This window comes from Ascaphus truei (assembly GCF_040206685.1).
Source record: "Ascaphus truei isolate aAscTru1 chromosome 8 unlocalized genomic scaffold, aAscTru1.hap1 SUPER_8_unloc_2, whole genome shotgun sequence".
In the NCBI taxonomy this organism is placed as follows: domain Eukaryota; kingdom Metazoa; phylum Chordata; class Amphibia; order Anura; family Ascaphidae; genus Ascaphus; species Ascaphus truei.
The window spans coordinates 73,970-146,058 of NW_027453836.1; the positions used below are offsets into that span (position 1 = coordinate 73,970).

General features: G+C 53.3%; 1 protein-coding gene across 2 annotated transcripts; it reads right to left on the minus strand.

Moving 5' to 3' along the window:
• Window positions 1–2,998: 2,998 nt before the first annotated feature.
• On the minus strand, window positions 2,999–37,705 carry LOC142473396 (neuropeptide Y receptor type 4-2-like). Of its 2 annotated transcripts, XM_075580644.1 has the most exons (3): window positions 37,109–37,705; window positions 35,545–35,682; window positions 2,999–5,089 (listed from the first exon to the last, which is right to left on the minus strand). In XM_075580644.1, exon 3 carries the CDS (start codon window positions 5,028–5,030, stop codon window positions 3,891–3,893), a length of 1,140 nt encoding a protein of 379 aa, XP_075436759.1. In that variant the 5' UTR covers window positions 5,031–5,089; window positions 35,545–35,682; window positions 37,109–37,705; the 3' UTR covers window positions 2,999–3,890. The 2 variants fall into 2 exon arrangements, with proteins under 2 accessions (XP_075436759.1, XP_075436758.1); XM_075580643.1 differs by lacking the exons at window positions 35,545–35,682; window positions 37,109–37,705 and adding an exon at window positions 7,053–7,207.
• Between the last annotated feature and the right edge of the window lie 34,384 nt (window positions 37,706–72,089).

The following is a 72,089-nucleotide window of genomic DNA, read 5'->3' on the forward strand; positions in this document are numbered from 1 at the left end:
AGAGGAGGGGGAGAGAGGAGTAGGGGGGAGGGAGAGGAGTAGGGGGGAGAGAAATGGGGGTGGAGAGAGGAGGGGGAGAGAGGAGGAGGGGGAGGGAGAGGAGTAGAGGGGAGAAAGAGGAGGGAGAGATGAGGGGGGAGAGAGAGATTGGGGTGGAGAGATGAAGGGGGGGAGAGAGAGATGGGGGTGGAGAGAGGAGGGGGAGAGAGGAGGAGGGAGAGGAGTAGGGGGGAGATAGAGGAGGGAGAGATGGAGCTGGAGAGAGGAGGGGGGGAGAGAGAGGAGGGGGGGAGAGAGAGATGGGGTGGAGAGAGGAGGGGGGAGAGAGAGGAGGAGGAGGGGGAGAGAGCTCCTGGTGAGTTGAGCGGTTGCAGATTTTGATGACTTTTAGGAGTTCTTTATAAATATATTTGGTCCAGAACTTCTACAGATCTCACAATGTTGTGTGTTGCAGTGAATGTGTTTGTTGCAGTGTGTTGCAGTGTATGTGTGTGTGTGTGTGTGTTGTAGTGTGTGTTGCAGTGTATGTGTTTGTTGCAGTGTGTTGTAGTGTGTGTGTTGTAGTGTGTGTTGCAGTGTATGTGTTTGTTGCAGTGTGTTGCAGTGTATGTGTGTGTGAGTGTTGCAGTGTGTGTGTTGTAGTGTGTGTTGCAGTGTATGTGTTTGTTGCAGTGTGTGTGTTGTAGTGTGTGTTGCAGTGTATGTGTTTGTTGCAGTGTATGTGTGTGTGTGTGTTGCAGTGTGTGTGTTATAGTGTGTGTTGCAGTGTATGTGTTTGTTGCAGTGTGTTGTAGTGTGTGTGTTGCAGTGTGTGTGTGTGTGTGTGTGTGTGTGTGTTGTAGTGTGTGTGTTGCAGCGTGTGTTGTTGTGTGTGTGTTGCAGTTTGTGTGTTGCAGTGTGTGTGTTGTAGTGTGTTTTCTTGCAGTGTTTATGTGTGTGTGTAGTGTGTGTTTTGCAATGTGTGTGTGTTGTAGTATGTGTGTTGCAGTGTGTGTTTGTGTTGCATAGTGTGTGTGTGTGTGTGTGTGTGTGTGTGTGTGTGTGTGTGTGTGTGTGTGTGTGTGTGTGTGTGTGTGTGTGTGTGTGTGTGTGTTGCACTGTGGATACCCCTGCCTGGAGAGAAATAACAATATGAAATATACCGTGTGTGACTCCCGCCCGCGGAGATATAGAAGAGTAATGACAGTAGCAGAATATCTCCCAGCTGATGAGGGGCCCGGAGCCGAAACGTTGTTTTACCTTCTTCCTAAAATAAATGGAGATTTATTTCTGATGGAAGCAGCTTCTATTCCTGGGAGAGATTGTGCGTGTGTGGTTACTTGTGACTGTTGTGTGTGTTGTCGCCACAAGCCGAGGACGAGGAATACACGACAACTGGGGGAGAACATTAGGATTGACCAGGCCTCTGATCCCATCGCTAGGCCGTTCCCATTGCTAGGCCGTTCCCATCGCTAGGCCGTTCCCATCGTTAGGCCGTTCCCATCGTTAGGCCGTACCCATCGCTAGGCCGTACCCATCGCTAGGCCGTTCCCATCGTTAGGCCGTTCCCATCGTTAGGCCGTTCCCATCGTTAGGCCGTTCCCATCGTTAGGCCGTTCCCATCGCTAGGCCGTACCCATCGCTAGGCCGTACCCATCGCTAGGCCGTTCCCATCGCTAGGCCGTTCCCATCGTTAGGCCGTACCCATCGTTAGGCCGTACCCATCGTTAGGCCGTACCCATCGTTAGGCCGTACCCATCGTTAGGCCGTTCCCATCGTTAGGCTGTACCCATCGCTAGGCCGTACCCATCGCTAGGCCGTACCCATCGTTAGGCCGTTCCATCGTTAGGCCGTTCCATCGTTAGGCCGTTCCATCGCTAGGCCGTTCCCATCGCTAGGCCGTTCCCATCGCTAGGCCGTACCCATCGCTAGGCCGTTCCCATCGCTAAGCCGTTCCCATCGTTAGGCCGTTCCCATCGCTAGGCCGTTCCCATCGCTAGGCCGTTCCCATCGCTAGGCCGTTCCCATCGCTAGGCCGTACCCATCGCTAGGCCGTACCCATCGTTAGGCCGTACCCATCGTTAGGCCGTACCCATCGTTAGGCCGTTCCCATCGCTAGGCCGTTCCCATCGCTAGGCCGTACCCATCGTTAGGCCGTACCCATCGTTAGGTCGTTCCCATCGTTAGGCCGTTCCCATCGCTAGGCCGTACCCATCGCTAGGCCGTACCCATCGTTAGGCCGTACCCATCGTTAGGCCGTACCCATCGTTAGGCCGTACCCATCGTTAGGCCGTACCCATCGTTAGGCCGTTCCCATCGTTAGGCCGTTCCCATCGTTAAGCCGTTCCCATCGTTAGGCCGTTCCCATCGTTAGGCCGTTCCCATCGTTAGGCCGTACCCATCGTTAGGCCGTACCCATCGTTAGGCCGTACCCATCGTTAGGCCTTACCCATCGTTAGGCCGTACCCATCGTTAGGCCGTACCCATCGTTAGGCCGTACCCATCGTTAGGCCGTTCCCATCGTTAGGCCGTTCCCATCGTTAGGTCGTTCCCATCGTTAGGCCGTTCCCATCGCTAGGCCGTACCCATCGCTAGGCCGTACCCATCGTTAGGCCGTACCCATCGTTAGGCCGTACCCATCGTTAGGCCGTACCCATCGTTAGGCCGTACCCATCGTTAGGCCGTTCCCATCGTTAGGCCGTTCCCATCGTTAGGCCGTTCCCATCGTTAGGCCGTTCCCATCGTTAGGCCGTACCCATCGTTAGGCCGTACCCATCGTTAGGCCGTACCCATCGTTAGGCCTTACCCATCGTTAGGCCGTACCCATCGTTAGGCCGTACCCATCGTTAGGCCGTACCCATCGTTAGGCCGTTCCCATCGTTAGGCCGTTCCCATCGTTAGGCCGTTCCCATGGGTTACAAGGCCCGGAAATAAGCAATAACAGATTATATTTAGAAAGTAAAATAAACTATTATGAAATATAAACACTACGATTTATTTTGCTGAAGGAAATCTGCCTTTTATTGAAGAAGAAGAAAAGTTCACATCAACAAACACACAGACGCGGACGCTCCAGCTGCTCACACGCTGCGCTATTTATTCAGGAATTCCCTTTTTTAAGGTTTTCCCAGAATTTTGTACACAGTTTAACCCCTCCACCGTCAGAGGCTAGTAACACTTCTGTATGCAGAAATAGGGGTGGGAGGGGAGGGGGGTTCAATAACTCCTGATGACCCCTTCCATGGGTACCACTACCACGATTTCATGCTTGTAATACAGGGTGTGTGTAATGTGTTTCTGAGCAGTATACACAGTGCTGTACAAAGTAAGGCACACAATATGACACAATATGAACAGCACAGCAATTGCAGAAGATGCTGCTGAGATGTGTGAATCAGAACGGTTTCCCGGGAGCGGACGACACAACTCACGACGACATTTTAGGTTGGAAAAGTTTGATGAAGTTCAACCTTTGCTAATTGTTTGCTCTCTAATTTCCCTTGTTGCCCAAAATACAGTAATCAGTGATGGTAAACAAACTCCTGTAGTGCTTTAGTACCATGGGTAACAGACCCGAGATGTCCAGCTCCAAGGACCCAAACTTATACGATTTTAAGGTTCCAAATAGCATTTTAATGTCATTCTATGACTCAGGCCCGTCCCGAACCCCAGCGGGGGTGGGAGTCACACACACACATCCTGGGCCTCCCGATGAGTGGAGCTCATGTTCTCCTCAACCTCTGGGTTTATAAACCTGTCGCCAGCTCCACAAAAGCACAAGATTAGTGCAGGCCCGATGAACATCGGTCTTTGCAATGGCCCCTCAGCTCTGCACTTCCCTTTTCCTATGCAGGAAAACAAACATCGGGGTGTGTTTAACATTCCCCTTAACCTCTCCCACCCGAGATCCGTCAGAGGCTGGAACACGCCTGTGCTGCTCCTCCATGCTCCTCGGGACCCGTCACAACGCGGGGACCCCGCCAGCTCGCGCTCTGCATGGAGGATAACGGCCGCCTCTCCGGCACGTCCAGCGTCTCCGCCTCGCGCCTCCCCGCACAGCTCCGAAGCAGCGCCTTCACCTCCCGTTTCACGTTGCTGTTAAGGAGACCGTAGATGACTGGGTTGACGCACGTAGAGGTCATGGCGAGCAGGTGGCACAGCGAGAAGATCAGGTTGTGGTAACACACGGAGATCAGCTGGTGGTCCCAGTCCACGATGCTGTTGAAGACATTGAGCGGCAACCAGCATACAGCAAACGCTCCCACCATAGAGGCCAGCATAAGATTTACCCTCTTCATGTGCACATCTTTCCTCCCAAACAGAGCCCCCCTGCGCCGCAGGTGCACGTAGATATGGAGGTAGCAGCCCACGATGAAGCACAGCGGTACGCAGTACTGCAGGAGAAGCAGAGAGATGGTGTACGCGGCTCTCTGCTGTGCAGACGGCCAGGACTCCACACACGCTGACTTGTCCGCGAAGAACCCCAGGACCTTGGAGATGTTCTTGTGCGGAGCATCGGTCAGAACCATGGAGGAGACCAGCGGCAGAGCCAGAAGGGAGGCCAGGCCCCAGGCTAGCAGGACAGCCGCGTAGGCCTGAGGGACGTTGGGTTTCCAGCCGGTGGGGTGCAGGATAAGCTGATGCCTCTCGAAGGCAATAAGGACCAGGACCAAGACGGAGACCGTGACGGAGGCACACTGCACAAAGTTGGTGACCTTGCACAGGCCGAGCCCGAAGACCCAGTAATCCATCACGGTGTAAACCACGGAGAATGGGAGGCAGAACGCGCACACCAGCATGTCGGAGAAGGCCAGGTTGGCGATGAGGACATGGGTAACATTCCCCTTTTCTCGATGCCGGAAGATGACATAGATCAGGGAGAGGTTTCCCAACAAGCCCAGCATGGTTACCAGGCTGTAGGACGTCCCCAGGAAGGGCGTCAAATCGGGGGAGTGCCTGCATTTATTCTGGAAACCCGCTAGAAATGCCAGGCTCGCGTTCTGGAAGAACAGGGGGTCGGGGGGCGTCTCGGAGAGCAGACTCTCATTCATGGTGGCTCCGTAGAAGGGAACAGCTTCTCTGATCGATATCTCTCCACCGGCAGGGATTCCTGTGTACAGAGAAGGACGGTTAGGCACAAACTATAACACCATTAATAAAGGGGATGGAAAATTGGACTTATGAGGAAACAACATGGGGTCATCCCAAGGGCAGTACAGGGGACTCGGGCCATCCCTTAAGGTTGGAGGAAAGGAGATTTCACCAGCAATAAAATAAAGGGATCTTTACAGTAAGGGCAGTTACAGTGTGGGATTCATTACCCATGGAGACTGGGATGGTAGATACAATAGATTTGTTCAAAAAAGGTTGGACATCTTTTTAGAAAGGAAAGGTATACAGGGATATACCAAATAAGTATACATGGGAAGGATGTTGATCCAGGGAGTAATCCGATTGCCATTACTGGAGTCAGGAAGGAATTTATTTTTCTCTTATGAGATATCATTAGATAATGTGTCACTGGGGCTGTGTGTTTGCTTTCTCTGGAACAATACACGGCAAGTACGGATATAGGATAAAGTATCTGTTATCTATATTTAACATAGGTTGAAATCGATGAACATATGTCTTTTCAACCTCATCTACTGTGTAACTATGTAACTATCACGGCCAGATGCATCGCTTGTGTAAAACCGTCACGCGGACACGGAGAACAGACCTGGGATGTTATTCACTAAAGTCTTCTGGCTGCAAGAAAACGGCACCAGATTTATCAAAGCAATAAGATGTTATTCCTCTCCGCGGTTACTTCTCTCGTACCGGGGATTTTTTTGGCACTGGTTCTGACCCAAGTTTTTTTTAGCTCGGAAATTTCAGTAAATTATCCCCCTAAAGTCTGTAAAGTTCATGCACAAGAAACACCTATATGTATACGTTTCTCCATCACAAGAGCGCACGCCTGTCCTGGCACGAACCGGGCACTCGCGCGCCTGCCAGGACGGGCGACGCGGTCCCGCTGCTCTGTCTGCTCTCCCCGAGAAAGCCACATATTATTAGTTCTCACGCGATCCGCCGCTGCGGACGCGCTGATCTGCGCTTGATGCTTTTATCTGCTCCGTGTTTTCTGTGATTTCATTGTTTTGTTCATTCTGAAATATCTAACAGTAAAATACAAGACCCCAGCACAGGGCATAGCGGGGGTCCCCTGATTCTTCATAATCTGTATCACAGCTGCTCCAACAGGCTCCGGAAAAGGCCCAGTGACACGTGAGTGACACGTGAGTGACACGTGAGTGACACTTTGTCACATTCACGTAAATCCCTCCGCATCGCTGATCCGACGTCCTTTCCTCGGGGCACCAAGTGACGCCTTTGTGTCATTATACATACAGCAGGAGCGCCAACGCCAGTCCCCAAGGGCCACCAACAGGTCAGGTGTTAAGGATACCCCTGCTTCAGCACACGTGGCTCAATCAGTGGCTCAGTCTTCGAAAGCACCGTCTGTGCTGAAGCAGGGATATCCTTAAAACCTGACCTGTTGGTGACTTTTGGGGACTGGGGTTGGTCACCCCTTTTATACAGCAATGAGCAGATTGTATCCCCCCAAAGTACAGCCCGTGTGATAACGCCCAGCCCGTCGCGGGCGGGATTGTTCCATTTTCCACGCGAGCCTCAATAAAAACGGCGAATTCTTCCAATTCAGCAAATGTTGCAAACCTTTCTTAGGAGCGTTTAACCCTTTGGATTACAGGAGCCAGCAGCACCATGCAGTGAAGGGGTTAATAGAATAAATTGCCAGTGGTCGGAAAATAAAGCAGTGGTACTCTGTGGGTGAACATAAAAAGCAGTGGTACCGAGTACCCCCCCGGGCGAGGTCTTGTACAAGGCAACGCCAATTGTAACCTGGAGATTCCCAGTCTTTGCAGAATGACATAATACTGCAGAGTACGACCCCGTTAGCTGCCAGTTACCGGCCCCTCCTTAACGCCCCAGGACCGCGCAGCGCTCCGGCACCTGAATGACCCCCCATGTGTGTGCGCGAGTCACATGACAGTATGTCCCAGAGGTTTTACCTTAGAATATGTCGTTCCCTTCGGTCCCGGAGCAGCAGATGCAGGAGACGAGCCCGTGAGAACAACGCCGGCGTTGTGTGTGATTAAACAAGGGGGCGTGGAGACTTCCCCTCTCAGGACCTGTGTCCCGTATTCCCAGCCCCACAGCCCTCTCTGCCGGGAGACGCCGTGTGTGTGTGTGTGTGTGTATATATATATATATATATATGTGTGTGCAATGGCAGGGCAGGCCGGCAGGGGGCGCCCCCCTCCTGTGCTCTGAGTGCGGGCGATGGGCAGCGCGTTAACCCCTCCAGTGCTGGACGAAAAGCATAGCAAAGTGCGCGTGTTATTGTAATGTAAAAAGAGATTAACGGTGGACAAAAACTATCACGCACATTTATATATATATATATTGTATTGTAAGTCTTTATTTATATAGCGCCTTTAATGTACACAGCGCGTCACAGCAGTAATACACGCGGTAATCATATAAATAACAGATAAAGGGGAGAAGTGCTTCAGGCATAGTAACATTTTGGAAAGGGAGTCCCTGCTCCCAAGAGCTTACAATCTAATTGATTACTATATTTATCTATAATTTATCATTATACAGGCATACCCCGCATTAACGTACACAATGGGACCGGAGCATGTATGTAAAGCGAAAATGTACTTAAAGTGAAGCACTACCTTTTCCCACTTATCGATGCATGTACTGTACAGCAATCGTTATATACGTGCAGAACTGGTGTAAATAACGCATGTGTAACAGGCTCTATAGTCTCCCCGCTTGCGCACAGCTTCGGTACAGGTAGGGAGCCGGTATTGCTGTTCAGGACGTGCTGACTGGCGCATGCGCGAGCTGCCGTTTGCCTATTGGGCGATATGGCCTTACTCGCGAGTGTACTTAAAGTGAGTTTACTTAAACCGGGGTATGCCTGTATATAGTGGTGTTTATAGGAGAAAGGGACCCTAATGAAATGAAAATGACTTTATATTTAAAATACAATAAATGTCAGCATCCCGCCTGTTCCTATTTCTTCCAAATTACTTGGCGATTCCCCTCAAAAAAAGATACCAGAAGTAAAAATAAAGGTGTCTTGTTTGAGTGCGTATGTGTACGGTGTGTGTATGTGTACGGTGTGTGTATGTGTACGGTGTGCGTATGTGTACGGTGTGCGTATATGTACGGTGTGCGTATGTGTACGGTGTGCGTATGTGTACGGTGTGCGTGGTGTGTGTATGTGTACGGTGTGCGTATGTGTACGGTGTGCACATGTGTACACTGTGCGCATGTGTGCGTATGTGTACGGTGTGCGTATGTGTACGGTGTGCGTATGTGTACGGTGTGTGTATGTGTACGGTGTGCGTATGTGTACGGTGTGCGTGGTGTGTGTATGTGTGCGGTGTGTGTATGTGTACGGTGTGCGTATGTGTACGGTGTGCGTGGTGTGTGTATGTGTACGGTGTGTGTATGTGTACGGTGTGCGTATGTGTACGGTGTGCGTGGTGTGTGTATGTGTACGGTGTGCGTATGTGTACGGTGTGCGTATGTGTACGGTGTGCGTATGTGTACGGTGTGCGTGGTGTGTGTATGTGTACGGTGTGCGTGGTGTGTGTATGTGTACGGTGTGCGTATGTGTATGGTGTGCGTACGTGTACGGTGTGGGTATGGGTATGTGTACGGTGTGCGCATGTGTAGGGTGTGCGCATGTGTACGGTGTGCGCATGTGTACGGTGTGCGTATGTGTACGGTGTGCGTATGTGTACGGTGTGCGTATGTGTACGGTGTGCGTATGTGTACGGTGTGCGTATGGGCACGGTGTGCGTATGTGTACGGTGTGTGTATGTGTACGGTGTGCGTGGTGTGCGTATGTGTACGGTGTGCATATGTGTACGGTGTGCGTGGTGTGCGTATGTGTACGGTGTGCGCATGTGTACGGTGTGCGTATGTGTGCGGAGTGTGTATGTGTACGGTGTGCGTGGTGTGCGCATGTGTACGGTGTGCGTATGTGTACGGTGTGCGTGGTGTGTGTATGTGTACGGTGTGCGCATGTGTACGGTGTGCGTATGTGTACGGTGTGCGTGGTGTGCGTATGTGTACGGTGTGCGCATGTGTACGGTGTGCGTATGTGTACGGTGTGCGTATGTGTACGGTGTGCGTATGTGTACGGTGTGCGTATGTGTACGGTGTGCGCATGTGTACGGTGTGCGTATGTGTACGGTGTGCGTATGTGTACGGTGTGCGAATGTGTACGGTGTGCGTATGTGTACGGTGTGCGTATGTGTACGGTGTGCGTATGTGTACGGTGTGCGTATGTGTACGGTGTGCATATGTGTACGGTGTGCGCATGTGTACGGTGTGCGTATGTGTACGGTGTGCGCATGTGTACGGTGTGCGAATGTGTACGGTGTGCGTATGTGTACGGTGTGCGTATGTGTACGGTGTGCATATGTGTACGGTGTGTGTATGTGTACGGTGTGTGTATGTGTACGGTGTGCGTATGTGTACGGTGCGTATGTGTACGGTGTGCGTATGTGTACGGTGTGCGTATGTGTACGGTGTGTGTATGTGTACGGTGTGTGTATGTGTACGGTGTGCGTATGTGTACGGTGTGTGTATGTGTACGGTGTGCGTGGTGTGTGTATGTGTACGGTGTGCGCATGTGTACGGTGTGCGTATGTGTACGGTGTGCGTATGTGTACGCTGTGCGTATGTGTACGGTGTGCGTGGTGTGCGTATGTGTACGGTGTGCGTATGTGTACGGTGTGCGCATGTGTACGGTGTGCGTATGTGTACGGTGTGTGTATGTGTACGGTGTGCGCATGTGTACGGTGTGTGTATGTGTACGGTGTGCGCATGTGTACGGTGTGCGCATGTGTACGGTGTGCGTGGTGTGCGCATGTGTACGGTGTGCGCACGTGTACGGTGTGCGCATGTGTACGGTGTGTGTATGTGTACGGTGTGCGCATGTGTACGGTGTGCGTATGTGTACGGTGTGCGTGGTGTGCGCACGTGTACGGTGTGCGCATGTGTACGGTGTGCATATGCGTATGTGTACGGTGTGCGCATATGTACGGTGTGCGTATGTGTACGGTGTGCGTATGTGTACGGTGTGCGCATGTGTACGGTGTGTATGTGTACGGTGTGCGTATGTGTACGGTGTGCGTATGTGTACGGTGTGCGTATGTGTACGGTGTGCGTATCTGTACGGTGTGCGTATGTGTACGCTGTGCGTATGTGTACGGTGTGCGTATGTGTACGGTGTGCGTATGTGTACGCTGTGCGTATGTGTACGCTGTGCGTATGTGTACGGTGTGCGTATGTGTACGGTGTGCGCATGTGTACGGTGTGCGTATGTGTACGGTGTGTGTATGTGTACGGTGTGCGCATGTGTACGGTGTGTGTATGTGTACGGTGTGCGCATGTGTACGGTGTGCGTGGTGTGCGCATGTGTACGGTGTGCGCATGTGTACGGTGTGCGCATGTGTACGGTGTGTATGTGTACGGTGTGCGCATGTGTACGGTGTGCGCATGTGTACGGTGTGTGCACGTGTACGGTGTGCGAATGTGTACGGTGTGCGCACGTGTACGGTGTGCGCATGTGTACGGTGTGTGTATGTGTACGGTGTGCGCATGTGTACGGTGTGCGTATGTGTACGGTGTGCGTGGTGTGCGCATGTGTACGGTGTGCGCATGTGTACGGTGTGCGTATGTGTACGGTGTGCGCACGTGTACGGTGTGCGAATGTGTACGGTGTGCGCACGTGTACGGTGTGCGCATGTGTACGGTGTGTGTATGTGTACGGTGTGCGCATGTGTACGGTGTGCGTATGTGTACGGTGTGCGTGGTGTGCGCACGTGTACGGTGTGCGTATGTGTACGGTGTGCATATGCGTATGTGTACGGTGTGCGCATATGTACGGTGTGCGTATGTGTACGGTGTGCGTATGTGTACGGTGTGCGTATGTGTACGGTGTGCATATGCGTATGTGTACGGTGTGCGCATATGTACGGTGTGCGTATGTGTACGGTGTGCGTATGTGTACGGTGTGTGTATGTGTACGGTGTGCGTATGTGTACGGTGTGTTTATGTGTACGGTGTGCGTATGTGTACGGTGTGCGCATGTGTACGGTGTGTATGTGTACGGTGTGCGTATGTGTACGGTGTGTTTATGTGTACGGTGTGCGTATGTGTACGGTGTGCGCATGTGTATGGTGTGTATGTGTACGGTGTGCGTATGTGTACGGTGTGTGTATGTGTACGGTGTGCGTATGTGTACGGTGTGCGTATGTGTACGGTGTGCGTATGTGTACGGTGTGTGTATGTGTACGGTGTGCGTGGTGTGCGTATGTGTACGGTGTGCGTATGTGTACGGTGTGCGTGGTGTGTGTATGTGTACGGTGTGCGCATGTGTACGGTGTGCGTATGTGTACGGTGTGCGCATGTGTACGGTGTGCGTATGTGTACGGTGTGCGTATGTGTACGGTGTGCGTATGTGTACGGTGTGCGTATGTGTACGGTGTGTGTATGTGTACGGTGTGTGTGGTGTGTGTATGTGTACGGTATGCGCATGTGTATGGTGCGCGTATGTGTACGGTGTGCGTGGTGTGTGTATGTGTACAGTGTGCGCATGTGTACGGTGTGTGTATGTGTACGGTGTGCGGAGTGCGTACGGTGTGCGTATGAGTACGGTGTGCGTATGTGTACGGTGTGCGTATGTGTATGGTGTGCGTATGTGTACGGTGTGCGTGGTGTGTGTATGTGTACGGTGTGCGGAGTGCGTACGGTGTGCGTATGAGTACGGTGTGCGTATGTGTACGGTGTGCGTATGTGTATGGTGTGCGTATGTGTACGGTGTGCGTGGTGTGTGTATGTGTACGGTGTGCGAATGTGTACGATGTGCGTATGTGTACGGTGTGCGTATGTGTATGGTGTGCGTATGTGTACGGTGTGCATATGTGTACGGTGTGCGTATGTGTACGGTGTGTGTATGTGTACGATGTGCGTGGTGTGTGTATGTGTACGGTGTGCGAATGTGTACGGTGTGCGTGGTGTGCGCATGTGTACGGTGTGTGTATGTGTACGGTGTGCGCATGTGTACGATGTGCGTGGTGTGTGTATGTGTACGGTGTGCGAATGTGTACGGTGTGCGTGGTGTGCGCATGTGTACGGTGTGCGAATGTGTACGGTGTGCGTATGTGTACGGTGTGCGCATGTGTACGGTGTGTGTATGTGTACGGTGTGCGCATGTGTACGGTGTGTGTATGTGTACGGTGTGCGCATGTGTACGGTGTGCGCATGTGTACGGTGTGCGTATGTGTACGGTGTGCGCATGTGTACGGTGTGCGTATGGGCACGGTGTGCGTATGTGTACGGTGTGCGCATGTGTACGGTGTGCGCATGTGTACGGTGTGCGTATGTGTACGGTGTGCGTGGTGTGCGTATGTGTACGGTGTGCGTATGTGTACGGTGTGCGTATGTGTACGGTGTGTGTATGTGTACGGTGTGCGTATGTGTACGGTGTGTGTATGTGTACGGTGTGCGCATGTGTACGGTGTGCGTATGTGTACGGTGTGCGCATGTGTACGGTGTGCGTATGTGTACGGTGTGCGCATGTGTACGGTGTGCGTATGTGTACGGTGTGTGTATGTGTACGGTGTGCGCATGTGTACGGTGTGTGTATGTGTACGGTGTGCGTATGTGTACGGTGTGCGTATGTGTACGGTGTGCGCATGTGTACGGTGTGCGTATGTGTACGGTGTGCGTATGTGTACGGTGTGCGTATGTGTACGGTGTGCGTATGTGTACGGTGTGCGTATGTGTACGGTGTGCGCATGTGTACGGTGTGCGTATGTGTACGGTGTGTGTATGTGTACGGTGTGCGCATGTGTACGGTGTGTGTATGGGCACGGTGTGCGTATGTGTACGGTGTGCGCATGTGTACGGTGTGCGCATGTGTACGGTGTGCGCATGTGTACGGTGTGCGCATGTGTACGGTGTGCGCATGTGTACGGTGTGCGTATGTGTACGGTGTGCGCATGTGTACGGTGTGCGTATGTGTACGGTGTGCGTATGTGTACGGTGTGCGTATGTGTACGGTGTGCGTATGTGTACGGTGTGTGTATGTGTACGGTGTGCGCATGTGTACGGTGTGCGTATGGGCACGGTGTGCGTATGTGTACGGTGTGCGCATGTGTACGGTGTGCGCATGTGTACGGTGTGCGTATGTGTACGGTGTGCGTGGTGTGCGCATGTGTACGGTGTGTGTATGTGTACGGTGTGCGCATGTGTACGGTGTGTGTATGTGTACGGTGTGCGCATGTGTACAGTGTGTGTATGTGTACGGTGTGCGTGGTGTGTGTATGTGTACGGTGTGCGAATGTGTACGGTGTGCGTGGTGTGCGCATGTGTACGGTGTGCGCATGTGTACGGTGTGCGCATGTGTACGGTGTGTGTATGTGTACGGTGTGCGCATGTGTACGGTGTGCGTGGTGTGTGTATGTGTACGGTGTGCGAATGTGTACGGTGTGCGTGGTGTGCGCATGTGTACGGTGTGCGCATGTGTACGGTGTGCGCATGTGTACGGTGTGCGCATGTGTACGGTGTGCGCATGTGTACGGTGTGCGCATGTGTACGGTGTGCGCATGTGTACGGTGTGTGTATGTGTACGGTGTGCGCATGTGTACGGTGTGCGCATGTGTACAGTGTGTGTATGTGTACGGTGTGCGTGGTGTGTGTATGTGTACGGTGTGCGAATGTGTACGGTGTGCGTGGTGTGCGCATGTGTACGGTGTGCGCATGTGTACGGTGTGCGCATGTGTACGGTGTGCGCATGTGTACGGTGTGCGCATGTGTACGGTGTGTGTATGTGTACGGTGTGCGTATGTGTACGGTGTGTGTATGTGTACGGTGTGCGCATGTGTACGGTGTGCGCATGTGTACGGTGTGTGTATGTGTACGGTGTGCGTGGTGTGTGTATGTGTACGGTGTGCGAATGTGTACGGTGTGCGTATGTGTACGGTGTGCGTATGTGTACGGTGTGCGTATGTGTACGGTGTGCGTATGTGTACGGTGTGCGTGGTGTGCGTATGTGTACGGTGTGCGCATGTGTACGGTGTGTTTATGTGTACGGTGTGTGTATGTGTACGGTGTGCGTATGTGTACGGTGTGCGTATGTGTACGGTGTGCGTATGTGTACGGTGTGCGTATGTGTACGGTGTGCGCATGTGTACGGTGTGTGTATGTGTACGGTGTGCGCATGTGTACGGTGTGTGTATGTGTACGGTGTGCGTATGTGTACGGTGTGCGTATGTGTACGGTGTGCGTATGGGCACGGTGTGCGCATGTGTACGGTGTGCGCATGTGTACGGTGTGCGCATGTGTACGGTGTGCGTGGTGTGCGCATGTGTACGGTGTGTGCATGTGTACGGTGTGTGTATGTGTACGGTGTGTGTATGTGTACGGTGTGCGCATGTGTACGGTGTGTGTATGTGTACGGTGTGCGCATGTGTACGGTGTGCGCATGTGTACGGTGTGTGTAAGTGTACGGTGTGCGTGGTGTGCGCATGTGTACGGTGTGTGTATGTGTACGGTGTGCGAATGTGTACGGTGTGCGTATGTGTACGGTGTGCGTATGTGTACGGTGTGCGTATGTGTACGGTGTGTGTATGTGTACGGTGTGCGTGGTGTGCGTGGTGTGCGCATGTGTACGGTGTGTGTATGTGTACGGTGTGTGCATGTGTACGGTGTGTGTATGTGTACGGTGTGCGCATGTGTACGGTGTGCGCATGTGTACGGTGTGTGTAAGTGTACGGTGTGCGTGGTGTGTGTATGTGTACGGTGTGCGAATGTGTACGGTGTGCGTATGTGTACGGTGTGCGTATGTGTACGGTGTGCGTATGTGTACGCTGTGCGTATGGGCACGGTGTGCGTATGTGTACGGTGTGCGTATGTGTACGGTGTGCGTATGTGTACGGTGTGCGCATATGTACGGTGTGCGTATGTGTACGGTGTGCGTATGTGTACGGTGTGCGTATGTGTACGGTGTGCGTATGTGTACGGTGTGCGTATGTGTACGGTGTGCGCATGTGTACGGTGTGTATGTGTACGGTGTGCGTATGTGTACGGTGTGTTTATGTGTACGGTGTGCGTATGTGTACGGTGTGCGTATGTGTACGGTGTGCGCATGTGTACGGTGTGTATGTGTACGGTGTGCGTATGTGTACGGTGTGTGTATGTGTACGGTGTGCGTATGTGTACGGTGTGCGTATGTGTACGGTGTGCGTATGTGTACGGTGTGCGCATGTGTACGGTGTGTGTATGTGTACGGTGTGTGTATGTGTACGGTGTGCGTGGTGTGCGTATGTGTACGGTGTGCGTATGTGTACGGTGTGCGTGGTGTGTGTATGTGTACGGTGTGCGCATGTGTACGGTGTGCGTATGTGTACGGTGTGCGTGGTGTGCGCATGTGTACGGTGTGCGCATGTGTACAGTGTGCGTATGTGTACGGTGTGCGTGGTGTGCGCATGTGTACGGTGTGCGTATGTGTACGGTGTGCGTATGTGTACGGTGTGCGTATGTGTACGCTGTGCGTATGGGCACGGTGTGCGTATGTGTACGGTGTGCGTATGTGTACGGTGTGCGTATGTGTACGGTGTGCGTATGTGTACGGTGTGCGCATGTGTACGGTGTGTGTATGTGTACGGTGTGCGCATGTGTACGGTGTGTGTATGTGTACGGTGTGCGCATGTGTACGGTGTGCGCATGTGTACAGTGTGTGTATGTGTACGGTGTGCGTGGTGTGTGTATGTGTACGGTGTGCGAATGTGTACGGTGTGCGTGGTGTGCGCATGTGTACGGTGTGTGTATGTGTACGGTGTGCGCATGTGTACGGTGTGCGCATGTGTACGGTGTGTGTATGTGTACGGTGTGCGCATGTGTACGGTGTGTGTATGTGTACGGTGTGCGCATGTGTACGGTGTGCGCATGTGTACGGTGTGTGTATGTGTACGGTGTGCGTGGTGTGTGTATGTGTACGGTGTGCGAATGTGTACGGTGTGCGTATGTGTACGGTGTGCGTATGTGTACGGTGTGCGTATGTGTACGGTGTGTATGTGTACGGTGTGTGTATGTGTACGGTGTGCGAATGTGTACGGTGTGCGTATGTGTACGGTGTGCGTATGTGTACGGTGTGCGCATGTGTACGGTGTGTGTATGTGTACGGTGTGCGCATGTGTACGGTGTGTGTATGTGTACGGTGTGCGTATGTGTACGGTGTGCGTATGTGTACGGTGTGTGTATGTGTACGGTGTGCGTATGTGTACGGTGTGCGTATGTGTACGGTGTGCGTATGGGCACGGTGTGCGCATGTGTACGGTGTGCGCATGTGTACGGTGTGCGCATGTGTACGGTGTGCGTGGTGTGCGCATGTGTACGGTGTGTGCATGTGTACGGTGTGTGTATGTGTACGGTGTGTGTATGTGTACGGTGTGCGCATGTGTACGGTGTGTGTATGTGTACGGTGTGCGCATGTGTACGGTGTGCGCATGTGTACGGTGTGTGTAAGTGTACGGTGTGCGTGGTGTGCGCATGTGTACGGTGTGTGTATGTGTACGGTGTGCGAATGTGTACGGTGTGCGTATGTGTACGGTGTGCGTATGTGTACGGTGTGCGTATGTGTACGGTGTGTGTATGTGTACGGTGTGCGTGGTGTGCGTGGTGTGCGCATGTGTACGGTGTGTGTATGTGTACGGTGTGTGCATGTGTACGGTGTGTGTATGTGTACGGTGTGCGCATGTGTACGGTGTGCGCATGTGTACGGTGTGCGCATGTGTACGGTGTGCGCATGTGTACGGTGTGTGTAAGTGTACGGTGTGCGTGGTGTGTGTATGTGTACGGTGTGCGAATGTGTACGGTGTGCGTATGTGTACGGTGTGCGTATGTGTACGGTGTGCGTATGTGTACGCTGTGCGTATGGGCACGGTGTGCGTATGTGTACGGTGTGCGTATGTGTACGGTGTGCGTATGTGTACGGTGTGCGCATATGTACGGTGTGCGTATGTGTACGGTGTGCGTATGTGTACGGTGTGCGTATGTGTACGGTGTGCGCATGTGTACGGTGTGTATGTGTACGGTGTGCGTATGTGTACGGTGTGTTTATGTGTACGGTGTGCGTATGTGTACGGTGTGCGTATGTGTACGGTGTGCGCATGTGTACGGTGTGTATGTGTACGGTGTGCGTATGTGTACGGTGTGTGTATGTGTACGGTGTGCGTATGTGTACGGTGTGCGTATGTGTACGGTGTGCGTATGTGTACGGTGTGTGTATGTGTACGGTGTGCGTGGTGTGCGTATGTGTACGGTGTGCGTATGTGTACGGTGTGCGTGGTGTGTGTATGTGTACGGTGTGCGCATGTGTACGGTGTGCGTATGTGTACGGTGTGCGTGGTGTGCGCATGTGTACGGTGTGCGCATGTGTACAGTGTGCGTATGTGTACGGTGTGCGTGGTGTGCGCATGTGTACGGTGTGCGTATGTGTACGGTGTGCGTATGTGTACGGTGTGCGTATGTGTACGGTGTGCGGAGTGCGTACGGTGTGCGTATGAGTACGGTGTGCGTATGTGTACGGTGTGCGTATGTGTATGGTGTGCGTATGTGTACGGTGTGCGTGGTGTGTGTATGTGTACGGTGTGCGAATGTGTACGATGTGCGTATGTGTGCGGTGTGCGTATGTGTACGGTGTGCGTATGTGTACGGTGTGCGTATGTGTACGGTGTGCGTATGGGCACGGTGTGCGTATGTGTACGGTGTGCGCATGTGTACGGTGTGCGCATGTGTACGGTGTGCGTATGTGTACGGTGTGCGTGGTGTGCGCATGTGTACGGTGTGTGTATGTGTACGGTGTGCGCATGTGTACGGTGTGTGTATGTGTACGGTGTGCGCATGTGTACGGTGTGCGCATGTGTACGGTGTGTGTATGTGTACGGTGTGCGTGGTGTGTGTATGTGTACGGTGTGCGAATGTGTACGGTGTGCGTATGTGTACGGTGTGCGTGGTGTGTGTATGTGTACGGTGTGCGAATGTGTACGGTGTGTGTATGTGTACGGTGTGCGAATGTGTACGGTGTGCGTATGTGTACGGTGTGCGTATGTGTACGGTGTGCGTATGTGTACGGTGTGCGTATGTGTGCGGTGTGCGTATGTGTACGGTGTGCGTATGGGCACGGTGTGCGTATGTGTACGGTGTGTATGTGTACGGTGTGCGTGGTGTGTGTATGTGTACGGTGTGCGTATGTGTACGGTGTGCGCATGTGTACGGTGTGCGTATGTGTACGGTGTGTGTATGTGTACGGTGTGCGTATGGGCACGGTGTGCGCATGTGTACGGTGTGCGTATGTGTACGGTGTGCGTATGTGTACGGTGTGCGTGGTGTGCGTATGTGTACGGTGTGCGTATGTGTACGGTGTGCGCATGTGTACGGTGTGCGTATGTGTACGGTGTGTGTATGTGTACGGTGTGCGCATGTGTACGGTGTGTGTATGTGTACGGTGTGCGCATGTGTACGGTGTGCGTATGTGTACGGTGTGCGGAGTGCGTACGGTGTGCGTGGTGTGTGTATGTGTACGGTGTGCGCATGTGTACGGTGTGCGTATGTGTACGGTGTGCGTGGTGTGCGCATGTGTACGGTGTGCGCATGTGTACGGTGTGCGTATGTGTACGGTGTGCGTGGTGTGCGCATGTGTACGGTGTGCGCATGTGTACGGTGTGCGTATGTGTACGGTGTGCGTATGTGTACGGTGTGCGTATGTGTACGGTGTGTGTATGTGTACGGTGTGTGTGGTGTGTGTATGTGTACGGTATGCGCATGTGTACGGTGTGCGTATGTGTACGGTGTGCGTGGTGTGTGTATGTGTACAGTGTGCGCATGTGTACGGTGTGTGTATGTGTACGGTGTGCGGAGTGCGTACGGTGTGCGTATGAGTACGGTGTGCGTATGTGTACGGTGTGCGTATGTGTACGGTGTGCGTATGTGTATGGTGTGCGTATGTGTACGGTGTGCGTGGTGTGTGTATGTGTACGGTGTGCGAATGTGTACGATGTGCGTATGTGTACGGTGTGCGTATGTGTACGGTGTGCGTATGTGTACGGTGTGCGTATGTGTACGGTGTGCGTATGGGCACGGTGTGCGTATGTGTACGGTGTGCGCATGTGTACGGTGTGCGCATGTGTACGGTGTGCGTATGTGTACGGTGTGTGGTGTGCGCATGTGTACGGTGTGTGTATGTGTACGGTGTGCGCATGTGTACGGTGTGCGCATGTGTACAGTGTGTGTATGTGTACGGTGTGCGTGGTGTGTGTATGTGTACGGTGTGCGAATGTGTACGGTGTGCGTGGTGTGCGCATGTGTACGGTGTGTGTATGTGTACGGTGTGCGCATGTGTACGGTGTGTGTATGTGTACGGTGTGCGCATGTGTACGGTGTGCGCATGTGTACGGTGTGTGTATGTGTACGGTGTGCGTGGTGTGTGTATGTGTACGGTGTGCGAATGTGTACGGTGTGCGTATGTGTACGGTGTGCGTATGTGTACGGTGTGCGTATGTGTACGGTGTGCGTATGTGTACGGTGTGCGTATGGGCACGGTGTGCGTATGTGTACGGTGTGCGTGGTGTGTGTATGTGTACGGTGTGTGCACGTGTACGGTGTGCGCATGTGTACGGTGTGCGCATGTGTACGGTGTGCGCATGTGTACGGTGTGCGTATGTGTACGGTGTGCGTGGTGTGCGCATGTGTACGCTGTGCGTATGTGTACGGTGTGCGTATGTGTACTGTGTGCGCATGTGTACGGTGTGCGTATGTGTACGGTGTGTGTATGTGTACGGTGTGCGCATGTGTACGGTGTGTGTATGTGTACGGTGTGCGCATGTGTACGGTGTGCGCATGTGTACGGTGTGCGTGGTGTGCGCATGTGTACGGTGTGCGCACGTGTACGGTGTGCGCATGTGTACGGTGTGTGTATGTGTACGGTGTGCGCATGTGTACGGTGTGCGTATGTGTACGGTGTGCGTGGTGTGCGCATGTGTACGGTGTGCGCATGTGTACGGTGTGCGCACGTGTACGGTGTGCGCATGTGTACGGTGTGCATATGCGTATGTGTACGGTGTGCGTATGTGTACGGTGTGCGTATGTGTACGGTGTGCGCATGTGTACGGTGTGTATGTGTACGGTGTGCGTATGTGTACGGTGTGTTTATGTGTACGGTGTGCGTATGTGTACGGTGTGCGTATGTGTACGGTGTGCGCATGTGTATGGTGTGTATGTGTACGGTGTGCGTATGTGTACGGTGTGTGTATGTGTACGGTGTGCGTATGTGTACGGTGTGCGTATGTGTACGGTGTGCGTATGTGTACGGTGTGTGTATGTGTACGGTGTGCGTGGTGTGCGTATGTGTACGGTGTGCGTATGTGTACGGTGTGCGTGGTGTGTGTATGTGTACGGTGTGCGTATGTGTATGGTGTGCGTATGTGTACGGTGTGCGTGGTGTGTGTATGTGTACGGTGTGCGAATGTGTACGATGTGCGTATGTGTACGGTGTGCGTATGTGTACGGTGTGCGTATGTGTACGGTGTGCGTATGTGTACGGTGTGCGTATGGGCACGGTGTGCGTATGTGTACGGTGTGCGCATGTGTACGGTGTGCGCATGTGTACGGTGTGCGTATGTGTACGGTGTGTGGTGTGCGCATGTGTACGGTGTGTGTATGTGTACGGTGTGCGCATGTGTACGGTGTGCGCATGTGTACAGTGTGTGTATGTGTACGGTGTGCGTGGTGTGTGTATGTGTACGGTGTGCGAATGTGTACGGTGTGCGTGGTGTGCGCATGTGTACGGTGTGTGTATGTGTACGGTGTGCGCATGTGTACGGTGTGTGTATGTGTACGGTGTGCGCATGTGTACGGTGTGCGCATGTGTACGGTGTGTGTATGTGTACGGTGTGCGTGGTGTGTGTATGTGTACGGTGTGCGAATGTGTACGGTGTGCGTATGTGTACGGTGTGCGTATGTGTACGGTGTGCGTATGTGTACGGTGTGCGTATGTGTACGGTGTGCGTATGGGCACGGTGTGCGTATGTGTACGGTGTGCGTGGTGTGTGTATGTGTACGGTGTGTGCACGTGTACGGTGTGCGCATGTGTACGGTGTGCGCATGTGTACGGTGTGCGCATGTGTACGGTGTGCGTATGTGTACGGTGTGCGTGGTGTGCGCATGTGTACGCTGTGCGTATGTGTACGGTGTGCGTATGTGTACTGTGTGCGCATGTGTACGGTGTGCGTATGTGTACGGTGTGTGTATGTGTACGGTGTGCGCATGTGTACGGTGTGTGTATGTGTACGGTGTGCGCATGTGTACGGTGTGCGCATGTGTACGGTGTGCGTGGTGTGCGCATGTGTACGGTGTGCGCACGTGTACGGTGTGCGCATGTGTACGGTGTGTGTATGTGTACGGTGTGCGCATGTGTACGGTGTGCGTATGTGTACGGTGTGCGTGGTGTGCGCATGTGTACGGTGTGCGCATGTGTACGGTGTGCGCACGTGTACGGTGTGCGCATGTGTACGGTGTGCATATGCGTATGTGTACGGTGTGCGTATGTGTACGGTGTGCGTATGTGTACGGTGTGCGCATGTGTACGGTGTGTATGTGTACGGTGTGCGTATGTGTACGGTGTGTTTATGTGTACGGTGTGCGTATGTGTACGGTGTGCGTATGTGTACGGTGTGCGCATGTGTATGGTGTGTATGTGTACGGTGTGCGTATGTGTACGGTGTGTGTATGTGTACGGTGTGCGTATGTGTACGGTGTGCGTATGTGTACGGTGTGCGTATGTGTACGGTGTGTGTATGTGTACGGTGTGCGTGGTGTGCGTATGTGTACGGTGTGCGTATGTGTACGGTGTGCGTGGTGTGTGTATGTGTACGGTGTGCGCATGTGTACGGTGTGCGTATGTGTACGGTGTGCGTGGTGTGCGCATGTGTACGGTGTGCGCATGTGTACGGTGTGCGTATGTGTACGGTGTGCGTGGTGTGCGCATGTGTACGGTGTGCGCATGTGTACGGTGTGCGTATGTGTACGGTGTGCGTATGTGTACGGTGTGCGTATGTGTACGGTGTGTGTATGTGTACGGTGTGTGTGGTGTGTGTATGTGTACGGTATGCGCATGTGTACGGTGTGCATATGTGTACGGTGTGCGTGGTGTGTGTATGTGTACAGTGTGCGCATGTGTACGGTGTGCGTATGTGTACAGTGTGCGCATGTGTACGGTGTGTGTATGTGTACGGTGTGCGGAGTGCGTACGGTGTGCGTATGAGTACGGTGTGCGTATGTGTACGGTGTGCGTATGTGTATGGTGTGCGTATGTGTACGGTGTGCGTGGTGTGTGTATGTGTACGGTGTGCGAATGTGTACGATGTGCGTATGTGTGCGGTGTGCGTATGTGTACGGTGTGCGTATGTGTACGGTGTGCGTATGTGTACGGTGTGCGTATGGGCACGGTGTGCGTATGTGTACGGTGTGCGCATGTGTACGGTGTGCGCATGTGTACGGTGTGCGTATGTGTACGGTGTGCGTGGTGTGCGCATGTGTACGGTGTGTGTATGTGTACGGTGTGCGCATGTGTACGGTGTGTGTATGTGTACGGTGTGCGCATGTGTACGGTGTGCGCATGTGTACGGTGTGTGTATGTGTACGGTGTGCGTGGTGTGTGTATGTGTACGGTGTGCGAATGTGTACGGTGTGCGTATGTGTACGGTGTGCGTGGTGTGTGTATGTGTACGGTGTGCGAATGTGTACGGTGTGTGTATGTGTACGGTGTGCGAATGTGTACGGTGTGCGTATGTGTACGGTGTGCGTATGTGTACGGTGTGCGTATGTGTACGGTGTGCGTATGTGTGCGGTGTGCGTATGTGTACGGTGTGCGTATGGGCACGGTGTGCGTATGTGTACGGTGTGCGCATGTGTACGGTGTGCGCATGTGTACGGTGTGCGTATGTGTACGGTGTGCGTGGTGTGCGCATGTGTACGGTGTGTGTATGTGTACGGTGTGCGCATGTGTACGGTGTGTGTATGTGTACGGTGTGCGCATGTGTACGGTGTGCGCATGTGTACGGTGTGCGTGGTGTGCGCATGTGTACGGTGTGTGTATGTGTACGGTGTGTGCATGTGTACGGTGTGTGTATGTGTACGGTGTGCGCATGTGTACGGTGTGCGCATGTGTACGGTGTGTGTATGTGTACGGTGTGCGTGGTGTGTGTATGTGTACGGTGTGCGTATGTGTACGGTGTGCGTATGTGTACGGTGTGCGTATGTGTACGGTGTGCGTGGTGTGCGTATGTGTACGGTGTGCGTATGTGTACGGTGTGCGCATGTGTACGGTGTGCGTATGTGTACGGTGTGCGTGGTGTGTGTATGTGTACGGTGTGCGTATGTGTACGGTGTGCGTATGTGTACAGTGTGCGTATGTGTGCGGAGTGTGTATGTGTACGGTGTGCGTGGTGTGCGCATGTGTACGGTGTGCGTATGTGTACGGTGTGCGTGGTGTGTGTATGTGTACGGTGTGCGCATGTGTACGGTGTGCGTATGTGTACGGTGTGCGTGGTGTGCGCATGTGTACGGTGTGCGTATGTGTACGGTGTGCGTATTTGTACGGTGTGCATATGTGTACGGTGTGTGTATGTGTACGGTGTGTGTATGTGTACGGTGTGCGTATGTGTACTGTGCGTATGTGTACGGTGTGCGTATGTGTACGGTGTGTGTATGTGTACGGTGTGTGTATGTGTACGGTGTGCGTATGTGTACGGTGTGTATGTGTACGGTGTGCGTGGTGTGTGTATGTGTACGGTGTGCGCATGTGTACGGTGTGCGTATGTGTACGCTGTGCGTATGTGTACGGTGTGCGTATGTGTACGGTGTGCGTGGTGTGCGTATGTGTACGGTGTGCGTATGTGTACGCTGTGCGTATGTGTACGGTGTGCGTGGTGTGCGTATGTGTACGGTGTGCGTATGTGTACGGTGTGCGCATGTGTACGGTGTGCGTATGTGTACGGTGTGTGTATGTGTACGGTGTGCGCATGTGTACGGTGTGTGTATGTGTACGGTGTGCGCATGTGTACGGTGTGCGTATGTGTACGGTGTGCGTGGTGTGTGTATGTGTACGGTGTGCGCATGTGTACGGTGTGCGTATGTGTACGGTGTGCGTATGTGTACGGTGTGCGTGGTGTGCGCATGTGTACGGTGTGCGCATGTGTACGGTGTGCGTATGTGTACGGTGTGCGTGGTGTGCGCATGTGTACGGTGTGCGCATGTGTACGGTGTGCGTATGTGTACGGTGTGCGTATGTGTACGGTGTGCGTATGTGTACGGTGTGTGTATGTGTACGGTGTGTGTGGTGTGTGTATGTGTACGGTATGCGCATGTGTACGGTGTGCGTATGTGTACGGTGTGCGTGGTGTGTGTATGTGTACAGTGTGCGCATGTGTACGGTGTGCGTATGTGTACAGTGTGCGCATGTGTACGGTGTGTGTATGTGTACGGTGTGCGGAGTGCGTACGGTGTGCGTATGAGTACGGTGTGCGTATGTGTACGGTGTGCGTATGTGTATGGTGTGCGTATGTGTACGGTGTGCGTGGTGTGTGTATGTGTACGGTGTGCGAATGTGTACGATGTGCGTATGTGTACGGTGTGCGTATGTGTACGGTGTGCGTATGGGCACGGTGTGCGTATGTGTACGGTGTGCGCATGTGTACGGTGTGCGCATGTGTACGGTGTGCGTATGTGTACGGTGTGCGTGGTGTGCGCATGTGTACGGTGTGTGTATGTGTACGGTGTGCGCATGTGTACGGTGTGTGTATGTGTACGGTGTGCGCATGTGTACGGTGTGCGCATGTGTACAGTGTGTGTATGTGTACGGTGTGCGTGGTGTGTGTATGTGTACGGTGTGCGAATGTGTACGGTGTGCGTGGTGTGCGCATGTGTACGGTGTGTGTATGTGTACGGTGTGCGCATGTGTACGGTGTGTGTATGTGTACGGTGTGCGCATGTGTACGGTGTGCGCATGTGTACGGTGTGTGTATGTGTACGGTGTGCGTGGTGTGTGTATGTGTACGGTGTGCGAATGTGTACGGTGTGCGTATGTGTACGGTGTGCGTATGTGTACGGTGTGCGTATGTGTACGGTGTGCGTATGTGTACGGTGTGCGTATGGGCACGGTGTGCGTATGTGTACGGTGTGCGCATGTGTACGGTGTGCGCATGTGTACGGTGTGCGTATGTGTACGGTGTGCGTGGTTGTGCGCATGTGTACGGTGTGTGTATGTGTACGGTGTGCGCATGTGTACGGTGTGTGTATGTGTACGGTGTGCGCATGTGTACGGTGTGCGCATGTGTACGGTGTATGTATGTGTACGGTGTGCGTGGTGTGTGTATGTGTACGGTGTGCGAATGTGTACGGTGTGCGTGGTGTGCGTGGTGTGCGCATGTGTACGGTGTGTGTATGTGTACGGTGTGTGCATGTGTACGGTGTGTGTATGTTACGGTGTGCGCATGTGTACGGTGTGCGCATGTGTACGGTGTGTGTATGTGTACGGTGTGCGTGGTGTGTATATGTGTACGGTGTGCGAATGTGTACGGTGTGCGTATGTGTACGGTGTGCGTATGTGTACGGTGTGCGTATGTGTACGCTGTGCGTATGGGCACGGTGTGCGTATGTGTACGGTGTGCGTATGTGTACGGTGTGCGTATGTGTACGGTGTGCGCATATGTACGGTGTGCGTATGTGTACGGTGTGCGTATGTGTACGGTGTGCGTATGTGTACGGTGTGCGTATGTGTACGGTGTGCGTATGTGTACGGTGTGCGTATGTGTACGGGTGCGCATAGTACGGGTGCGTTGTGTACGGTGTGCGTATGTGTACGGTGTGCGTAGTGTACGGTGTGTGTATGTGTACGCTGTGCGTATGTGTACGGTGTGTTTATGTGTACGGTGTGCGTATGTGTACGGTGTGCGTATGTGTACGGTGTGCGCATGTGTACGGTGTGTATGTGTACGGTGTGCGTATGTGTACGGTGTGTGTATGTGTACGGTGTGCGTATGGTACGGTGTGCGTATGTGTACGGTGTGCGTATGTGTACGGTGTGTGTATGTGTACGGTGTGCGTGGTGTGCGTATGTGTACGGTGTGCGTATGTGTACGGTGTGCGTGGTGTGTGTATGTGTACGGTGTGCGCATGTGTACGGTGTGCGTATGTGTACGGTGTGCGTGGTGTGCGCATGTGTACGGTGTGCGCATGTGTACAGTGTGCGTATGTGTACGGTGTGCGTGGTGTGCGCATGTGTACGGTGTGCGCATGTGTACGGTGTGCGTATGTGTACGTGTGCGTATGTGTACGGTGTGCGTATGTGTACGCTGTGCGTATGGGCACGGTGTGCGTATGTGTACGGTGTGCGTATGTGTACGGTGTGCGTATGTGTACGGTGTGCGCATATGTACGGTGTGCGTATGTGTACGGTGTGCGTATGTGTACGGTGTGCGTATGTGTACGGTGTGCGCATATGTACGGTGTTGCGTATGTGTACGGTGTGCGTATGTGTACGGTGTGCGCATGTGTACGGTGTGTATGTGTACGGTGTGCGTATGTGTACGGTGTGTTTATGTGTACGGTGTGCGTATGTGTACGGTGTGCGTATGTGTACGGTGTGCGCATGTGTACGGTGTGCGTATGTGTACGGTGTGTGTATGTGTACGGTGTGCGTATGTGTACGGTGTGCGTATGTGTACGGTGTGCGTATGTGTACGGTGTGTGTATGTGTACGGTGTGCGTGGTGTGCGTATGTGTACGGTGTGCGTATGTGTACGGTGTGCGTGGTGTGTGTATGTGTACGGTGTGCGCATGTGTACGTTGTGCGTATGTGTACGGTGTGCGTGGTGTGCGCATGTGTACGGTGTGCGCATGTGTACGGTGTGCGTATGTGTACGGTGTGCGTGGTGTGCGCATGTGTAGGTGTGCGCATGTGTACGGTGTGCGTATGTGTACGGTGTGCGTATGTGTACGGTGTGCGTATGTGTACGGTGTGTGTATGTGTATGTGTGTGTGGTGTGTGTATGTGTACGGTATTTCGCATGTGTACGGTGTGCGTATGTGTACGGTGTGCGTGGTGTGCGTGGTGTGTGTATGTGTACAGTGTGCGCATGTGTACGGTGTGCGTATGTGTACAGTGTGCGAATGTGTTACGTTGTGTGTATGTGTACGGTGTGCGGAGTGCGTACGGTGTGCGTATGAGTACGGTGTGCGTATGTGTACGGTGTGCGTATGTGTATGGTGTGCGTATGTGTACGGTGTGCGTGTGTGTGTATGTGTACGGTGTGCGAATGTGTACGATGTGCGTATGTGTACGGTGTGCGTATGTGTACGGTGTGCGTGGTGTGCGCATGTGTACGGTGTGTGTATGTGTACGGTGTGCGCATGTGTACGGTGTGTGTATGTGTACGGTGTGCGCATGTGTACGGTGTGTGTATGTGTACGATGTGCGTGGTGTGTGTATGTGTACGGTGTGCGAATGTGTACGGTGTGCGTGGTGTGCGCATGTGTACGTGTGTGTATGTGTACGGTGTGCGCATGTGTACGGTGTGTGTATGTGTACGGTGTGCGCATGTGTACGGTGTGTGTATGTGTACGGTGTGCGCATGTGTACGGTGTGCGCATGTGTACGGTGTGTGTATGTGTACGGTGTGCGTGGTGTGTGTATGTGTACGGTGTGCGAATGTGTACGGTGTGCGTATGTGTACGGTGTGCGTATGTGTACGGTGTGCGTATGTGTACGGTGTGCGTATGTGTACGGTGTGCGTATGTGTACGGTGTGCGTTATGGGCACGGTGTGCGTATGTGTTCGGTGTGCGTATGTGTACGGTGTGCGTGGTGTGCGTGGTGTGCGCATGTGTACGGTGTGTGTATGTGTACGGTGTGCGCATGTGTACGGTGTGAGTATGTGTACGGTGTGCGCATGTGTACGGTGTGCGCATGTGTACGGTGTGTGTATGTGTACGGTGTGCGTGGTGTGTGTATGTGTACGGTGTGCGAATGTGTACGGTGTGCGTGGTGTGCGCATGTGTACGGTGTGTGTATGTGTACGGTGTGCGCATGTGTACGGTGTGCGCATGTGTACGGTGTGTGTATGTGTACGGTGTGCGTGGTGTGTGTATGTGTACGGTGTGCGAATGTGTACGGTGTGCGTATGTGTACGGTGTGCGTATGTGTACGCTGTGCGTATGGGCACGGTGTGCGTATGTGTACGGTGTGCGTATGTGTACGGTGTGCGTATGTGTACGGTGTGCGCATGTGTACGGTGTGCGCATGTGTACGGTGTGCGCATGTGTACGGTGTGCGTATGTGTACGGTGTGCGTATGTGTACGGTGTGCGTATGTGTACGGTGTGCGTGGTGTGTGTATGTGTACGGTGTGCGAATGTGTACGGTGTGCGTATGTGTACGGTGTGCGTATGTGTACGGTGTGCGTATGTGTACGCTGTGCGTATGGGCACGGTGTGCGTATGTGTACGGTGTGCGTATGTGTACGGTGTGCGTATGTGTACGGTGTGCGCATGTGTACGGTGTGCGCATGTGTACGGTGTGCGCATGTGTACGGTGTGCGCATGTGTACGGTGTGCGTATGTGTACGGTGTGCGTATGTGTACGGTGTGCGCATGTGTACGGTGTGCGTGGTGTGCGCATGTGTACGGTGTGCGTATGTGTACGGTGTGCGCATGTGTACGGTGTGCGCATGTGTACGGTGTGCGCATGTGTACGGTGTGCGTATGTGTACGGTGTGCGTATGTGTACGGTGTGCGTATGTGTACACTGTATTTTATACACGGAAATAGCCATGTTAGTCCAGTTGCGATAGGGCATAATAAATTAGTTAGGTGATACCTTTTTTATTTGGACTAACCAGCCCAAAACTACAAGGAAGAATGAATATGCACAGACACTCCATACTCCATCACGAAGAAGGAAGATACTGCTCACCTGTGGGACATCACTTCTCACAACCAGATTATTCCATAAATGATTTCAAAATCAAAATCCTCAATGGAATGTTTAAACGCACCAAGAACGGAAAACATTGAGCTCAGAATGATAACTCTTTGACACCAAAACAAATGGACTTAATGCGGATATGGGGTTTCTCACACCCTATCAAAATATTTGTAATTATCCCGTCTGCGTTTCTCTGCAAATGTTCTTATCCACATCCCCCCCCCCCCAGCATCCCCTTCCCCCTCACCCCCCTTCCCCCTCCATGCTGTTCTTTGTCACCGTTTTATTACCCTTCCAATGTCTTCAGACGCCCCTTTCTCACCCCACCCTTATCTACATCTCTGTGCTTTCTTTGTTTTGTTTTTCTCTGCTTGTCTAACCTCTGCTCTAGCCATAGATTCCTTATTTCCTTTGTATATCAGTATTGCTGACCTGAGGAAGAGAGGAGGACTCTGGAAAGCTTTTCCTGTGACATAAATTGTTAGTCCAAATAAAAAAGGTATCACCGAATACTGAAGAACTCATTTATTCTGCACTATCGCAACTGGACTAACACGGCTATTTCAGTTATATATACAGTTAGGTCCGGAAATAATTGGACACGGATACAAGTTTTGTTATTTCGGCTGTGTACCAAAATAAATTCAAGTTACAGTTAAATAATGAATATGGGATTAAAGTGCAGTCTATCAGCTTTAATTTGAGGGTGTCACATCCAAATTGGAGGAAGGGTTTAAGAATTACATCTCTTTATTATGTAGCCCCCTCTCTTTCAAGGGACCAAAAGTAATTGGACAATTGGCTCAGAAGCTGTTTCATGGACAGGTGTGGGCTATTCCTTCGTTATTTCATCATCAATTAAGCAGGTAAAAGGTCTGGAGTTGATTCCAGGTGTGGCATTCGCATTTGGAAGCTGTTGCTGTGAACCCACAACATGCGGTCAAAGGAGCTCTCAATGCAAGTGAAACAGGGCATCCTTAGGCTGCAAAAGAAGAAAACCCATCAGAGAGGTAGCAGGAACATTAGGAGCGGCCAAATCAACAGTTTGGTGCATTCTGAGCTCTGCAACACAAAGACCTGGACGTCCACAGAAGACAACAGTGGTGGATGATCGTAGGATCCTTTCCATGGTAAAGAAAACCCCTTCTCAACATCCAGCCAAGTGAAGAACACTCTCCAGGAGGTAGGCTATCATTATCCAAAACTACCATAAAGAGATTGCCCCTGCTCACATATCTCAGTGACAGGGCGAGCAGGGGGTAAGAGCGCCACTGATCACATATCTCAGTGACGGGGCGAGCAGGGGTAAGATATTGTCACTGGTCACATATCTCAGTGACGGGGCGAGCAGGGGGTAAGAGATTGCCACATATCTCAGTGACGGGGCGAGCAGGGGGTAAGAGATTGTCACTGATCACATATCTCAGTGACGGGGCGAGCAGGGGGTAAGAGCGCCACTGATCACATATCTCAGTGACGGGCGAGCAGGGGGTAAGAGCGCCACTGGTCACATATCTCAGTGACGGGGCGAGCAGGGGGTAAGAGATTGCCACTGGTCACATATCTCGGTGACGGGGCGAGCAGGGGGTAAGAGATTGCCACTGGTCACATATCTCAGTGACGGGGCGAGCAGGGGGTAAGAGATTGCCACTGGTCACATATCTCAGTGACGGGGCGAGCAGGGGGTAAGAGATTGCCACATATCTCAGTGACGGGGCGAGCAGGGGGTAAGAGATTGTCACTGGTCACATATCTCAGTGACGGGGCGAGCAGGGGGTAAGAGATTGCCACATATCTCAGTGACGGGGCGAGCAGGGGGTAAGAGATTGCCGCTGGTCACATATCTCAGTGACGGGGCGAGCAGGGGGTAAGAGATTGCCACATATCTCAGTGACGGGGCGAGCAGGGGGTAAGAGATTGCCACATATCTCAGTGACGGGGCGAGCTGGGGGTAAGACATTGTCACTGGTCACATCTCAGTGACGGGGCGAGCAGGGGGTAAGAGATTGCCACTGGTCACATACCTCAGTGACGGGGCGAGCAGGGGGTAAGAGATTGCCACTGGTCACATACCTCAGTGACGGGGCGAGCAGGGGGTAAGAGATTGCCACTGGTCACATACCTCAGTGACGGGGCGAGCAGGGGGTAAGAGATTGCCACTGGTCACATATCTCAGTGACGGGGCGAGCAGGGGGTAAGAGATTGCCACTGATCACATATCTCAGTGACGGGGCGAGCAGGGGGTAAGAGATTGCCACTGGTCACATACCTCAGTGACGGGGCGAGCAGGGGGGTAAGAGATTGCCACTGATCACATATCTCAGTGACGGGGCGAGCAGGGGGTAAGAGCTTGCCACTGGTCACATATCTCAGTGACGGGGCGAGCCGCGAGCAGGGGGTAAGAGATTGCCACTGATCACATATCTCAGTGACGGGGCGAGCAGGGGGTAAGAGATTGCCACATATCTCAGTGACGGGGCGAGCAGGGGGTAAGACATTGTCACTGGTCACATATCTCAGTGACGGGGCGAGCAGGGGGTAAGACATTGTCACTGATCACATATCTCAGTGACGGGGCGAGCAGGGGGTAAGAGATTGCCACTGGTCACATATCTCAGTGACGGGGCGAGCAGGGGGTAAGAGATTGCCACTGGTCACATATCTCAGTGACGGGGCGAGCAGGGGGTAAGAGATTGCCACTGGTCACATATCTCAGTGACGGGGCGAGCAGGGGGTAAGAGATTGCCACATATCTCAGTGATGGGTCGAGCAGGGGGTAAGAGATTGCCACTGGTCACATATCTCAGTGACGGGGCGAGCAGGGGGTAAGAGATTGCCACTGGTCACATATCTCAGTGACGGGGCGAGCAGGGGGTAAGAGATTGCCACTGGTCACATATCTCAGTGATGGGGCGAGCAGGGGGTAAGAGATTGCCACTGGTCACATATCTCAGTGACGGGGCGAGCAGGGGGTAAGAGATTGCCACTGGTCACATATCTCAGTGACGGGGCGAGCAGGGGGTAAGAGATTGCCACTGGTCACATATCTCAGTGACGGGGCGAGCAGGGGGTAAGAGATTGCCACTGGTCACATATCTCAGTGACGGGGCGAGCAGGGGGTAAGAGATTGCCACATATCTCAGTGACGGGGCGAGCAGGGGGTAAGAGATTGCCACTGGTCACATATCTCAGTGATGGGGCGAGCAGGGGGTAAGACATTGTCACTGGTCACATATCTCAGTGATGGGGCGAGCAGGGGGTAAGAGATTGCCACATATCTCAGTGACGGGTCGAGCAGGGGGTAAGAGATTGCCACTGGTCACATATCTCAGTGACGGGGCGAGCTGGGGGTAAGAGATTGCCACATATCTCAGTGATGGGTCGAGCAGGGGGTAAGAGATTGCCACTGGTCACATATCTCAGTGACGGGGCGAGCAGGGGGTAAGAGATTGCCACTGGTCACATATCTCAGTGACGGGGGGAGCAGGGGGTAAGAGATTGCCACTGGTCACATATCTCAGTGACGGGGCGAGCAGGGGGTAAGAGATTGCCACTGGTCACATATCTCAGTGACGGGGCGAGCAGGGGGTAAGAGATTGCCACTGGTCACATATCTCAGTGACGGGGCGAGCAGGGGGTAAGAGATTGCCACATATCTCAGTGACGGGGCGAGCAGGGGGTAAGAGATTGCCACTGGTCACATATCTCAGTGATGGGGCGAGCAGGGGGTAAGAGATTGCCACTGGTCACATATCTCAGTGACGGGGCGAGCAGGGGGTAAGAGATTGCCACTGGTCACATATCTCAGTGATGGGGCAAGCAGGGGGTAAGACATTGTCACTGGTCACATATCTCAGTGATGGGGCGAGCAGGGGGTAAGAGATTGCCACATATCTAAGTGACGGGTCGAGCAGGGGGTAAGAGATTGCCACTGGTCACATATCTCAGTGACGGGGCGAGCAGGGGGTAAGAGATTGCCACTGGTCACATATCTCAGTGATGGGGCGAGCAGGGGGTAAGAGATTGCCACTGGTCACATATCTCAGTGACGGGGCGAGCAGGGGGTAAGAGATTGCCACTGGTCACATATCTCAGTGACGGGGCGAGCAGGGGGTAAGAGATTGCCACATATCTCAGTGACGGGGCGAGCAGGGGGTAAGAGATTGCCACTGGTCACATATCTCAGTGATGGGGCGAGCAGGGGGTAAGAGATTGCCACTGGTCACATATCTCAGTGACGGGGCGAGCAGGGGGTAAGAGCTTGCCACTGGTAAAATATCTCAGTGATGGGGCGAGCAGGGGGTAAGAGATTGCCACATATCTCAGTGGTTGAGGAATCGCCTGTTCGAATATATACTTTGCAACTCAAAAGCCATCGTCTATCTGAAAAAGCGTTCCTGTTTGTCCTGTTTGTCCTGTATTGGACTGTTAATAACTATATAAATGTTCATGGGGATGTGTGTGTGTGTGTGTGTATGTCTTTATTTATATAGCGCCATTAAGGTACATAGAGCTTCACATTAGTAATACACGTGACAATCATATAAATAACAAATAATATAAATAACAGATCATGGGAATAACTGCTTCAGACATAAAAGTAACATTAAGGAAGAGGAGTCCCTGCTCCGAGGAGCTTACAATCTAATATGTAGGTAGGGAGAACGTACAGAGACAGTAGGAGGGAGTTCTGGTAAGTGCGTCTGCAGGGGGCCAAGCTTTATGTATCGTGTGTATAGTATTAGCCACGGAGCTGCTCTATTCTGGAACCAGGGACACGTGTAAGATGTGAATGAGCCCAGATAACTTAACTCAGCCCCTTTTTCAAAGCACACCAAGTCCTGCTATATTTTCTTCACTTTATTGGGAAAGCATCAGTCACATACAGGCACTTGTGGGTGGTATGGTGTGGTGAGAGAGTGCTTCTCTGTGTGGGTGCTTTATAATCAGAGGCAGGTAAAAAGGAAATGGCCTTCCAAGAGGGGTATAGCGTAGGAGTACTCACTCAGCCAGTGTCAGGAAGGAAAAGGAAGTGTGTAATGGTTGTAACACAGGAATAGGGTCAGGGCTAAACTACTTGTGAACACAGACAGGGGAGGATGGAAAAGTCCATTTAACTTGGAGGACTAGAGATGTTGCCGGGGCAACCAGGGTCTAGCAGACTGGAGAGAGAAAAGTAACATAATGTATCCATTCCACCTGCACTAGGAGTGAATCTGCAGGGAAAGCTACATCCAAATAAAGGGCCAGCAGGCAGAGCTGCAAGAAAGGGGGGGGGGGGGGAAAGGGGGAGCAGAGATAGATATTCCTGTTCCAGGACATACTCATATGCTTCTTTAAGCAAGTGTGTCTAAGTTGGGTCTTAAAGGTGGATAGAGAGGGTGCTAGTCGGCTATTGAGGGGAAGGGCATTCCAGAGGTGTGGGGCAGTCAGTGAGAAGGGTTTAAGGCGGGAGAGGGCTTTAGATACAAAGGGGGTAGAAAGAAGACATCCTTGAGCAGAACGCAAGAGTCGGGATGGTGCATAGCGAGAAATTAGGGCTGAGATGTAAGGAGGGACAGAAGAGTGTAAAGCTTTAAAAGTGAGGAGAAGAATGGAGTGTGAGATGCGGGATTTGATCGGAAGCCAGGGGAGGGTTTTCATGAGGGGAGATGCTGAGACAGATCTAGGAAAGAGTAGAGTGATTCTGGCAGCAGCGTTTAGGATAGATTGTAGGTGAGGCAGGAAGGCCGGACAGCAGGAGGTTACAGTAATCAAGACGGGGGAGAATGAGGGCCTGAGTCAGGGGGTAAAAAAGTAAATTTGTATCGTCCGCATAGAGGTGATATTTAAACCCAAAAGATGTTATTAGGTCACCTAGAGAGAGTGTGTAGAGAGTAAAGAGAAGAGGTCACAGGACAGAGCCCTGGGGTACCCCCACAGAGAGATCAATAGAGGAGGAGGAGGTGTTGGCAGAAGAGACACTGAAAGTAAGATGGGAGAGGTAGGATGAGATCCAGGATAGAGCTTTGTTCTGAATACCAAGAGTATGGAGAATGTGATGGAGAAGAGGGTGGTCCACGGTGTCAAATGCTGCAGAGAGGTCGAGTAATATGAGCAGAGTGTAATGACCTCTGTCTTTGGCAGCATGGAGGTGGTCAGTTATTTTAGTGAGGGCTGTTTCAGTAGAGTGAGCAGTGCAGAAGCCAGATTGTAGAGTGTCTCAGAGAGAATAGGTGATGCGTTACCTTATTCAGGGTGCGTGACGCGTTACCTTATTCAGGGTGCGTGACGCATTTCCTAATTCAGGGTGCGTGACGCGTTACCTTATTCAGGGTGCGTGACGCATTACCGTATTCATGGTGCAGGCTGGGCTGTGACAAGCAAGGGTGGCACTAGGAACTTTATTCATTCAAACAGCAGCTTTATTATCTCTTATACACAGACTCACAGTTATTATACACAGTGCATCTTGTCTTCCGAATGCTCCCCATACGGGTGCCAGCCCCTGAGAAAGAAGGTAAGAAGAGTCGCCTTGCGTCCTGTGCATCACATGCAGACATCGGGACATGTTGGGTTGGACGTCCTTCTGTTGGCCGGGGGAAGAGGTGTTACATGTAGAAGACTCAGTGTCTCTTTTGCTAACACCTCCTCCTCTATTGATCTCTCTGTGGGGGTACCCCAGGGCTCTGTCCTGGGACCCCTTCTCTTTTCTCTCTACACACTCTCTCTAGGTGACCTAATCACATCTTTTGGGTTTAAATATCACCTCTATGCTGACGACACACAAATTTACCTTTCAACCCCTGACCTTACACCTGCTATACAGACCAAAGTTTCTGAATGCCTCTCTGGAATATCATCCTGGATGGCCATCCGCCGACTGAAACTTAACATGGCAAAAACAGAGCTCCTTATACTACCTCCCAAACCTGGCCCTACTACATCCTTCCACATTGCTATTGGAAATACGATCATTCACCCAGTAGCCCAAGCACGCTGCCTAGGGGTCACACTTGATTCCTCTCTCTCATTCTCCTCTCATATTCAAAACGTTTCTAAAACTTGTCGCTTTTTCCTCCGCAATATCACAAAGATACGCCCTTTCCTCTGTTACTCAACTGCTAAAACTCTGACTCAGGCCCTCATTCTCTCACGTCTCGATTACTGCAACATCCTGCTGTCCGGCCTTCCTACCTCTCACCTGTCTCCCCTACAATCTATCCTAAACACTGCTGCCAGAATCACTCTACTCTTTCCTAAATCTGTCTCAGCGTCTCCCCTCATGAAATCCCTCTCCTGGCTTCCGATCAAATCCCGCATCTCACACTCCATTCTCCTCCTCACTTTTAAAGCTTTACACTCTTCTGCCCCTCCTTACATCTCATCCCTAATTTCTCGCTATGCACCATCCCGACTCTTGCGTTCTTCTCAAGGATGTCTTCTTTCTACCCCCTTTGTATCTAAAGCCCTCTCCCGCCTTAAACCTTTCTCACTTTCTGCCCCACACCTCTGGAATGCCCTTCCCCTCAATACCCGACTAGCCCCCTCGCTATCCACCTTTAAGACCCACCTTAAGACACATCTGCTTAAAGAAGCATATGAGTAGCACTGGATAATCATGGACACATGACACAAAGCTTGGCCCCCTGCAGACGCACTTACTAGTATTCCCTCCTACTGTCTCTGTACGTTCTCCCTACCTACCAATTAGATTGTAAGCTCCTCGGAGCAGGGACTCCTTCCTTACTGTAAAAGTAACATTATGTCTGAAGCACTTATTCCCATGATCTGTTATTTATATTTGTTATTTATGTGACATGTATTACTACTGTGAAGCGCTATGTACATTTTATGGCGCTATACAAATAAAGACATACAATACATACTATTCTCTTTTGAAATGCAAAGGCAACCTACAGTAGACATTATGGAGAGGTGAGTGTGGGTGTGAATAGTTCTGTAAGCCCCTATGTGTAGGACAGGTTAGGTAAGCCCTTTATTAGGGAGAGTACCTTGTTCAGATAGCATCCCACAGAAATGTTCCCATACTACTACAGAGGTTCAAGGTGAGCAGCCTATTCCAGGCGGGGCTTCACCCGCCGCAGCCCCTGGGCAGAGATGGACCACCGCCAGCAGAAGGTCCGTAGCTGGCTGTGATGCAGAAGGCCACGGAGTGGCCGGCCACCCCACGATCTGGAGGCTGACCACAGAGGGAGCAGTACCAGAGCTGTCAGGGGGACATGGAGCATTACCAGCCTTATGGAGTAGTGGGACTCTATAGGGGACTCTATAGGTTACAGGATAATTACGAAGCCCCAGCGCATTCCCAGCGGGCCGAGATTGGGGGGTATAGGCGGGGGGGAGGTGAGTATAGGCGGGGGGAAGCCATACAAACAGTGCAGCCCAGGACACATCATTGTATATACAAGATGCACTGTGTATAATAACTGTGAGACTGTGTATAAGAGATAATAAAGCTGCTGTTTGAATGAATAAAGTTCCTGGTGCCACCCTTGCTTGTCACAGCCCAGCCTGCACCCTAAATAAGGAAACGCGTCACGCACCCTGAATAAGGAAACGCGTCACGCACCCTGAATAAGGAAACGCGTCACGCACCCTGAATAAGGAAACGCGTCACGCACCCTGAATAAGGAAACGCGTCACGCACCCTGAATTAGGAAACGCGTCACGCACCCTGAATTAGGAAACGCGTCACGCACCCTGAATTAGGAAACGCGTCACGCACCCTGAATTAGGAAACGCGTCACGCACCCTGAATTAGGAAACGCGTCACGCACCCTGAATTAGGAAACGCGTCACGCACCCTGAATTAGGAAAAGCGTCACGCACCCTGAATTAGGAAACGCGTCACGAACCCTGAATAAGGAAACGCGTCACGCACCCTGAATAAGGAAACGCGTCACGCACCCTAAATAAGGAAACGCGTCACGCACCCTGAATTAGGAAACGCGTCACGCACCCTGAATTAGGAAACGTGTCACGCACCCTGAATTAGGAAAGCGTCACGCATCCTGAATTAGGAAACACGTCACGTACCCTGAATTAGGAAACGCGTCACGCACCCTGAATAAGGAAACGCGTCACGCACCCTGAATAAGGAAACGCGTCACGCACCCTGAATTAGGAAACGCGTCACGCACCCTGAATTAGGAAACGCGTCACGCACCCTGAATTAGGAAAAGCGTCACGCACCCTGAATTAGGAAACGCGTCACGAACCCTGAATAAGGAAACGCGTCACGCACCCTGAATAAGGAAACGCGTCACGCACCCTGAATTAGGAAACGCGTCACGCACCCTGAATTAGGAAACGCGTCACGCACCCTGAATAAGGAAATTATTTATATATATATCCCTCTTTCCCTCAAGTGTGAAGGGTCTACTGGATGGGATGGCCCCCTCTGGAGTGACCGCTGCGAGGCTGGTCGCTCCCTCTCTGGCAGGCTGGTCCCTGTCTGCAGCAGCAATAGTTCAAAGGAAACCGCTGTGGCCCTAAGCTGGCAAACCACTAAATGGGCAGAATCCCTAACTGAAGGGCCTACCCTAAAGCAGCCACAATCTAGGGTGAGTTGGGGCCTAGGGGATCTCTGGCCTAGTGCAGCGGGTCACAGACCCCTGCACCTATACAACCTCCTTTAGCTGTGTCCCAGCTCCAACTGCCAGCAAGCCCTCAGAGCACCAACTGTAACAACTGCCTCAGCAGGGAATCGTAACACTCCATTGGCCAGGCCTAGTCACCTGACTCCGCAGCCCTGTGGACTCTGGGGGCTGTAGTCCCCACGGAATCCTTTTATCATTGGCGCTGCGTGCGCTACCTGTAAGCCACTGCTTATGCGTGCGCATATCTAACATGGCGGCGCCCTGAGCGTTCTCTTCTCTGGAGCTCCGGCGATGCTCTCGCCCAGCGTGACGGTCTCCGCAGCAACCCCCCCTCTCCCAAGCTGCAGCGGAGGTAAAAGCCAAACCAGGGAACCCCGGCTACATATATGTTTATTATATAGATTTAATGGGTTCGGCGGTTCTTTGAAGGTTGTAAAACCCCTGGGTAGTGACGGGAGAGACTTCACACTCGGCGGTTATCGGACATTAAAGCGTCACTATGTTAATTAGCAATTACATTCGCCCTAAAAAAACATAGCAGAAAGTGTCAAATACAGTGACATGATCTAACTCCCAGACTGTAAACAGGTCTGGTTTCACATGTGCCGGATTTGATCCTTTTCTGTGAATTTCGAGAAGTTCAGGATTTTAGTCAGATTTAGGAACGTACCTTGTACAACCTCACAAATTTCTCAGAAAAAAGGAACATCTCTAGTGATGTTGGGGATCTCCGAGTCCTGTCCCAGCACCCCTATATATATATATAGTATCTCACAGGACACGGGGTCCTGTCCCAGCAGCAGCCCTATGTAGCCATGTGCAAAATTGGTGTACATATCTCTTTCTCATGCTAGCAGTAAACCTGGTAAGTATGCAGGATTGCCAGTAGTCATCATGGAGGTTTGCCCTCAACCCCTGGTGATGTGTAAGATAGTAGCAAAGGAAGTGACAGCCTGTCTGTGTCCCCTGTTAGTGACACAGAGAAGAGGTGGGTCTTTCTGGAAGCTGATATATTGCACAGCACTGCCTAAAGTTAGGAGTTCAGTTTCCTGTCAGTTCAGTTTCTGTTGTTGTGCTGCCTCTGTTCAGTAAGAGGCACGTGGAGGTCTGCAACAGTGTTGCAGTGGTCTGATGCAAGAGCTGTGAGTCTGTGCAGCTCTGAGCAGAGAGACAGAGAAGCTGGTGAATCTCTTTGAGAGGAGAGGTGGAGAGCAACTCTATTAGAGGAGAAGGAACCTTCCTAATGGAGAGCAGTAAAGGAATGAGCGGCTAAGCTGCTAGCTGTGAGGGGCAGCTGGCCCATACCACCATGCCAATAAAGATGTCCTGTTCAAAGACAACCCCACGGTGTGAGTGTGAAGTTACTCTGCAGAGGAAGGCACCACAGAGGAGTTCCTCATCAGAACCATCTCCTTGCGGACGCAGGGATCCTGATGAGGTGGAGGCGCTGCACTGGATATAGGTAGGACTCGCACACACTACCTCAGCTGCCTGTCTGGGTTGACAATCCCCATACACCATCATGCGGGAGACTCAGGAGTCCTGTTGCCGACAGGTGCACCACCAGACACGACCATGTAATGGGGACTGGTTAGACCACAGGGGCCAATGTGAGATTGGGTGGGTCAGGCCATACAGAATACCCGTTACACCTATATATAAAGTATCTCTCAGGACATGGGGTCCTGTCCCAGCACCCCTATATATAAAGTATCTCACAGGACACTTGGTCCTGTCCCGGCGGCAGTCCTATATATAAAGTATCTAACAGGACACGGGGTCCTGTCCCGACGGCCCTATATATATATAGTATCTCACAGGACACAGGGTCCTGTCTCGGCACCCCTATATATATAGTATCTCACAGCTGGGGGAGGTTTCGGACACAGTCAACAAAGAGATTTCAGATTTTCCGGTAATATAATAGGATCGAAGCAGTAACCCAGAGATGCATTCCTATATTCCGTATGTAACCCAGAGATGCGTTCCTATATTCCGTATGTAACCCAGAGATGCATTCCTATATTCCGTATGTAACCCAGAGATGCATTCCTATATCCCCTATGTAACCCAGAGATGCATTCCTATATCCCCTATGTAACCCAGAGATGCGTTCCTATATTCCGTATGTAACCCAGAGATGCGTTCCTATATTCCCCATGTAGCCAGGTCCCCCAGGCTTACCCTTATCTCCTGATGAAACCTATGTGGTGGAACGCACGCCACGAGAAAGGGGATAGGAGACATCATTCGTTCGGCTGGCGAGATCCAGAGAGATCTAAATGCTTGTTTTTTAACTGATATCATGTGAGTGTAACTCCCTTTTCTATTTACCAATTATAAATTGTACAGACGGTCTGCACTATGTCCAGTTGTATTTCTTAAGGTCCTTGGGAGTCCAGCCATTTGGGTGAACACTGAGTTCTGCATCTCTTGTCTACTGAGTGAAAACTACATCCCTAAAGATACCTTTACGTGCCTTATATCTTCTCACGTTTGTGAGTATTAAATATTGAGCCAAGACATCTCATTCTGATCATAATCATAACAATATTGCACTATTACGATTTATTTATCTTTATTCACATATTGCGCTTCCCGGACACTTCTTCTTACCCTTATCTCCGCATGCTGGGAGGATAGGGAGGTTGCGGCGTGCAGGGAGTGCTTCGGTGCATCGGAGGCTCCCCGGTGACCCGAGTAGCAGGGCGCCATGTTTGGTGTTCGCGCATGCGCGGTGAGCCCGTGGAGGTGGTGAGGGAGCTGAGGTCGCGCATGCGCAGTAAGGGGTTGCGAGAGCCCGCGAAAGAGGAGCTGCTCCTATAGGGTGGAGCGCACGGGACTACGAGTCCCAGCAGCCATAGCGAGACCAGGTGACGCCAGGGAGCCTATAGGGCGGGCGGATTCGCGGAAGGAAGGGTTAGGAGGTTGCGCAGGGGAGCACGTTGGCAGAGCCGATCAGGAGGAGGAAGGAGAAGGAGCTCTGCGTATAGGGTGGCCAGTAGCCCCTACTCTAGGCCACATACCCCGGCCCAGTTAGGCCCTGAGTCACCGTGAGTGAAGCGGAAAAAGGGACAGGTCATAAGATAGGAACCAGACCCCTTAGTACCAGTAGGAGAGTTGAACACCCAAAGACTGTCCTGTTACCATACCAGAGGTTTGGGCTCAGACCTCGGCCAGCACAGCAGTCGCCAACCGGGTGGGATCGCCCCGGAAGGTACCCCTGGAGTGACTTCATCATCGGATCCTTTGTGAAGTTCCTTTGCAGGCCGGAGCGCTCGGCAGGTAACCTCAATATATAAGATCAGAACATAGTGGCTGCGCAGTCACACACACACACATACCTTACCCTGGGGGGGGGGAGCTGTGGTGTGGGGAACTGGACATAGTGTGGGCACACGGTGAAGGGGTCGCGTAGTATAGTGTCTCCTATACGGAGGGACACCTGTATGACGATATGCAAGGTTATGGTTGCCATTAGTAAAGCCATTGGTTACTTTATATGCTGTGTGCGTGGTGTGACATTATTGTCCTGTGAGGAACCAGTCCCCCTCTGCTGGGAGCCGTCGCAGGTGGAGGCGCTGCACTTGGTAAGAGGTTATCGGTATTCATATACATTGCCCCAGGTTCTCCGTGGCGGAGGCTTAGGCCCTGCGAGCCAACAGGTTGCACAGCATTGGTAGCGCACCGTATTCAGCAGGAAACAGGCTACACCTATAATCACCTAATCTCATGTGATAGGTTCATTTTTATATCTACAGTGCACTGGGGTATATACAGTACTGTATAGTCTTCAATGCTTGCAGTGCAGACAAATCACCACAAGATGGCACTAAAGGCAGTGAATCCTAGACCGCATCAGTTTTGAGCATGAAGCCAGGTCCCCCTCTGGCCCCCCCCAGCTCCCTGTTTCCCCGTCGTTTACCTCCGCTGCTGTGGGAGGACGTTGTGGGTGGCGATGGGTTCGCCGGCGACTCCCTCTACAGGGCGCCGCCATGTTGGTGGTGTGCGCGCATCGTGAAGGTTCGCACATGCGCAGTAAGAGCCGCGGCGGCCATTATAGTGTTGCGCATGCACAGTACACTATGCACACGTGGCGGCGGCAATAGAATAGGGGCTCCGTGGGGACTACAACTCCCAGCAGCCCCAGGGGCTGGAGTCACATGGGTGCAATCGGCCAATAGGGCTGCGAGAATCACGGGCAGCTAGGAGAGAGACTTGGCGCTCTCAGAGCTTGGCAGGAGTCGGTGCTGGGACACAGGTAGGGGAGGGTGTATGTGCAGGGGGTCTGTGGCCCCTGCACTAGGCCAGAGACCCCCCAATAGGCCCCAGCTAGGCCCCGACTCTCATATTAGCGTTGTGGCAGATACAGGGACTGGCCCCTTAGGTAGGGACGTGGCCCCTATAGCTGGTTAGAAGCAGGGACACCGCTACATCGCCGCAGAGCCTGTGAAGAGTGGTCTGGGCTCAGGTCACTTGGCAAGATACCAAGACTGTCTGTAAGTGTGTGTCATGGAACAGAAATACCCATGTCTGCCTTCTCTGTTTCAGCCCCCCTTCCCTTGGCAGTTCTGCCTGCTAGCTGCACTAGGATGTCACTTTCCCTGCAGTTTTACTCCCAGTGCAGATGGAATGGATACATTATGTAGCCCTTTTTCCTTCCAGTCTGTCACACCCCTGGTTGCTCTGGTAACATCTCCAGTCCTCCAAGTTAATGGGCTTTCCCATTCCCCCCTGTCCTTGCTGACAGTTAGTGCAGTCTCACTTCACTTTTAGTGTGACCCTTGCCCCTCACTTCCTTTTCCACCTTCACCACCGGCTGAGTGAGTACCCTGCTGTAACTGCTGTAGTGGTAGGATTACCCTTTTCACCTGTCCTTAACTACAAGGCACCCACAGAGAGACATTATCCAAACACCAACATCTCTTCACAAGTGCCTGTCTTTTATGCTGCTTTCCCCAAATAAAGTAAAGAAAAGATACAGAACTTGTTGTGCTTTGAAAAGAGGCCCGAGTTGAAACTATCTGGGCTAATCATCTTACACATGACCCTGGCCTCCAGAAGAGTGAAAAGGATACCGTGTGCCTTACAGACACTTACAGGAGCGGCTACTGTAGACTTTATGATAACACAGAGCAGTCTCTGCAGACTGAAAAGCAGCAAGCAGCTTACACTGCACACACAGCTTTGCAGACAGAAAGTCCATAACACACAGAGCCTTGATTGCCTTCTCTGTCTTTTTGAGTCCACCCTCTGCACAGCTCCATAGTAAGGGTTTACCATCTCACCTTACCCTGCACACGTTCCCACGGCCAGCGCCACTAAGGGCCACGCCACCGGACACCCGCCAGGACACGGGTCAGAGCCACCGGACACCTGTGAGTACAGCTACCCCTACGCTGCACGCTGCAGGACACCGCTCGGCATCATCTGAGAAAGTCGCCCATCGCTGACACAGGTAAAAGACCGCACGCCACACGCACTGGCTAAAGGCCTACACACACCTACAGCATGGCAGAACTCAGAGCCTCACCAGATATCGCTCATGAGAGTGATCACTTAGACACAGAGACCGCTGAGCAACTGCAACAGGTGCAGGGAGGCGCAAGGCCCAAACGGACAGTCACACTGACACAAAAGGCCCGTGAAAAATATGAGACTGACATTGAAGCGCACCGCGCTAAATTAGAGTTGGCCTGGGATACCATCACACTTGGGATATGCAATGTCGCCGGCGCTGGTAACTATGTACAACAGCTCGAGCAGGCAATAACTCAATTGAAGATAGATCACTCGCGCTACCAAGCGCTGTCACAGGCATATTTCACCTATCTAACAAGAACTAACACGGAAGATGGCATACGAGAGCGCGGCCTACAAAAGGCGATTGACCTAGAACGTGATGGCATCGTGCAAACCGCTATCACGGAAGCTGAGAATAAGAGAAAGGACCTTTTGCAGGAGGCCGCATCGCACCGCTCATGCACATCCAGGCATTCATCAAGGTCAGCAAGATCAGCGCAATCTAACACGTCCAGCGCAAGCGCAAACACTACCAAGGCGCGAGCCGCCGCAGAGGCCGCACGTGCCAGGGCCGAATATAGTCGGAGAGAGGCAGCCATAAGAGCAGGAAGAGAGCGCATAGAAGAGGAGGAGCAGACAACCACCGCTAATGCCGCCGCCGCTGCCGCCACTGCTACCGCCACTACTGCCGCCACTGCCGCAGCCACTACGCGTAGGAAAGCCGAATTTGATGCGGAACTAGAGGCACTTAATCAAGAGAAGGAAGCCGCTGCCGCCATAGCCCAAGCTGAAGTCCTAGAAGCAGCCGCACAACAGGACGGCGGTGAGCAACCATACAGACGGATAGCCTCAGAGCATCCAATCCAACGCACTGAAGACTACGTAAAGAGCCTCTTCAGTGTAAACACCAGCGCACCATCTCAAAACGGAGGAAGTGACTCCACAGACACCGAAGACTTGCTAGGTCCACGAGGAGAAGACGCTGTTCCTTCAGTGGTACATGCTTCGTGGAATAGCTACAGCCGCAACAGTGATCCACACGCCAGCGCGCACACGGATGCACCACAACAGGCTCGCAATCCAGGTACGCCCACACGGGAGAACACAGCCCCCCACACCGACCAGCGGCCACCACGCGTCCACGCCAAGGAAGAGGCGACCGCACGGACCCTCCCAGCCACTACCTCAGAACGCGACCAACGCGCCGATGCCTCAGGCCTGACAGACATAGCCAAGTACATGATCCGGCTTGACCTGGTACAGGCAGGACTCATCAGCTTCGACGACCGCCCTGAGAACTACCGGACGTGGAAGTTCACGTTCAAAGACGCAATCAATAGCTTGGACATCTCAGCAAGGGAAGAGCTCAACCTGCTATTCAAGTTCCTGGGGAACAAATCCAGGGAGCATGCGAAGAGACTTCGGGCGGCAAACGCGAACCAACCCCAAGTAGGTCTTGACCTAGTGTGGGAAAGGCTAGAAGAGTGCTACGGTAGCCCCGAAGCAGTCGAGCATTCGCTCTTCAAAAGAGTCGACAGCTTCCCCAAGATCACAACTAAAGACTACTCGAAGTTACGAGAGCTTGGGGACCTGCTGCAAGAGCTGGAGTTCGCAAGGAAAGACCATTCCTTAACAGGTCTCAACGTCTTGGACTCAGCTCGTGGAGTGAGACCCATCTTGGAGAAGCTACCCTACAACCTCCAAGAAAGATGGATTTCACAAGGCTCCAAATACAAAAGGGAGAAGCAAGTCGCCTACCCCTCATTCTCAGTTTTCTTGAGCTTCATTCGCGAAGCAGCAAGGACGAGGAACGACCCCAGCTTCATCTTTGGGGCGCAGACCACATCCAATGCCAGCCACCCGAGGAACGAAAGGTCAGCAGCGAGATACAAGGACACCAGAACACCCATCTCGGTCCACAGGACGGACGTGCCCCCTACGACCCACGCGAGTCCCGGCCAGGCGGCCGACAGGGACAAGAAACCAAGGGACCTTAACAAAGAATGCCCTATACACAAAAGACCGCATCCGCTTAACAAGTGTATCGGATTCAGAATGAAACCCATAGAGGAGCGAAAGAACTTACTCAGGGAATGGGGAGCGTGTTTCAAATGTTGTGCTTCCACAACTCATTTATTCAAGGACTGTAAAGAAGAAATCAAATGCACAGAGTGCGATAGCGACAGGCACATAGCCGCTTTACACCCGGAAGCTATGAAGCCCAAATCAAGCAAAGCCCCTAACCCTTCGACAAAGCAGGGCGGGGAGGAAGAAGTGGGAGATACACCCCCCACGACGTCGGTAGCGTCCAAATGCACAGAGGTATGTGGAGAAGGAAACGACGGTAGATCTTTCTCTAAAATATGTCTGGTAGCAGTGCACCCAGAGGGACAACCCCAAAGAGCTAAAAGGATGTATGCAATCATCGACGACCAGAGCAACCAATCGCTGGTCAGGTCAGAGTTCTTCGACATGTTTAACATACAAGACAGCGCTTCTCCTTACACTCTCAGAACATGTGCAGGGCGAATGGAGACTACAGGGAGAAGAGTGAATGGCTACACCATATGCTCAATAGACGGCAAAGTGAACATGCCCCTTCCCACACTCATCGAGTGCAATCACATGGCAGAAGATAGGAGCGAGATCCCCACACCAGACGTGGCGCGACACTACCCCCATCTAAAAGCTATTGCCGATCGTATCCCACCACTAGACGAAGGCACCCAGATCATGCTGCTACTTGGCAGGGACATCATGAGAGCACACAAGATCCGCGAATAGCGAAACGGGGACCACAACGGCCCAAGTGCTCAAAGGCTCGATCTAGGATGGGTGGTAGTGGGAGAAGTATGCATAGACAGGATACGAGGACGCGACAACGTAGACGCCCTACGAACAAACTTGTTAGAGAACAGTCGTACATCCCACTTCAAACCCTGTCCGAACCACTTCCAGGTCCACGAGAAGCTCGAGACCAAAAGGAACTATGGAGACGCGCTTGTGGCAGAAAAATACCCCAATGACCTAGGGAGTACAGTGTTCCAGACAACAAAGGACGACGACAAACAGGCGCCATCAATGGAAGATAAAGAATTCTTGAGGTTAATGGATAAGGAGCTCTTCAAGGACGAATGAGGCAGTTGGGTGGCCCCACTACCTTTCCGCTTGCCAAGAAGACGCCTCCCAAACAACAGAGACCACGCCATGTCTAGGCTCGCTTCACCGTAATCTACAAAGGAAACCGGAGACCAAGGAACACTTTGTGGCCTTCATGCAGAAAATCTTCCACAGCGGCCATGCAGAGTCGGCGCCCCCACTGAGAGAAGGCGAAGAATGCTGGTACCTCCCGTCGTTTGGCGTCTACCACCCCCGGAAACCTGGCCAAATTCGAGTGGTATTCGACTCCAGTGCTCAGCATCAGGGAGTCTCCCTAAACGATGTTCTCCTCACCGGGCCTGATCTGACGAACAGTCTTCTGGGAGTGTTGATCCGCTTCCGCAAGGAGCCAATCGCCATAACAGCAGACATTCAACAGATGTTCCACTGCTTCCTTGTGCGAGAAGACAACCATAACTACTTAAGATTCCTGTGGTACCAAGATGACGACATAGAAAACGAAATCCCGGAGTACCGCATGAAAGTACATGTCTTCGGGAACAGCCCATCACCTGCGGTGGCTGCCTAAGGCCTCAGAAGAACAGCCCAAGACGGAGAAGCAGAGTTCGGGAAAGACGCCAGGAACTTCGTCGAAAGAGACTTCTATGTGGACGACGGATTAAAATCAGTTCCCACCGAAGAAGAAGCCATAGATCTACTCAAAAGGACACAAAAGATGTTAGCAAAGGCCAACCTAAGATTGCACAAAATAGCTTCCAACAGTGCCGTAGTGATGAAGGCGTTCCACGCAGATGATGAAGCAAACGATCTCAAGAATTTGGATCTAGGGACCGACACGCCTCCCATACAGCGGAGCCAGGGGATAAGCTGGAATCTTAAAACAGATACCTTTACGTTCCAGGTAGCCATCGAAGAAAAACCCTACACACGTCGCGGAGTCCTGTCCACCGTTAACAGTCTTTACGATCCGCTAGGATTCGTGGCTCCTGTCACTATACAAGGGAAGTCTCTTCTCAGAGAAATGTCCTTCGAAAAGCAGGAATGGGACACCCCACTACCCCCAGAAAAACGGAAAGAGTGGGAGACGTGGAAGTACTCCTTGAAGGCCCTCGAGCAACTCCAGATCCCACGCCCCTACTCACCTACATCTCTCACCACCGCACACAGCAAAGAGCTTTGCGTATTCTCAGATGCCTCCACAAAGGCCATAGCAGCGCTGGCCTACCTAAAAACCACGGACGTGGGTGGAAGTTACCACATCAGGTTCATCCTTGGCAAGGCTAAACTGGCGCCACAACCCGACCACACTATACCCAGACTCGAGCTATGTGGTGCAGTGTTAGCGGTAGAACTGGCGGAGCTCATCGAAAACGAGATGGACTGCAAACCAGATGCCGTCAGATTCTACACAGATAGCAAGGTGGTACTGGGTGTCACGGTAGCTTATGACAGGCTGTAATTTACACCAAAAATATATATAAATATATATATACCTGGGTTTGAACTGGGACGAGACTTAGATATGATAAAATATAATTTATTCCTTGATAAAGGTGAACACACAATAATGTACAAATAACAGGCAAAATATAGACACTTACTTAAAGATTATGACAAGAAAGCCATCAGGATTACAGTCTGGGCCATTTCTTCCATATTTCAGCTGACATCACAGCAAGACAGGCAAAATTATGAAGCACATGCAGGACATGGAAACATGAAGACAATGAACAACAATGGATAAGGGCTTGACCACAGATTATATACCTTTTGTGGCCCTATCCTTAACCTTAAGTGCAGGTGATTGGTTTTCAATTCCCTCCAGCCACTCACTAGCCTGGGAACACATTTTAATTCATGCCCCCCTGCTTGTTGGGACATGCGCAGTAGAGCTCTGGGGTCTCATTTCTGAAGCCCCACATTTGCATCAGGAATGCCAGCCAGTCTATCCATTTGGAGTTCTGGCAGGAAAACCTTTGTTGAAAGGTGTGAAGTGGGACACTTAAAGACTGCTCTGGTTTGAGCCTCCTCAGCCCTTAGGTAAACAGGGAGGGTGACAAAACCCTTTGAACAATACTTAAGTCCTAGACATTGGGTCGCCTCTAGGGCCATCTGCTATCCTGGTATGCAAAAGAATTTCATCTGGGTATTTGTCCATACCCTGGGACACAGTATTAAACATAAAACATAAACGTATTAAAATATCCGGTTCTGTTGGGTCTAGCAGGTCCAAACTTCCCAGTTCTCATTGCCAGAACTGGGACACCATATGGTCCAAAAAGCGACTTGCTACGACCTTTGGAACCGGAGATACACAAATGCACATTAAATCATTTTTCACTTTAATACAAAAATCTCCGCTAAAAAAGAAATCTCAGCTTTTCACTAAATCCCCATTGAAAACAACGGGCTTCTCCGCCATAGACTTTCAATGGTAAATTGCCGCCATTGAAGTCAATGGGGTTTCTAGCCATAGACTTTCAATGGGGAACCGCCGCCATTGAAGTCTATGAGAAAATCCACAAATCTTTACATTCGTCCATACTCCGTCTGGTTGGTCTGAGGGGGCTGGAAATGGGCATGCATTAAAGCCGGAACCTTGGCTACATGCCACCCAAATCCCATCCCTCTGGGCATTCCAGAACCGGAGATATGGACTTACACATTTCAATATTTTACACTTAGTCATTTTTTCACCATGTGGCTTTTCCCCCATTAGAATCAATGGTAAAAAGTCCCGAACTTTCAAGGGGGTCCATACTCCGTCGGGTTGGTCCAAGAGGGTCAAGGATGGTTCTGCAGTGATGCCGGAGCAGTGACTACAGATACCCCAAACCTTGATCCTCTGGTCCCTCCAGAACCGGAGATATGGATTCCTAAATTACAGCATTTCACACTTAGTCATTTTTCGGAGCTGTTTCTGCCGCCGCCATTGAAGCCTAAGGCGCGACCCGCTCTTCTCGGTTCGACCCTTATCGGGGGTCCAGGATTCGGGGACCCGGTTGTGGTCGAGTGGGGGGAAGCCTAGGAACTAGGGGCAAAAATAATTTTATTTCTAGGGCCCCCAGAACAGTTTATTCCCACATCAATTAACGTTGAACTTGACTCAAGTGATTTTAACTCTTTTAAAGGACATTGCATCCGCTTTGCGGTTTGCGGTCTGGACGGCAGCCAACTCGTTCTTCGAAAGTTACCTCGAGGAATCTCCATTGAAGTCAATGGGCCCATTGACTTTCAATGGGAAACCGCCACTCTTCCTCTCGGACGCCACCTGCTGGTCACTACAGGAACCAGGACTAAAACAACAAGATTCTCCATTAGAATGCATTGAGCCCTAATGGTGGCCAATGGGGACCTACAAAATGGTGCCTGAAAAGGCGGGAAAATTACACAAAGAGCTATAATCATTAAAGGACTATTAACCCTTGTGCTCCCGGATGGATTCTAGTGTGTGTGTGATGCAGACACTGATTAAACCAGACATTACAATGGAACAGGGGAACAGGGGAAAATACATTTTCAGGTTATGACAAGGGTTAAATCACACGTCTGGCCCTCAGCCCAGTTAACCCCTTGTCTCCCTGGTGAGGTTAGAGGGTGGCCAATTGGGGGGTAACCCCTTTAATCCCGGGCCAAATCCTCTCCATCGTCACACTGGGCTACATATACAACAAGAGAAAGAGATTCTACGTATACGTGGCCAACCGTGTAGAAAGAATCAGGAAGTCAACCCAACCAGAACAATGGCACCACATGCCCACAGATCAAAATCCTGCAGATCCCTCCACCAGATCAGTACCCGCATCACAACTGCAGAACACGTCATGGCTCACAGGACCAACGTTTCTTGTGCAGCCCGCGCAGCCCCAGTTTGCAATTTTGAACTCGTGGATCCCGAGAAGGATATGGAGATAAGGCCCCCACAAGTATCCGTGTTACTCACCAATGTATTGCACAAAAACGCATTCAGATCACATCGATTCCATCGCTTCTCAAGGTGGACAGCCCTTCTGCGAGCAGTAGCCCATATAGTCTTCCCCTTCCTTCAGACACCAGATGGTAAAACTACCAGCTGCCACGGCTGGCATTTCTGCAAAGAGTTGCGCACCGTGGAGGAAGTCGCGAGGGCTAAGGAAACCGTTCTCCGTCATGTTCAGAGAGAAACGTATGCGGAAGAAATCAGTTGCATTCGTGGAGGGAAGAGTGTTCCCAAAAACAGCCCACTTTGGAAATTGAATCCCTTCATCGACGATGACGGCATCATGAGAGTAGGAGGCCGCCTCAACAAGTCCCAACTGAGCAGGGAGGAAAGCAACCCTCTTATCATCCCTGGCCGGCATCACATCGCTACTTTGTTGGTGCGCTACGACCACGAACAAGTCTTGCATCAGGGACGACACTTCACCGAAGGCGCTATTAGGGCGGCGGGTATTTGGGTCGTTGGCATGAAAAGGTGCGTGGCCAGTAATCTCCACAAATGTGTTAGGTGCCGAATGCTGCGAGGCAAAAGCCAAGACCAAAGGATGGCAGATTTACCTATTGACGGACTTATTATCAAAACCATCCCAAGCGAGGATGAAAGGGTCCGCAAGGTGGAAGTTCGGGTGACCCAGAATGGGATCGTTAAAACCTTTTTAAGACCTATCACAGAGACTATCCTCCTAATGCCTAAATCGGACTATAAGAAGGAAGAACTGACTACCAGTTCTGTGGACTCTGAGAGACATTGTGGTGCATCAAGCTAACCTAGAGCTGTGCATCCACCTACCTACCTTACCGAGACGGCAAAGTACTTCAAGCTGGTGGTACCGGCCGGTATCCCATAGTTATGTGGACATGAAGTTTGCATTGTTATGTTATGTTATCTTGCACATATGTTCCACATATACCTAGAATAGTGGTATCTCCAGATACCAGACGGGGAGTGTCATGGAACAGAAATACCCATGTCTGCCTTCTCTGTTTCAGCCCCCCTTCCCTTGGCAGTTCTGCCTGCTAGCTGCACTAGGATGTCACTTTCCCTGCAGTTTTACTCCCAGTGCAGATGGAATGGATACATTATGTAGCCCTTTTTCCTTCCAGTCTGTCACACCCCTGGTTGCTCTGGCAACATCTCCAGTCCTCCAAGTTAATGGGCTTTCCCATTCCCCCCCCCCCCTGTGCTTGCTGACAGTTAGTGCAGTCTCACTTCACTTTTAGTGTGACCCTTGCCCCTCACTTCCTTTTCCACCTTCACCACCGGCTGAGTGAGTACCCTGCTGTAACTGCTGTAGTGGTAGGATTACCCTTTTCACCTGCCCTTAACTACCAAGCACCCACAGAGAGACATTATCCAAACACCAACATCTCTTCACAAGTGCCTGTCTTTTATGCTACTTCCCCAAATAAAGTAAAGAAAAGATACAGAACTTGTTGTGCTTTGAAAAGAGGGCCGAGTTGAAAGTATCTGGGCTAATCATCTTACACATGACCGTGGCCTCCAGAATAGTGGGACACTCCAGCGGGATACCACCCGCGCGCAGGAAGACCCTTCGCTGGATCAGCGGATCCCGAGCAGTTACCAATCAGCGTGCCCGAGTGCTGGAGCACCCAGCAGGTACCTATATCTATAAGTGCACCAGCAAAGTACACACACCATAGTGGCAGCGCTGACCACATATACGGGTGGGGTTTGTATTCTCGTAGACACCAGGGTGGTTGGGTGCCCGAGGGCCCGTCGGGTATGGTGGGCACGGTGTTGGTTACACGGTGGAGGATAAGGCCCCGCGAGGCGAAGGGGAGCTGTAACCAGTAGTATTATTATCTTCATATTACTGCATAATTACATGTCCTTAAGTGAAGGTTATTATTATTATATAATGTGTGTGTATATCAGTATTGTGGTTCCTGTGAGGGGCTCCTCCCACTGCGTTGGGATCCCTCCCAGGTGGAGGCACTGCACCGAGATTGTATTGTTACATCACCCCGGTCTCCCCGTGGCGGAGGTTTGGGATCTCCGTGAGCCAACAGGTAAAGCCAGCACCAGTAGAGTCCTAACCCTACGGGGGAAAGAGGGCTACAAGCGCAATCGGAGCGTCCGTGAGATCGGCGCTGTCGCAGTTTAATGAATAACCGCTATATTGGGCCATATCTGCACCGTGGTGCTAAGCAGTAAGGCAGATTTGGTTTCGCTGAGGTAAATGGGTGCCTTATAGCTTAGCACTGCTTAGTATTAGGGCCCTACTAGTTTGTATCGGCTTCTAATATAAAAGTAAGCATGACTCTTAATGCACTTAGCACTGTACACAGTAAGACATATTCATACAATGAGTCCCTGCTCCAAAGAGCTTGCAATTCGTTTTTCCATAGCAACAGAAAGGGGGGTAATAGTGCGCTGCTAATCTTAGTGGGTGTGTTATAAAGTGTTAGTGCAACATTACACACACGTGCTCGTGTCCCCAAACATGGGTTGTATGTGAAATAAACATATATTAAAACACAACCGTGATAGACACGTGGTAAAGATGTGCATAAATATGTTATCACCACCAATATAGTGAAGAAAAATACTGTGTAATAATATATATAAAGCAGCTCAAAACGCTCCGAAGTCCGTCTCCATACAAGACAGCGATGCCTTCCGGATAAGGGGAGCACAGGTTACTCACCATCTGGATACGGGGAATAAAACTATATATATATATATATTATATATAAGTGGGTAGCCAATTATGAGAAATGATCTGTATTAATAAAGGTGCAAATGTCCCACTCACACATGGATGTATCATATCAGAGATTCAACCCCTCTCTGATGGGGCAATAATGTCTGTTCTCCAATAGACGTGACAGCGTTTCCTCCCGTGTAATGCAGAACGTTAAAGAGACTGGAGATAGTATATTACGTCTATAAAGGAATATAGTAAAAGTGACCGGTTACGGCTGTCTGAGCCAGTGAGACGCTGCAATGCCGGAGGAGAACGTCTCGTTATAAGATTGTGGCATTGATTGGAAGGGGAAGAAACGCCAATAATAGCTCCCGTTGGTAGAGGAATTGTCCGTCTTGCTATTTAAAAGCAGCTATGGGAGTGGTTAGACATCTCCTGAAGAAGCGTCATATGACGCGAAACGCGTAGGTGACGTCATCCCGCAGCGGGGAGCGGACGTGACGACGAGGTGAATCCCTTACTCTGCATGGAGTGTGGTCTCTGTTTGTAATCAAAGTTAGCTGTGGCAACATCCAGCATATCCCAGGACGAGACCGCGGCGCTATGATGCAGGGACCCCCCGCTAATGCCCTGTTATTGTGGATTGGATCTATGTGGATCTTTTTAAAGTGAATTTGATGATATTTGCTTAATATAAAGGTTAATATCTTTACTCTCACATCCACCACCAGTCTAAGTTCTTTCAAATCTAAGGCTGCCTCACACTTTAACCTGGTCTGTAACTGTTACACACGCCTATAATATATATTATCTGTAACTGTTACACACGCCTATAATATATATTATCTGTAACTGTTACATACGCCTATAATATATATTATCTGTAACTGTTACATACGCCTATAATATATATTATCTGTAACTGTTACACACGCCTATAATATATATTATCTGTAACTGTTACATACGCCCATAATATATATTATCTGTAACTGTTACATACGCCTATAATATATATTATCTGTAACTGTTACACACGCCTATAATATATATTATCTGTAACTGTTACATACGCCCATAATATATATTATCTGTAACTGTTACATACGCCTATAATATAAATTACCTGTAACTGTTACACACGCCTATAATATATATTATCTGTAACTGTTACATACGCCTATAATATATATTATCTGTAACTGTTACATACGCCTATAATATATATTATCTGTAACTGTTACACACGCCTATAATATATATTATCTGTAACTGTTACATACGCCTATAATATATATTATCTGTAACTGTTACATACGCCTATAATATATATTATCTGTAACTGTTACATACGCCTATAATATATATTATCTGTAACTGTTACATACGCCTATAATATATATTATCTGTAACTGTTACATACGCCTATAATATATATTACCTGTAACTGTTACATACGCCTATAATATATATTATCTGTAACTGTTACACACGCCTATAATATATATTATCTGTAACTGTTACATACGCCTATAATATATATTACCTGTAACTGTTACATACGCCTATAATATATATTATCTGTAACTGTTACACACGCCTATAATATATATTACCTGTAACTGTTACATACGCCTATAATATATATTATCTGTAACTGTTACATACGCCTATAATATATATTACCTGTAACTGTTACATACGCCTATAATATATATTATCTGTAACTGTTACGCACGCCTATAATATATATTATCTGTAACTGTTACATACGCCTACTGTATAATATATATTATCTGTAACTGTTACATACGCCTATAATATATATTATCTGTAACTCTTACATACGCCTATAATATATATTATCTGTAACTGTTACATACGCCTATAATATATATTATCTGTTACTGTTACATACGCCTATCTACTATATATTTGTGAAAGTGTTCTATGTGTCCGGGTCTGTATGTGTCTCCCTGTGTCCCTCCCTGTGTCCCTAGCGGCAATCTCATTGGCTCCCTTGGCCCGCCCCCGCACACCTCTCATTGGCCGGACACACACATACACTCACACAGAGATACACACACACACATGGAGACACACACAGGCAGGACACTGAGACACACACAAAGATACACACACACACACAGACAGGACACAGATAGACAGACAGGACACACACACACACACACACACCCCTCCCCACCCCCTCTGTCCGTCCCCCCCATCACGTGCGCCGCCCTGCACCGGCTCCAGACGGAGGGGAAGCGCGGCCCTCCTACCCCAGCTGCTCCCTTACCTCCCCGGCGCTACCTCCCCCTCAGGTAAGGCACAGCACTGCCAGTAACTCTCCTATTTCAGGCGCGGAGCCTCGCGCCTCAGGCCCACACAGGCCCCACACAGGAACACACAGGCCCCACACAGGAACACACAGGCCCCACACAGGAACACACAGGCCCCACACAGGCCCCACACAGGAACACACAGGCCCCACACAGGAACACACAGGCCCCACACAGGAACACACAGGCCCCACACAGGCCCCACACAGGAACACACAGGAACACACAGGCCCCACACAGGAACACACAGGAACACACAGGCCCCACACAGGCCCCACACAGGAACACACAGGAACACACAGGCCCCACACAGGAACACACAGGCCCCACACAGGAACACACAGGCCCCACACAGGAACACACAGGCCCCACACAGGAACACACAGGAACACACAGGCCCCACACAGGCCCCACACAGGCCCCACACAGGAACACACAGGCCCCACACAGGAACACACAGGCCCCACACAGGAACACACAGGCCCCACACAGGAACACACAGGAACACACAGGCCCCACACAGGCCCCACACAGGCCCCACACAGGAACACACAGGCCCCACACAGGAACACACAGGCCCCACACAGGCCCACACAGGAACACACAGGCCCACACAGGAACACACAGACCCACACAGGCCCACACAGGAACACACAGGAACACACAGGCCCCACACAGGAACAGACAGGCCCCACACAGGCCCCACACAGGAACACACAGGAACACACAGGCCCCACACAGGCTCACACAGGAACACACAGGCCCCACACAGGCCCCACACAGGAACACACAGGAACACACAGGAACACACAGGCCCCACACAGGCCCCACACAGGCTCACACAGGAACACACAGGCCCCACACAGGCCCCACACAGGAACACACAGGAACACACAGGCCCCACACAGGCCCCACACAGGAACACACAGGCCCCACACAGGAACACACAGGAACACACAGGCCCCACACAGGCCCACACAGGAACACACAGGAACACACAGGCCCCACACAGGCCCCACACAGGAACACACAGGCCCCACACAGGAACACACAGGAACACACAGGCCCCACACAGGAACACACAGGCCCCACACAGGCCCCACACAGGCCCACACAGGAACACACAGGCCCCACACAGGAACACACAGGCCCCACACAGGAACACACAGGAACACACAGGCCCCACACAGGCCCACACAGGCCCCACACAGGCCCCACACAGGCCCACACAGGAACACACAGGCCCACACAGGAACACACAGGCCCCACACAGGAACACACAGGCCCACACAGGCCCCACACAGGAACACACAGGCCCCACACAGGAACACACAGGCCCACACAGGAACACACAGGAACACACAGGCCCCACACAGGAACACACAGGAACACACAGGCCCCACACAGGCCCACACAGGAACACACAGGCCCACACAGGAACACACAGGCCCCACACAGGCCCACACAGGAACACACAGGCCCACACAGGAACACACAGGCCCCACACAGGAACACACAGGCCCCACACAGGCCCCACACAGGAACACACAGGCCCCACACAGGAACACACAGGCCCACACAGGAACACACAGGCCCCACACAGGAACACACAGGCCCACACAGGAACACACAGGCCCCACACAGGCCCCACACAGGAACACACAGGCCCCACACAGGAACACACAGGAACACACAGGAACACACAGGCCCCACACAGGCCCCACACAGGCCCCACACAGGAACACACAGGAACACACAGGCCCACACAGGAACAGACAGGCCCCACACAGGCCCCACACAGGAACACACAGGAACACACAGGCCCCACACAGGCTCACACAGGAACACACAGGCCCCACACAGGCCCCACACAGGAACACACAGGAACACACAGGCCCCACACAGGCCCACACAGGCTCACACAGGAACAGACAGGCCCCACACAGGCCCCACACAGGAACACACAGGAACACACAGGCCCCACACAGGCTCACACAGGAACACACAGGCCCCACACAGGCCCCACACAGGAACACACAGGAACACACAGGCCCCACACAGGCCCACACAGGCCCCACACAGGCCCCACACAGGCCCACACAGGAACACACAGGCCCACACAGGAACACACAGGCCCCACACAGGAACACACAGGCCCACACAGGCCCCACACAGGAACACACAGGCCCCACACAGGAACACACAGGCCCACACAGGAACACACAGGAACACACAGGCCCCACACAGGAACACACAGGAACACACAGGCCCCACACAGGCCCACACAGGAACACACAGGCCCACACAGGAACACACAGGCCCCACACAGGCCCACACAGGAACACACAGGCCCACACAGGAACACACAGGCCCCACACAGGAACACACAGGCCCCACACAGGCCCCACACAGGAACACACAGGCCCCACACAGGAACACACAGGCCCACACAGGCCCACACAGGAACACACAGGCCCCACACAGGAACACACAGGCCCACACAGGAACACACAGGCCCCACACAGGCCCCACACAGGAACACACAGGCCCCACACAGGAACACACAGGAACACACAGGAACACACAGGCCCCACACAGGCCCCACACAGGAACACACAGGCCCCACACAGGAACACACAGGAACACACAGGCCCACACAGGAACAGACAGGCCCCACACAGGCCCCACACAGGAACACACAGGAACACACAGGCCCCACACAGGCTCACACAGGAACACACAGGCCCCACACAGGCCCCACACAGGAACACACAGGAACACACAGGCCCCACACAGGCCCACACAGGCTCACACAGGAACACACAGGCCCCACACAGGAACACACAGGAACACACAGGCCCCACACAGGCCCCACACAGGAACACACAGGCCCCACACAGGAACACACAGGAACACACAGGCCCCACACAGGCCCACACAGGAACACACAGGCCCCACACAGGCCCCACACAGGCCCCACACAGGAACACACAGGCCCCACACAGGAACACACAGGAACACACAGGCCCCACACAGGCCCCACACAGGAACACACAGGCCCCACACAGGCCCCACACAGGCCCACACAGGAACACACAGGCCCCACACAGGAACACACAGGCCCCACACAGGAACACACAGGAACACACAGGAACACACAGGCCCCACACAGGCCCCACACAGGAACACACAGGCCCCACACAGGCCCACACAGGAACACACAGGCCCACACAGGAACACACAGGCCCCACACAGGCCCACACAGGAACACACAGGCCCACACAGGCCCCACACAGGAACACACAGGCCCCACACAGGAACACACAGGCCCACACAGGCCCACACAGGAACACACAGGCCCCACACAGGAACACACAGGAACACACAGGCCCCACACAGGAACACACAGGCCCACACAGGAACACACAGGCCCCACACAGGCCCACACAGGAACACACAGGCCCACACAGGAACACACAGGCCCCACACAGGAACACACAGGCCCCACACAGGAACACACAGGCCCCACACAGGCCCCACACAGGAACACACAGGCCCCACACAGGAACACACAGGAACACACAGGCCCCACACAGGAACACACAGGCCCACACAGGAACACACAGGCCCCACACAGGAACACACAGGCCCCACACAGGAACACACAGGAACACACAGGAACACACAGGCCCCACACAGGCCCCACACAGGAACACACAGGCCCCACACAGGCCCCACACAGGAACACACAGGCCCCACACAGGAACACACAGGCCCCACACAGGCCCCACACAGGAACACACAGGCCCCACACAGGAACACACAGGCCCCACACAGGAACACACAGGCCCCACACAGGAACACACAGGCCCCACACAGGAACACACAGGAACACACAGGCCCCACACAGGAACACACAGGCCCCACACAGGCCCACACAGGAACACACAGGCCCCACACAGGAACACACAGGCCCCACACAGGAACACACAGGCCCCACACAGGAACACACAGGCCCCACACAGGAACACACAGGCCCCACACAGGCCCCACACAGGCCCCACACAGGAACACACAGGCCCCACACAGGAACACACAGGAACACACAGGCCCCACACAGGCCCCACACAGGCCCCACACAGGAACACACAGGCCCCACACAGGAACACACAGGAACACACAGGCCCACACAGGAACACACAGGAACACACAGGCCCCACACAGGAACACACAGGAACACACAGGCCCCACACAGGAACACACAGGCCCCACACAGGAACACACAGGAACACACAGGCCCCACACAGGAACACACAGGAACACACAGGCCCCACACAGGCCCCACACAGGAACACACAGGCCCCACACAGGAACACACAGGCCCCACACAGGAACACACAGGCCCCACACAGGAACACACAGGCCCACACAGGCCCACACATGCCCCACACAGGCCCCACACAGGCCCCACACAGACCCACACAGGCCCCACACAGGAACACACAGGCCCCACACAGGCAACACACAGGCCCCACACAGGCCCCACACAGGAACACACAGGCCCCACACAGGCCCCACACAGGCCCCACAGGAACACACAGGCCCCACACAGGAACACACAGGAACACACAGGGCCCACACAGGAACACACAGGCCCCACACAGGAACACACAGGCCCCACACAGGAACACACAGGAACACACAGGAACACACAGGCCCCACACAGGAACACACAGGCCCCACACAGGAACACACAGGCCCCACACAGGCCCCACACAGGAACACACAGGCCCCACACAGGCCCACACAGGCCCCACACAGGACCACACAGGAACACACAGGCCCCACACAGGCCCACACAGGAACACACAGGCCCCACACAGGACCACACAGGCCCCACACAGGCCCACACAGGAACACACAGGCCCACACAGGAACACACAGGCCCCACACAGGAACACACAGGAACACACAGGCCCCACACAGGAACACACAGGCCAGGCCCCACACAGGCCCCACACAGGAACACACAGGCCCCACACAGGCCCCTCACAGGAACACACAGGAACACACAGGCCCCACACAGGAACACACAGGCCCACACAGGAACACACAGGCCCCACACAGGAACACACAGGCCCCACACAGGAACACACAGGAACACACAGGCCCCACACAGGCCCACACAGGCCCCACACAGGCCCCACACAGGAACACACAGGCCCACACAGGAACACACAGGCCCCACACAGGCCCCACACAGGAACACACAGGAACACACAGGCCCCACACAGGAACACACAGGCCCCACACAGGCCCACACAGGCCCCACACAGGAACACACAGGCCCCACACAGGCCCACACAGGAACACACAGGAACACACAGGAACACACAGGAACACACAGGCCCCACACAGGCCCACACAGGAACACACAGGCCCCACACAGGCCCACACAGGCCCCACACAGGAACACACAGGCCCACACAGGCCCACACAGGAACACACAGGAACACACAGGCCCACACAGGAACACACAGGAACACACAGGCCCCACACAGGAACACACAGGCCCCACACAGGAACACACAGGCCCCACACAGGAACACACAGGAACACACAGGCCCCACACAGGCCCACACAGGAACACACAGGCCCCACACAGGCCCCACACAGGCCCACACAGGAACACACAGGCCCCACACAGGCCCACACAGGCCCCACACAGGCCCCACACAGGAACACACAGGAACACACAGGCCCCACACAGGAACACACAGGCCCACACAGGAACACACAGGCCCCACACAGGAACACACAGGCCCCACACAGGAACACACAGGCCCCACACAGGAACACACAGGCCCCACACAGGCCCACACAGGAACACACAGGCCCACACAGGAACACACAGGCCCCACACAGGCCCCACACAGGAACACACAGGAACACACAGGCCCCACACAGGCCCCACACAGGAATACACAGGCCCCACACAGGAACACACAGGCCCCCACACAGGAACACACAGCCCCACACAGGAACACACAGGAACACACAGGCCCACACAGGAACACACAGGAACACACAGGCCCCACACAGGAACACACAGGCCCACACAGGAACACACAGGAACACACAGGCCCCACACAGGCCCCACACAGGAACACACAGGCCCCACACAGGAACACACAGGCCCCACACAGGAACACACAGGCCCCACACAGGAACACACAGGCCCCACACAGGCCCACACAGGAACACACAGGCCCTCACAGGAACACACAGGCCCCACACAGGCCCACACAGGCCCCACACAGGCCCCACACAGGCCCACACAGGAACACACAGGCCCCACACAGGCCCCACACAGGAACACACAGGAACACACAGGAACACACAGGCCACACACAGGAACACACAGGCCCCACACAGGCCCCACACAGGAACACACAGGCCCCACACAGGCCCCACACAGGAACACACAGGCCCCACACAGGAACACACAGGCCCCACACAGGAACACACAGGAACACACAGGCCCCACACAGGAACACACAGGAACACACAGGCCCCACACAGGCCCACACAGGAACACACAGGCCCCACACAGGAACACACAGGAACACACAGGCCCCACACAGGAACACACAGGAACACACAGGCCCACACAGGCCCCACACAGGCCCACACAGGCCCCACACAGGAACACACAGGCCCCACACAGGAACACACAGGAACACACAGGCCCCACACAGGCCCCACACAGGAACACACAGGAACACACAGGCCCCACACAGGAACACACAGGCCCCACACAGGCCCCACACAGGAACACACAGGAACACACAGGCCCCACACAGGAACACACAGGAACACACAGGCCCACACAGGCCCACACTGGGCGCTTCCTGCCGCCGCCTGCACACGCCTCACTCAGCCGGACGGCACATCGGGGGGAAGCGGGCGCCGGGGGGGGAGCACGAGGAATGCACATACATAAATTATGACAATACATATGCCCACTGCTCTCCACCCCCCTCCCCCACTCCCCTTTCCCCCACTCCCCTTTCTCCCCCCCTCCCCTCCCCACCCCACTCCCCTTTCCCCCCCACCCCCCCCTCCCCCCCCATCCCCCACTCCCCTTTCCCCCCCACCCACCCCTCCCCCCCTCCCCTTTCCCCCCCCACTCCCCTTTCCCCCCCCACTCCCCTTTCCCCCCCCACTCCCCTTTCCCCCCCCACTCCCCTTTTCCCCCCACTCCCCTTTTCCCCCACATCCCCCCCTCCCCCACTGCCCTTTCCCCCCACTCCCCTTTCCCCCCCTCCCCTTTCCCCCCCCCTCCCCTTCCCCCCCCTCCCCCTCCCCCACTCCCCTTTCCCCCCTCTTCCCCCCCTCCCCCTTCCCCCTCTCCCCCCTCCCCTTCCCCCCCCTCCCCTTCCCCCTCTCCCCCCTCCCCTTCCCCCTCTCCCCCCTCCCCTTCCCCCCCTCCCCTTCCCCCTCCCCTCCCCCCCATCCCCCACTCCCCTTCCCCCCCTCCCCCCCTCCCCTTCCCCCCCTCAGCCACTCCCCTTCCCCCCCCTCCCCCACTCCCCTTCCCCCCCCTCCCCCACTCCCCTTTCCCCCCCTCCCCTACTCCCCTTTCCCCCCCTCCCCTTTCCCCCCCCACTCCCCTTTCCCCCCCCACTCCCCTTTCCCCCCCACTCCCCTTTCCCCCCACTCCCCTTTCCCCCCCACTCCCCTTTCCCCCCACTCCCCTTTCCCCCCTCCCCTTTCCCCCTCCCCTTCTCCCCCTTCCCCCCCCACTCCCCTTTCCCCCCCACTCCCCTTTCTCCCCCCCTCCCCTTCCCCCCCTCCCCTTTCCCCCCCTCCCCTTTCCCCCCCTCCCCCTTCCCCCCCCACTCCCCTTCCCCCCCCATTCCCCTTTCCCCCCCACTCCCCTTCCCCCCCACTCCCCTTTCCCCCCCCTCCCCCACTCTCTTTCCCCCCCCTTCCCCCCCTCCCCCACTCCCCTTTCCCCCCACCTCCCCCACTCCCCTTCCCCCCCCCCCCTCCCCCACTCCCCTTTCCCCCCCCCTCCCCCACTCCCCTTCCCCCCACTCCCCCCCTCCCCTTTCCCCCCCTCCCCTTTCCCCCCCTCCCCTTTCCCCCCCTCCCCCTTCCCCCCCTTCCCCCCCTCCCCTCTCCCCCCACTCCCCTTCCCCCCACTCCCCTTTCCCCCCCCAACCCCCACTCTCTTTCCCCCCCTCCCCTTCCCCCCCTCACCCACTCCTTTCCCCCCCTCACCCACTCCCCTTCCCCCCCCCACCCGCTCCCCTTCCCCCCGCTCCCCTTTCTCCCCCCTCCCCTTTCTCCCCCCCTCCCCTTTCTCCCCCCCTCCCCTTTCTCCCCCCGCCCTCCGCTCCCATTTCTCCCCCCGCCCTCCGCTCCCCTTTCTCCCCCCCTCTCCCCTTTCCCCCCCTCTCCCCTTTCCCCCCCTCTCCCCTTTCTCCCCCCGCCCTCCGCTCCCCTTTTCCCCCCGCCCTCCGCTCCCCTTTTCCCCCGCCCTCCGCTCCCCTTTTCCCCCCCCTCCGCTCCCCTTTTCCCCTCTCGCCCTCCGCTCCCCTTTTCCCACCCCCCTCCGCTCCCCTTTCTCCCCCCGCCCTCCGCTCCCCTTCCCCCCCCCTCCGCTCCCCTTTTCCCCCCCCTCCGCTCCCCTTTTCCCCTCTCGCCCTCCGCTCCCCTTTTCCCCCCCTCCGCTCCCCTTTTCCCCCCCTTTCCCCCCCCTCCGCTCCCCTTTACCCCCCCCCCTCCAGACACCCGCCACACTCGACACATACCTGCCGCCACACACACCTGCTGCCTCCCGCCCCTACGCACCGACATCACTGACCCACCGCCTACCGCCTCACACCCTAGCAGGACCCCCACTCACAGACAGCACTCACAACCCACGCGCCACCCGCCGCCTCACACCCTAGCAGGACCCCCACTCACAGACAGCACTCACAACCCACGCACCACCCGCCGCCTCACACCCTAGCAGGACCCCCACTCACAGACAGCACTCACAACCCACGCGCCACCCGCCACCTCACACCCTAGCAGGACCCACACTCACAGACAGCACTCACAACCCACGCACCACCCGCCGCCTCACACCCAAGCAGGACACACGCCTCACATTTTTACATCTGTTATGTCACCAAAATATACATTGTACTGTGGTGTGTTTACAATAAACCATTTTTAAACAACATCGTATTACATTTTATTCCATCTTTCTTTTCAACATTATTATCCAACCTTTACAACAAATACTCACCTATTGTTCCACGATTTATAAATAATACTACCTATTACGCATTTACATCCCGGGCAACGCCGGGTCTCTCAGCTAGTAATATATATTATCTGTAACTGTTACATACGCCTATAATATATATTATCTGTTACTGTTACATACGCCTATAATATATATTATCTGTAACTGTTACATACGCCTATAATATATATTATCTGTAACTGTTACACACGCCTATAATATATATTATCTGTAACTGTTACACACGCCTATAATATATATTATCTGTAACTGTTTCATACGCCTATAATATATATTATCTCTAACTGTTATACACGCCTATAATATATATTATCTGTAACTGTTACATGCGCCTATAATATATATTATCTGTAACTGTTACATACGCCTATAATATATATTATCTGTAACTGTTACATACGCCTATAATATATAATATCTGTAACTGTTACACACGCCTATAATATATATTATCTGTAACTGTTACACACGCCTATAATATATATTATCTGTAACTGTTTCATACGCCCATAATATATATTATCTGTAACTGTTACACACGCCTATAATATATATTATCTGTAACTGTTACATACGCCTATAATATATATTATCTGTAACTGTTACATACGCCTATAATATATATTATCTGTAACTGTTTCATACGCCTATAATATATATTATCTGTAACTGTTACATACGCCTATAATATATATTATCTGTAACTGTTTCATACGCCTATAATATATATTATCTGTAACTGTTACATACGCCCATAATATATATTATCTTTAACTGTGCATGCAATATCTTGTATATAATGTATACCCTGTTCATTTATGTAACTGTGTTTGTAACCATGTATTATTTGTTTTACTCTGTGCCCAGGATATACTTGAAAACGAGAGGTAACTCTCACTGTATTACTTCCTGGTAAAATATTTTATAAATAAATAAATTAAATTACTGGTTGTGTTTTTCCCTTTCTTGCGCTTTCTTTTTGTTCGCATGTTCCGTTCCCACGCCGCTGATCACGGGAGAGTCAAAGCTGCAGAGGGAGAGCACCTATTTCAAATCAAAGGGATCTATTGATTTTTCTATCACAGGCTACATTCTGCATACGGTATAAATATCGCGCATTGGAAATGTCGGCGTGCGAGATCCGTGGCGTTTCGTGGCCAGTTTCTGCCTGCTCTGGTTTTGCCTCCACGTACATCACTTCCGGCGATGTCTCTACTCTGAGCGGGTGCGGCTGGGCGCGGATCCCTCAGCTGCCAGGGCTCCAGACTCCCGTTCTCCACACAGGCAATCGATTCAACGCGTTTCGCCGAGCTTCGTCAGGATGTTTTTTGCCCCTTTGCCCGCCTGATTGGTATATTCCGCATGTCATTGTGTTACTGCCGGTGATAACGTTCCTATACAGAGTCCCTGTCTGACCTGGGTGCTTCCACTAACGCCCGTTCTAAAAATCCCCGAAAAAGGCGAACACAAAGGCGTTTTTTTTGGATCACCGCGCGCTCTGCTGCTTTGCCATGTTTTGTAGCCTTTCCCCAGTTGCTTGCTTCCTTGTGCCCCATTGCTTGCTTCCTTGTGCCCCGTTGCTTGCTTCCTTGTGCCCCGTTGCTTGCTTCCTTTTGCCCCGTTGCTTGCTTCCTTTTGCCCCGTTGCTTGCTTCCTTGTGCCCCATTGCTTGCTTCCTTGTGCCCCGTTGCTTGCTTCCTTGTGCCCCGTTGCTTGCTTCCTTTTGCCCCGTTGCTTGCTTCCTTTTGCCCCGTTGCTTGCTTCCTTTTGCCCCGTTGCTTGCTTCCTTTTGCCCCGTTGCTTACTTCCTTGTGCCCCGTTGCTTGCTTCCTTGTGCCCCATTGCTTGCTTCATTGTGCCCCGTTGCTTGCTTCCTTGTGCCCCGTTGCTTGCTTCCTTGTGCCCCGTTGCTTGCTTCCTTGTGCCCCGTTGCTTGCTTCCTTGTGCCCCGTTGCTTGCTTCCTTGTGCGCCGTTGCTTGCTTCCTTGTGCCCCTTGCTTGCTTCCTTGTGCCCCGTTGCTTGCTTCCTTGTGCCCCGTTGCTTGCTTCCTTGTGCCCCGTTGCTTGCTTCCTTGTGCCCCGTTGCTTGCTTCCTTGTGCCCCGTTGCTTGCTTCCTTGTGCCCCGTTGCTTGCTTCCTTGTGCCCCGTTGCTTGCTTCCTTGTGCCCCGTTGCTTGCTTCCTTGTGCCCCGTTGCTTGCTTCCTTGTGCCCAGTTGCTTGCTTCCTTGTGCCCCGTTGCTTGCTTCCTTGTGCCCCTTGCTTGCTTCCTTGTGCCCCGTTGCTTGCTTCCTTGTGCCCCGTTGCTTGCTTCCTTGTGCCCCGTTGTTTGCTTCCCTGTGCCCCGTTGCTTGCTTCCTTGTGCCCCGTTGCTGGCTTCCTTGTGCCCCGTTGCTTGCTTCCTTGTGCCCCGTTGCTGGCTTCCTTGTGCCCCGTTGCTGGCTTCCTTGTGCCCCGTTGCTGGCTTCCTTGTGCCCCGTTGCTGGCTTCCTTGTGCCCCGTTGCTGGCTTCCTTGTGCCCCGTTGCTGGCTTCCTTGTGCCCCGTTGCTTGCTTCCTTGTGCCCCGTTGCTGGCTTCCTTGTGCCCCGTTGCTGGCTTCCTTGTGCCCCGTTGCTGGCTTCCTTGTGCCCCGTTGCTGGCTTCCTTGTGCCCCGTTGCTGGCTTCCTTGTGCCCCGTTGCTTGCTTCCTTGTGCCCCGTTGCTGGCTTCCTTGTGCCCCGTTGCTGGCTTCCTTGTGCCCCGTTGCTGGCTTCCTTGTGCCCCGTTGCTGGCTTCCTTGTGCCCCGTTGCTGGCTTCCTTGTGCCCCGTTGCTGGCTTCCCTGTGCCCCGTTGCTTGCTTCCCTGTGCCCCGTTGCTTGCTTCCCTGTGCCCCGTTGCTTGCTTCCCTGTGCCCCGTTGCTTGCTTCCCTGTGCCCCGTTGCTTGCTTCCCTGTGCCCCGTTGCTTGCTTCCTTGTGCCCCGTTGCTTGCTTCCCTGTGCCCCGTTGCTTGCTTCCCTGTGCCCCGTTGCTTGCTTCCCTGTGCCCCGTTGCTTGCTTCCTTGTGCCCCGTTGCTTGCTTCCCTGTGCCCCGTTGCTTGCTTCCTTGTGCCCCTTGCTTGCTTCCTTGTGCCCCGTTGCTTGCTTCCTTGTGCCCCTTGCTTGCTTCCTTGTGCCCCGTTGCTTGCTTCCTTGTGCCCCATTGCTTGCTTCCTTGTGCCCCTTGCTTGCTTCCTTGTGCCCCGTTGCTTGCTTCCTTGTGCCCCTTGCTTGCTTCCCTGTGCCCCGTTGCTTGCTTCCCTGTGCCCCGTTGCTTGCTTCCTTGTGCCCCGTTGCTTGCTTCCCTGTGCCCCGTTGCTTGCTTCCTTGTGCCCCTTGCTTGCTTCCTTGTGCCCCGTTGCTTGCTTCCTTGTGCCCCTTGCTTGCTTCCTTGTGCCCCGTTGCTTGCTTCCTTGTGCCCCATTGCTTGCTTCCTTGTGCCCCTTGCTTGCTTCCTTGTGCCCCGTTGCTTGCTTCCTTGTGCCCCGTTGCTTGCTTCCTTGTGCCCCTTGCTTGCTTCCTTGTGCCCCGTTGCTTGCTTCCTTGTGCCCCATTGCTTGCTTCCTTGTGCCCCATTGCTTGCTTCCTTGTGCCCAGTTGCTTGCTTCCTTGTGCCCCGTTGCTTGCTTCCTTGTGCCCCTTGCTTGCTTCCTTGTGCCCCGTTGCTTGCTTCCTTGTGCCCCATTGCTTGCTTCATTGTGCCCCGTTGCTTGCTTCCTTGTGCCCCGTTGCTTGCTTCCTTGTGCCCCGTTGCTTGCTTCCTTGTGCCCCGTTGCTTGCTTCCTTGTGCCCCGTTGCTTGCTTCCTTGTGCGCCGTTGCTTGCTTCCTTGTGCCCCTTGCTTGCTTCCTTGTGCCCCGTTGCTTGCTTCCTTGTGCCCCGTTGCTTGCTTCCTTGTGCCCCGTTGCTTGCTTCCTTGTGCCCCGTTGCTTGCTTCCTTGTGCCCCGTTGCTGGCTTCCTTGTGCCCCGTTGCTGGCTTCCTTGTGCCCCGTTGCTGGCTTCCTTGTGCCCCGTTGCTGGCTTCCCTGTGCCCCGTTGCTTGCTTCCCTGTGCCCCGTTGCTTGCTTCCCTGTGCCCCGTTGCTTGCTTCCCTGTGCCCCGTTGCTTGCTTCCTTGTGCCCCGTTGCTTGCTTCCCTGTGCCCCGTTGCTTGCTTCCCTGTGCCCCGTTGCTTGCTTCCCTGTGCCCCGTTGCTTGCTTCCTTGTGCCCCGTTGCTTGCTTCCCTGTGCCCCGTTGCTTGCTTCCTTGTGCCCCTTGCTTGCTTCCTTGTGCCCCGTTGCTTGCTTCCTTGTGCCCCTTGCTTGCTTCCTTGTGCCCCGTTGCTTGCTTCCTTGTGCCCCATTGCTTGCTTCCTTGTGCCCCTTGCTTGCTTCCTTGTGCCCCGTTGCTTGCTTCCTTGTGCCCCTTGCTTGCTTCCCTGTGCCCCGTTGCTTGCTTCCCTGTGCCCCGTTGCTTGCTTCCTTGTGCCCCGTTGCTTGCTTCCCTGTGCCCCGTTGCTTGCTTCCTTGTGCCCCTTGCTTGCTTCCTTGTGCCCCGTTGCTTGCTTCCTTGTGCCCCTTGCTTGCTTCCTTGTGCCCCGTTGCTTGCTTCCTTGTGCCCCATTGCTTGCTTCCTTGTGCCCCTTGCTTGCTTCCTTGTGCCCCGTTGCTTGCTTCCTTGTGCCCCGTTGCTTGCTTCCTTGTGCCCCTTGCTTGCTTCCTTGTGCCCCGTTGCTTGCTTCCTTGTGCCCCATTGCTTGCTTCCTTGTGCCCCATTGCTTGCTTCCTTGTGCCCAGTTGCTTGCTTCCTTGTGCCCCGTTGCTTGCTTCCTTGTGCCCCTTGCTTGCTTCCTTGTGCCCCGTTGCTTGCTTCCTTGTGCCCCATTGCTTGCTTCATTGTGCCCCGTTGCTTGCTTCCTTGTGCCCCGTTGCTTGCTTCCTTGTGCCCCGTTGCTTGCTTCCTTGTGCCCCGTTGCTTGCTTCCTTGTGCCCCGTTGCTTGCTTCCTTGTGCGCCGTTGCTTGCTTCCTTGTGCCCCTTGCTTGCTTCCTTGTGCCCCGTTGCTTGCTTCCTTGTGCCCCGTTGCTTGCTTCCTTGTGCCCCGTTGCTTGCTTCCTTGTGCCCCGTTGCTTGCTTCCTTGTGCCCCGTTGCTTGCTTCCTTGTGCCCCGTTGCTTGCTTCCTTGTGCGCCGTTGCTTGCTTCCTTGTGCCCCTTGCTTGCTTCCTTGTGCCCCGTTGCTTGCTTCCTTGTGCCCCGTTGCTTGCTTCCTTGTGCCCCGTTGCTTGCTTCCTTGTGCCCCGTTGCTTGCTTCCTTGTGCCCCGTTGCTTGCTTCCTTGTGCCCCGTTGCTTGCTTCCTTGTGCCCCGTTGCTTGCTTCCTTGTGCCCCGTTGCTTGCTTCCTTGTGCCCCGTTGCTTGCTTCCTTGTGCCCAGTTGCTTGCTTCCTTGTGCCCCGTTGCTTGCTTCCTTGTGCCCCTTGCTTGCTTCCTTGTGCCCCGTTGCTTGCTTCCTTGTGCCCCGTTGCTTGCTTCCTTGTGCCCCGTTGTTTGCTTCCCTGTGCCCCGTTGCTTGCTTCCTTGTGCCCCGTTGCTGGCTTCCTTGTGCCCCGTTGCTTGCTTCCTTGTGCCCCGTTGCTGGCTTCCTTGTGCCCCGTTGCTGGCTTCCTTGTGCCCCGTTGCTGGCTTCCTTGTGCCCCGTTGCTGGCTTCCTTGTGCCCCGTTGCTGGCTTCCTTGTGCCCCGTTGCTGGCTTCCTTGTGCCCCGTTGCTTGCTTCCTTGTGCCCCGTTGCTGGCTTCCTTGTGCCCCGTTGCTGGCTTCCTTGTGCCCCGTTGCTGGCTTCCTTGTGCCCCGTTGCTGGCTTCCTTGTGCCCCGTTGCTGGCTTCCTTGTGCCCCGTTGCTTGCTTCCTTGTGCCCCGTTGCTGGCTTCCTTGTGCCCCGTTGCTGGCTTCCTTGTGCCCCGTTGCTGGCTTCCTTGTGCCCCGTTGCTGGCTTCCTTGTGCCCCGTTGCTGGCTTCCTTGTGCCCCGTTGCTGGCTTCCTTGTGCCCCGTTGCTGGCTTCCCTGTGCCCCGTTGCTTGCTTCCCTGTGCCCCGTTGCTTGCTTCCCTGTGCCCCGTTGCTTGCTTCCCTGTGCCCCGTTGCTTGCTTCCCTGTGCCCCGTTGCTTGCTTCCCTGTGCCCCGTTGCTTGCTTCCTTGTGCCCCGTTGCTTGCTTCCCTGTGCCCCGTTGCTTGCTTCCCTGTGCCCCGTTGCTTGCTTCCCTGTGCCCCGTTGCTTGCTTCCTTGTGCCCCGTTGCTTGCTTCCCTGTGCCCCGTTGCTTGCTTCCTTGTGCCCCTTGCTTGCTTCCTTGTGCCCCGTTGCTTGCTTCCTTGTGCCCCTTGCTTGCTTCCTTGTGCCCCGTTGCTTGCTTCCTTGTGCCCCATTG

Bases quoted from the DNA above. Each gene is read 5' to 3' on its own strand.
- LOC142473396 (XM_075580644.1), bottom strand. From the start codon at position 5,030: ATGAATGAGAGTCTGCTCTCCGAGACGCCCCCCGACCCCCTGTTCTTC.